Source organism: Schistocerca americana, chromosome 5 (genome assembly GCF_021461395.2).
Source record: "Schistocerca americana isolate TAMUIC-IGC-003095 chromosome 5, iqSchAmer2.1, whole genome shotgun sequence".
In the NCBI taxonomy this organism is placed as follows: Eukaryota; Metazoa; Arthropoda; class Insecta; order Orthoptera; family Acrididae; genus Schistocerca; species Schistocerca americana.
The window spans coordinates 162,577,797-162,649,885 of record NC_060123.1 but is presented as its reverse complement, the minus strand read 5'-3'; positions in this window follow the sequence as shown (position 1 = coordinate 162,649,885).

Sequence of the window (72,089 nt, the reverse complement as noted above, 5' to 3'; positions counted from 1 at the left end):
GTTTTTCATACAGTAGTTTCTCATCGAGTTGTATTTCTATATTCTTGAAGTTCCCTTAAAATTTATGTCTTCCTTCTTTCATCGAACATTTGAAGTATTTCTTCTGTTACCCATGGTTTCTTGGCAGTTAGCTTCTTTGTACTTATGTTTTGCCTTCCCACCTCTGTAATAGCTCTTTTTAGAGATGTCCATTCCTCTTCAACTGTACTGCCTACTGAGATGTTCCTTATTGCTGTATCTATAGCCTTAGAGAGCTTCAAACGTACCTCGTCATTCCTTAGTACTTCCGCAATCCACGTCTTTGCGTATTGATTCTTCCTGACTAATCACTTAAACTTCAGCCTACTCTTCATCACTACTAAATTGTGATCTGAGTCTATAGCTGCTCCTGGGTATGCCTTATAATCGAATATCTGATATCGGAATCTCGGGGTGACCATGGTGCAGTCTGACTGAAATCTTCCCGTATCACCCAGCGTTATCTAAGTGTACCTCCTCATCTTGTAGTTCTCGAACAGAATATTCGGTATTACTAGCTGAAATTTACTACAGAACTCAATTAGTCTTTCTCGTCACTCATTCCTTGTCCCAAGCCAATATTCTCCTGTAGCCTTTCCTTCTACTAATTCCCCTACAACTGCATTCCAATCCCCCATGACTCTTAGATTTTCGTCTCCCTTTACGTATCGCAGTACCCTTTCAGTATCCTCATAAAGTTTCTCTATCTCTTCATCTTCAGCTTGGATCTCGGCATGTATACCTGAACTATCTTTGTTGATGTTTAGTGTTGGTTCTGATAGTAACAACTCTGTCACTGAACTGTTCAGCATATCATGCTCTCTGTCCTACTTTCCTACTCATAACGAATCCTACTCTCGTTATACCATTTTCTGCTGCTGTTGATATTACCCTATACTCATCTGACCAAAAATCATTTTCTTCCTTCCATTTCAGTTCATTGATCCCTACTACATATTGATTGAGCTTCGCATTTCCCTTTCCAGATTTTCTAGCTTTCCTGCACTGGACTTGCACCTGGAGCAATGCTCTGGAACGCGAATCCGTGTGGCAGCATGAGCACTCCCGTGGTTGTACCACGCACCCTGACTGCAAATTTGTACGCCAGTCTGCTGATTCGACCTGTTGTGCTCTCGTTCGTTAACAGCGTTCCAGGAGACGTTTTTCAGCAGGATAACGCTCACCCACATACAACTTTTGTAATCCAACATGCTCTACTCTGTGTCGACGTGTTGCCTTGGCCTGCTCGATCACCATATCTGTTTCGAATCGAGCACATATGGGACATCATTAGACGACAATTGCAGCATCGTGAACAACCAGCATTCAAAGTCCCTGTATTGACAGACAAAGTGCAACAGTCATGAAAATTCATCCAACAAGATCACGTCTGTCACGTGTACAACACAATTATGCACATATACATGTCTGTATTCAGCATTCCGATTAGTTACAACGGTTATTAATGTACGAGCATTTCTCATTTGTACTGGCTTATCTCACTCTTGCATTAACCTGTAATCATGCGTTATTAATTACTTAAATATGTTACTTAGATAAATGTATTCCAGAAATGTCATTACTCTACATTAATTATTTTTTGGAGTTGCAATTTTTTCGGTCAGTTTACATGACTGCATCAAATTATGACACAGTGTTCTTTACTGTAGATGCTGTAGATGAATACTTTTGATGAAGTGAGTGGGTGAATCGTTTCATATTCTCTGTGAATTTGTTTTCCTGCACTCTTTTTGTCTTTGGAAAAAGGTACTGTCACGGCTCCACGCATGTAGGCTGCTGGAAAGATGCATGTGACACAAGTTTCCTGAACCGTATTATCAAAAATGTCGAACACTGCGTATGAGCTATATCTGTGTATAACGTATTTTAAGTGTAGTGTATTCACACCGTTGACACTGGAATGCGCCAAGAGCACGTCATGTTTGGCCACACTCAAACGAATGAGGCCTGCATTAATGCACTCACTCACAGGATATAAATTGGATTTTATTAATTACGTGACAGTTTCTCCGAACTCGTAGTTTACTTGCTACACATATTATGAATTTTTTTCCTTGCCCATGACACCATATATTTTTTTTAATCTTATTAACATTCATTCAGTTTATCTTGCCATTATATCAAGTTAGTCCTTGTATCGTATAAACCTTACTGTCTTTCAATGATGACTGCATATATGTCCCAGCTTTTCAGATTATCTGTCTGTTGACTTATGTATAAGTCCTTTTTGAGTTCTTAAATGTTCCACAGTTACAAAAATCGCTCCGACCAGTTATATCGTTTCCGAGTATAAAACTAAGCAATTTATCACAAGTTTCTTTCTCCTTTATTTCACTATAATGAATTCTTTTAATACAGATTTCCTGTGTTATTGTAGGGTGTTATCACTCCTTGTTTTCTCGGGTCGACTAGATTGTCGAGCTTTGTTTGCTGTTTAGATGTTGCAGTGGTATATGTATTGACAGTAGCAATACAGGTTGAGAAAATGCTGTTTCGGATTAGTATTTGTGGGTGTAGACGCCATCACACAGTATGTGGACGCAGTAGGCCGAGACCTGCTGTCTTAATTCTCCAGCACAGCAGATCCTAATCTACACATTCGCCTCTGTGTCTTGTAGCATAATGTTTACACACAACGCCTTGAATATACGTGGCGCAGTTATATCAGCAGGCATCAATAAAAAGGCCGTCAACCAGGTCCCAATCCAGAATAAGCAAAACAAAATCAATATTAGAATGGATTTTATTACGACAAACACACCCTTTCGCTACATATTATCTACTTTCAGAAAATACAATTTATATCATAAGCTATTTGCACTGAGAGGGTTATGCCACAAACTTATCCTTTAGAGGGAGACTCGATGTCAATCAGGCAAGTCTACTGATACAGAGAGGCCCACCAATGTTGTGCATCACTACTAAACATACCGATGAAGAAGCCTTACGCATACGCTGCCCAAGAGGGACAAAGAACCAATGTCGTTTTTCGAGCGATATCGTCTCTACAGTGGTAGTCACAAGGAGTGCTTGTATCAGCCAACCAGGACCCGGTAGTGCCCTCGGTGCTGCTTTAGTTTTAACAGTGTTTTCAAACACAGCAGACTTTACGTTCTGCAGTATTTTAGGCTATTTTATACACGACGTGCACTCCTTAGCAAAAAATTGCGGACTGTGAATGTTGGATCAGTCTACGCCCTTTTCTCGATTGGAACATGACTTGATTTTATTACCGCTGATGATGCAGCTAAAATGCTGCCAAACCGGTCGTGTTTAGAAAGAAAGGACTGACAGCTGAACTTGTCTTATCTTCAAATGGAGTATTTTCATAATATTTGTGGCTTTGAAAAGTAATTAATTTACCCAGATGAGCAGGTAGGGGAGATACGCTCTTTATCCGTACGTCTCGCATGTTTTTACTGTTGTAAATAATAAACAGAACGTATAGAATTCGAACTGAGGTATGATATTCAGTGATTTCGTTTCCCGGCAGATAACAGCGTTTTGGGTGGCGAGGCAGCCCGGACAGTTGTCCGCTGCACCACGAGACCCCGGGCGTCAGCTCGGCGGAAGAGATTCGCCGTGGCGCATCTCTCCACCTTTTCAGAGAAGTCTATTGCGTCCCTGTCGTCCTCACTATGTCTCGCAAGCTGCTTTCTTCCGGTCCCTTCAGCACGTCGGCTCCCAAAGCCCTCACTTCGCCTGACAATCATCTCGCTAAAACACAAACGCACGATTTTCAGCAGTGTGTACTGATAAAATTCTGTGGAGCTTCCAGCCACGTCAAATAGTTTAAGGACCACGAGCTTACTTCTAAGCTGAAAGTTCGTCGATTTTAAACTACTTGACGCTGCTGGATACTCGAGATAATTTTATCAATAATCCTTATTTAATTGTTCTGTTACAATATCAGTTAAATCCGAATTATAATCACTTAACTGAACAGCACAACTACGAGGGTGTGAAGTACCTAAGAGATTGCTCCCTAAAGAGTTTTGCGCCTCATGAGCCGTACAGTCCAACGGCATATAGTACAAGTTGAGGCTGAGATTTATTTTATACACAGGTAAGCGCCGGTTCCCTGTGACACGTGATTCTCTGGCGCCGCAGCGACAGCCTGCACGCGGTGCACTACAGCCCCTCGACAGGGGAAGCACTCAGACAGCCAGTCGTTGACAGAGTACTAGAGGCGCGCGGCTCGGTCGGCTAATCTGCACTCAGCCGCTGCAGCGTCAGCTGTCTGGCTCGCTCGCTATGCGACACCGACCGGGCTTCCGGTGTAGCTTGCGGAAAGCCCGATAGCCCATCACTGCTTCCTCCCCCGAGATTCTTGCCCGATCGATCATACATTTGCCATATCATACTTTCTCCGTACGGAGTGCTGACGCAACCAGATACCTGGCCTAGGACATACGTCACTCCACGGTGAACTGGTTTGTATATAGTACTTACTTGTACTCAGTACGTCGTTGACGACGCTCTGGTCTCTTTGACGTACTTACCTCGTATTTTGTCACCCTTTGTCCCCCCTCCCGCTTCCTGTGTAATGCTTATTGGGTGAAACTAACGTTTTCTTACATGGTTCACTGTTTAATCGCTGGAGTATGGTGCAATGAAGCTTTTGACAATGTTGACTGGAATCATCTCATTCGAATTGTGAAGATGGCAGGTGTAAAATACAGGAAGCGAAAGGCTATTTGCAATTTGTACAGAAACCAGATGGCAGTTATAAGAGTCGAGGGACATGAAAGGGAAGGGAGTGAGACAGGGTTGTAGACTCTCCCCGATGTTATTCAATCTGTATATTGAGTAAGCAATAACGTAAAGAAAAGAAAAATTCGGAGTACGTATTAAAATCCATGGAGAAGAAATAAAAACCTTAAGGTTCGCCGATGACATTGTAATTCTGTCAGAGACAGCAAATGACTTGGAAGAGCAGTTGAACGGAATGGACAGTGTCTTGAAAGGATGATATAAGATGAACATCAACAAGAGCAAAACGAGGATAATGGAATGTAGTCGAGTTCACTCGGGTGATTCTGACGGAATTAGATTAGGGAATGAGACACTTAAAGTAGTAAAGGAGTTTTGCTATTTGAGGAGCAAAACAACTGATGATGGTCGAAGTAGAGAGGATATAAAATGTAGACTGGCAATGGCAAGGAAAGCGATTCTGAAGAAGAGAAATATGTTAACATCGAGTATAGATTTAAGTGTCAGGAAATCGTTTCTGAGAGTATTTGTATGGAGTGTAGCCATGTGTGGAAGTGGAACATGGACGATAAATAGTTCGGACAAGAAGAGAATAGACGCTTTCGAAAAGTGGTGCTACAGAAGAACGCTGAAGATTAGATGGGTCAATCACATAACTAATGAGGAGGTATTGAATAGAATTCGGGAGGAGTTTGTGGCACGTGACTAGAAGAAGGGATCGGTTGGTAGGACATGTTCTGAGGCATCAAGGGATCACCAATTTAGTATTGTACGGCAGCGTGGAGGGTAAATATCGTAGAAGGAGACCAAGAGATGAATACACTAAGCAGATTCAGAAGGATGTAGGCTGCAGTACGTACTGGGAGATGAAGCATTTGCACAGGATAGAGTAGCATGGAGAGCTGCATCAAACCAGGCTCAGAACTGAAGACCACAATAACAACAACATGGTACAATGGTCTTGAGTAATAGAAGCAAATATCGATAGCTGTTATTTCTCATAGACACGAAAATGTCTTCTGATTGACAGGTCCTTAACCCATTGTTGCCCCACCCATCCCCCTACGCTTCCTCCTCCCCTCCCACTCACCCTCCTCCTCATCCATCCCTCAGGGAACTCCCCTCGACGATACAAGCACACTTGTAACATCAATTTCATTGACTAATGTTTCCCTGAAACAATTGTACATAGCTCTTCGTCAACACTGATCATCTAACACTTTTCATCACATTTATTCCATTTTTGCATAAATATGACGATGTCAGCGCACTAAATTCACATATAATGCCAGTTGTACTTTACATACATTGACGGAAGGAAATCACAACACCAAAAGGGTTGTGCGACATAAATCGGAGTTGGTAGGCGTGTCTGAAAGATGGTGTCTATTCAGATTTTGAGACATTCGCATATGGGTTGCGCTGGTAGCACCACTATAATGGAGCTAATCAGGTTTATTTTAATTACACGCTGTAACGATCTTAAGCGTTAATTATCTTTGAAATTATACTTGGTGAATTGATGTTAGTCAAGAAGGCCTTTGAAGGGACATTGTACATGAAATTGTTGAAATTTGACAGTTTCTGTTCTCTACTCCTTAATTTACTTTGGACTCTCCTGAACATTTTGGTATATAACACATTAAAATCAGACAATATTGTGAGACCTTCATATAATATTTTGAATGTTGACGTGTGACTGTCAAATTTCGCAGCTGCTCATATACTGCCACAGTTGAGCAGTCGAATCTTGGGGAAAACACAGTCTAGAAGGCTGTGAATTATTTTGTTTTTTGCCTACTGCTACGCCTCAGAAGTTGGCATTGCGAATAAACAAATCAGTCCTTTGTTTCTGATACTAGTTTTCGTTGAAAATAGTATGATCATCGGCTATTTTTGTAGTAAGCTGACTACTATTGTTTTTCATAAATAAATAAAATGACTAAGAGTAAAAGTAGGTTCAAGAAACGCAAATTTGTGGGTAACAGATATGTGAGGCCTGCATTTTCTTCTGAAGCACTTCAACACACGTGTGCTAGCAGTGAGAGAAACCATGATAATGCTTCTGAAGTGACTACGCCCCCCACTGCTTCGGAAAGGAGAGTAACTTCAGAAACGGGTATGTGCGGTAGGCTATGACGTTACGGTCGACGAAGCTTTCAAGTCCTGATACATTAGGTACACCTGTACCACCTCGTACAATTGCGACATATAAAAGAAATGATATTATGTACAACGTCATTATAGATTTGCAAAACCTTGGACAAGTTCTTTCTGAAACTGTCTCTTGCAGTCTTTGTCGTGGCGAAGTTAAACTTTGCATGTTGTGTGGTGCCGAGTGCCTAAAAATGCATTTATTGGCCTACCTTGCGACTCTTAAGGTTAGCAGTGTCTGATGGTGTTATAAGTTTTATTGGTGGGAACTATGAGAGACCTAAGGTTCTGGAGAAGTTAGGGGTAAGATTTGGACAGCTAAAGGAGTGCGGGAACTGGATGAGCTTCGTGTACATTAAGCAGTTAGCTGCTCAGCAAATGACAAAAAAAGGCAAGAAAGAAAACGAGGAGGCAAGCACTGAAGAAGAGACAGACTATGGACCAGAGCAATTCTAGTGTATAAAAGAAGCAGAAATTTATGTCTGTATAAAAATTTGTAATAAAAAATTTTTTTAAGTTCAACGTGTCTTAACTACATTTTTTGCAATAAATGACTCGTTTTCTAAAAACGTACTGATGGTATAGACATGAAATTTTCACAGCATGCCACGTATGAGATTTAACACATACGGAACTAGAATAATTAAAATATCCTGAGTTGTTTTGTTTTTATGTTCACTTATTTACAAAATTCTGTCAAAAAGCTGAGTGTTTGAAAAAAAAAAAACATGCCCCACAATACAATTTTAGTAATAACTCTAATTCAGTGTATCTAGAAAGGTGCATTCAATAATTATGGAAAATTGTAAGTTGGTGTCTTAAGAAGTTTCCAAGATAATGCTTCACAAAATTCGATAATTTAATATTGGCGGCACAGGACATACAATGTCCCCTTAAGGTGACAAAGAAGCCATTGTCAGCACCTTACAGGGTTTGAAAATTTGAATGAAGACTCGTATAATGGCTACGAGAAGCAGCATGTTCCTTCAGTCACACTGCAGAAAAACTAGGCAGGAACCTATGCACTGTACGTGATTGTTGACAGCGGTGGTCACGAGAATGTACGATCACAAGAAGACCTGGCTCCAAACGGCACATGGCACGAGTGATAGGCAAGAATATCGCCTTCTTCATGTGCCTCTAGTTCATCGTACTGCATCACCACCAAATTGAGCAGTAGTTGGCACCAGTCAGACAAAGAACTGGTACAAATAGGTTCCTTGAATGTCAGCTCCGAGCCACACGCCCTGTAGCCAGCATTCCACTGATCTCAAACCACTGCCATTTGCGACTTCAGTGATGTCATACAAGAGCCTATTGGAGGACAGGTGGACGTCCGTCGCGTTTTATAATGAAAGCGGTTTCTGCCTCGGTGTCAGTGATGGCTGTGTGTTGCGTAAAAGGAGGTCAATTGAGGGTCTGCAACCAAGCTGTCTGCATGCTAGACACGTTGGACCTACACCCGGAGCTATGGTCTGGGGTGCAATTTCATAAGACAGCAGGAGCTCTCTTGTGGTTATGCAACCCATACTACAACAAATTTGTACGTCGATCTGGTGAATCGAACTACTGTACTCCCATTAATGAGGAACATTCTAAAGAGTGTTTCCAACAGGTTAAGGTTCGTTCACATACCGCTGTTATAACGAAACATGCTCTAACGAGTGTCGGCATATTGCTTTGGTCTGCTCCATCACCATATCTGTTTCAGCATCATCCATTACCAGCATTAACCGTTTCTGTACCGATCAACCGAGTCCAACAGGAATGGAAGTCCATCCCACAAACTGATACCCGTCACCTGTGCCATACAGTGGAAACAGGTTTCCATTCCTGATTTCAATATTCTGGCGGTGATCCCGGTTGTTAATGGACGATCAATTCACATTTACAGTGGCTTGTCTCGCTCTTACGTTAACGTTAGATCTTCTAATCACTTAAAATGTGCTATCTACACAATGTATTCGCGAAATTTCGTTACTCTGTATTAATATATTTTTGATGTTACTAGCTTCTTTTTCGCCAGTCATTTTCAGTTATATGACATGGAGGGATGCTGTTGGTACATCATTTCACAGAGCTGCCACGGAAGTAAACATCGAGAATATGCACAACTTGAAACTAGAGGACTGGCGCTTGAAACTGTATGGGAAAGATGTCACCGCTGCAAAGAATTAGTACATTGTTGGTAAAAGATCAGTGATAAAAGTTATAGCAAGTTATGAGTAGAATTCGTTTGGCGCTGAACACAGACAATTGTGGAAACAAATCTCTGAGCAACATTTATTTTTGGGATCTGTGGGTTGCAGTCAACTATTTTTCTGCGCCTATTAGCTGCCGTGGAATCACATATTTAACCGTAACGTCTATAAACTTTCATTAACAGGAGAGCAGTCAATGCCATAGGTTGAAGCCGACGGACGTCTGTAAGAGAACAAGGATTCCACATCATCTTACAGGAAGGTAACATCGGCGTTCTCGAGTTCGATAAACGACTTTTCTTATGGGTTAAAGATACAAAACTAATTCTGACGAAAATAGACAACAGTGAGAACCAGATGGGAATTTGAAAAAACGAATCACCTTTCATCTGGATGACACAAACGCAGTGGAAAAACTAATGGACTGCAAGTGCGAATTATAGGAACATTCTTTCCATTTAAGAGATTTTAATCCATTTGAGGCATGTATCGCAGATAAAATGATTACCCATTGCTCTCTGCTGCGCCTATGCACGGTGTCCAAGGGATGTTGCTATAAACTTCGAGAGGTTGTATAGGATGTCTTACGAACAGAGCGTAGAAGCTGTAGGCCGTGGCGCCTGCCACTAGGCCACCCAATCGGCTGCAAACGTGACTTTGGACGCTGACAGAGAGTAGGCGGAACGTCTCGCGGCGTTGTCTGTTGTTCAGTGATCGCGACTGACTGCCACGATCGCCTACGGAGAACATGGCGCTAGCTGACGAGTAGAAAGGCCATTTCTCCTACGAATGTGATGCTCTGTTGCCTCTGTCGATAACCAGTTCGGTCATGGGTTTCCAACTGCCATTCATTTTTCTCCTGGGACCCTCTAAAATCTTCCTTGTATACAGAAGAAATTTAAAAATAAACTGCAGATGGAAACCTGTGACCGAAACCGTCATCCACACAATTATATCACTGTACTAAAAAAAAAAAAAAAAAAAGTCTTTTTCTGTCAACGATAGTTTACGACTAGTCACAATTTTATATCTCTTTTATGTTTCTGATATACTGCACCAAGCATGAGGCGAAATTCGATAAACAAGTTGACGTTTTAACGATGTTATAAGCTCATACATTAATTGAAGGTGAGATCCAACATATAACAGTAATATTTGCGTATACATTTTGTAGCATATATTTCACGTGAGAAATTACAGAAAATTGACAAAAAATTAGCCACTGTAGGGTAATGCACATCATGTTTTTCTTTTGTATAGTGAATCTTTCTTCTCTCGAATGATATTCCAGCAATAGGGTACCCACTTCCCTTCATAACGCCTTTCTATGATAGATATGTCTTTATGGAATCTTTCGACGTGGTCATCTGATACGTCACTGCAACTCCCTGTGAAGTAGTCCAGATGAAAGTCCATCATATGTACCTTCAAAGACATAAGTAGTGCCAGTGTCTTCGTAACTGCCGTCTGCTTCACGTCTGCTGTGCAGCGAGTTGCCTTAATTTAAGTATTAACTGTATTTTTCTTACTTGTCACTTCTTCTTCCATGTCTTTTTGCTTTTAGGAAGCTTTAATTGTCGAGTGCTAGTAATAATGTTCCATATATTTCGTGTTTGTTTTGAACACAGTCACAGAGTACCATTAGTCAGCCATAGTGCCAGTAGTGCTAGTGTTTGTTTTCAATACAGTCCAGAGACAGGTAGTGCTATTTTCATTGTTTTCTACAGGAAGTGGCAGCCGTCTTCAAGCTGCTGCCTTGGAGTGTAGCGGCAGATGGGAGTCTGGTGCGTCGCATGGTACACCCCAGGTGTTACATGCTTCACCCACTGTCCCTGCTGTCGAGACATCTTCGCGGGTACCGGACGCGGTTGGGCCACCCTCTCCCCAAGGGGAGTGGCGGTTTCAGCGGCGCTCGCGGCGCACGAGGCGGAGGGTAAATGTGGAGGCTGGCCGTGTGGCATCGCCAGCTCTGCCTGTGAGTGGACATGTGGCCGCTCCTTCAGCAAGGTCCGAGCAGACACACGGGGGGAGGGGTTTACTAGTTATTGGGAGTTCCAACTTTAGGCCGGTGATGGAACCCCTTAGGGATATAGCGGAAAAGTCGGGGAAGAAGACCAGTGTTCACTCTGTCTGCTTGCCGGGAGGTCTCATCCGAGATGTGGAGGAAGCCCTGCCGGCGGCGATAGAGAGCACTGGGCGCACCCGACTGCAAATTTTTGCTCATGTCGGCACCAATGACTCCTGCCGTCTGAGTTCAGAGGTCGTCCTCAGTTCGTACAGGCGGTTGGCGGAATTGGTGAAGGCGGAAAGCCTCGCTCGCGGGGTGGAATCACAGCTAACTATTTGTAGCATCGTTCCCAGAACCGATCGCGGTCCTCTGGTTTGGAGCCGAGTGTAAGGCTTAAACCAGAGGCTCAGACGATTCTGCAGAGATCTGGGGTGCAAATTTCTCGACCTCCGCTATCGGGTGGAGTAATGTAGGATCCCCCTGAATAGGTCAGGCTTGCACTACACGCCGGAAGCGGCTACAAGGGTAGCGGAGTACGTGTGGAGTGCACAGTGGGTTTTTTAGGTTAGAGAATTCCCTCCCTAGGCCCGACAAGACGCCTCCTGAGACGCGGCAAGGTAGGAGTAGGCAAAGTGCAACAGGGAATAACAATATTAATGTGCTAATAGTAAACTGCATGAGCGTCTATAGAAAGGTCCCAGAACTGCTCTCATTAATAAACGGTCGCAATGCCCATATAGTACTAGGGACAGAAAGTTGGCTGAAACCAGACGTAAACAGTAATGAAATCCTAAACTCAGATTGGAATGTTTAGCGCAGAGACGGGCTGGACAGTGAACGGGGAGGCGTGTTTATAGAGATAAGAAGTGCAATAGTACCGAAGGAAATTGACGGAGATCCGAAATGTGAAATAATTTGGGTCAAGGTCACGGTTAAAGCAGGCTCAGGCATGGTAATTGGATGTCTCTTTAGGCTCCCTGGCTCAGCAGCTGTTGTGGCTGAGCACTTGAAGGATAATTTGGATAATATTTCGTGTAGATTTCCCCACCATGTTATAGTTCTGGGTGGAGATTTTAATTTGCCGGATATAGACTGGGAGACTCAAACGTTCATAACGGGTGGCAGGGACAAAGAATCCATTGAAATTTTTTTAAGTGCTTTATCTGAAAACTACCTTGAGCAGTTAAACAGAGAACCGACTCTTGACGATAACATATTAGACCTTCTGGTGACAAACAGACCCGAACTATTTGAAAGAGTTAACGCAGAACAGGGAATCAGCGATCATAAAGCGGTTACTGCATCAATGATTTCAGCCGTTAATAGAAATATTAAAAAAGGTAGGAAGATTTTTGTGCTTAGCTAAAGTGACAAAAAGCAGATTACAGAGTACCTGACGGCTCAACACAAAAGTTTTGTCTCAAGTACAGATAGTGTTGAGGATCAGTGGACAAAGTTCAAAACCATCGTACAATATGCATTAGATGAGTATGTGTCAAGCAAGATCGTAAGAGATGGAAAAGAGCCATCGTGGTACAACAACCGAGTTAGAAAACTGCTGTGGAAGCAAAGGGAAGTTCACAGCAACCATAAATGTAGCCAAAGCCTTGCAGACAAACAAAAATTACACGAAGCGAAATGTAATGTGAGGAGGGCTATGCGAGAGGCGTTCAATGAATTCGAAAGTAAAGTTCTATGTACTGACTTGGCAGAAAATCCTAAGAAATTTTGGTCTGATGTCAAAGCGGTAGGTGGATCAAAACAAAATGTCAAGACACTCTGTGACCAAAATGGTACTGAAACAGAGGAAGACTGCACTGTAGTTCCTTCTCTAGATTGTCGCACAAATGACAAAATGGTAGATATCGAAATAGACGACAGAGGGATAGAGAAAAAATTAAAATCGCTCAAAAGAGGAAAGGCCGGTGGACCCGATGGGATACCAGGTCGATTTTACACAGAGTACGCGAAGGAACTTGCCCCCCTTCTTGCAGCGGTGTACCGTAGGTCTCTAGAAGAGCGTAGCGTTCCAAAGGATTGGAAAAGGGCACAGGTCATCCCCGTTTTCAAAAAGGGACGTCGAACAGATGTGAAGAACTATAGACCTATATCTCTAACGTCGATCAGTTGTAGAATTTTGGAACACGTATTATGTTCGAGTATAGTGACTTTTATGGAGACTAGAAATCTAGTCTGTAACAATCAGCATGGGTTCGAAAAGACGGTCGTGTGAAACCCAGCTCGCGCTATTCGTCCATGAGACTCAGAGGGCCATAGACACTGTTTCACAGGTAGATGCCGTGTTTCTTGACTTCCGCAAGGCGTTCGATACAGTTCCACACAGTCGTTTAATGAACAAAGTAAGAGCATATGGACTATCAGACCAATTGTGTGATTGGTTTGAAGAGTTCCTAGATAACAGAACGCAGCGTGTCATTCTCAATGGAGAGAAGTCTTCCGAAGTAAGAGTGATTTCAGGTGTGCCGCAGGTGTGCCGTAAGTGTGTCATAGGACCGTTGCTATTCACAATATACAAAAATGATCTTGTGGATGACATCGGAAGTTCACTGAGGCGTTTTGCAGATGATACTGTTGTGTATCGAGGGGTTGTAACAATGGAAAATTGTACTGAAATGCAGGAGGATCTGCGGTGAATTGACGCATGGTGCAGGGAATGACAATTGAATCTCAATGTAGACAAGTGTAATGTGCTGCGAATACATAGAAAGATAGATACCTTATCATTTAGCTACAGAATAGCAGGTCAGCAACTGGAAGCAGTTAATTCCATAAATTATCTGGGACTACGCATGAGGACTGATTTAAAATGGAATGATCATATAAAGTTGATCGTCGGTAAAGCAGATGCCAGACTGAGATTCATTGGAAGAATCCTATGGAAATGCAATCCGAAAACGAAGGAAGTTGGTTACAGTACGCTTGTTCGCCCACTGCTTGAATACTGCTCAGCAGTGTGGGGTCCGTACCAGATAGGGTTGATAGAAGAGATAGAGAAGATCCAACGGAGAGCAGCGCGCTTCGTTACAGGATCATTTAGTAATCGCGAAAGCGTTTCGGAGATGATAGATAAACTCCAGTGGAAGACTCTGCAGGAGACACGCTCAGTAGCTCGGTACGGGCTTTTGTTAAAGTTTCGAGAACATACCTTCACCGAAGAGTCAAGCAGTATATTGCTCCCTCCTACGAATATCTCACGAAGAGACCATGAGGATAAAATCAGAGAGATTAGATCCCACACAGAAGCATACCGACAATCGTTCTTTCCGCGAACAATACGACACTGGAATAGAAGGGAGAACCGATAGAGGTACTCAGGGTACCCTCCGCCACACACCGTCAGGTGGCTTGCTGAGTATGGATGTAGATGTAGATATTGCACCCCAGATCTTGATATGCTTTGAGCATGCCATTCATTATTGCTTTGTAGGTAGTAGCTCTTCTTCTTCTTCCGAGGAAGTTGTCTGACGCCACCTTGAAACAGTCCTACAGTCAAAATTTACATCTTCCTGCAGCTCCTTTATTTGTGGGGCCCCAAATACATCTTCCTTTACAATTGCAGCTGAAAGACGGGGAAATCTGGTAAATAGATATGCCAACTCACTGCCTGCTGGATCCATTGCATTTACGAATTGTTTCATTAGGACAAGTTAGAAGTGAAACAGCGGAAGTAATATATCTTCAGGAGCTACCAGACTTTCAAGCTGCGGGCCTATGGGGTATCGCCTCAGTTGTGCGGAAGTCTAGAAATACGGAATCAACTTGAGATCCCCTATCGATTGCGGCCATTACTTCGTGCGAATAAAGAGCTAGTTGCGTTGCACAAGAACGATGTTTCCTGAAACCATGCTGATTACGTATCAATAGATCGTTCCCTTCGAGGTGATTCATAATGTTTGAATACAGTATATGCTCCAAAACCCTACTGCAAAGCGACGTCAATGAAATAGGTCTGTCGTTCGATGGATTACTCCTACTACCCTTCTTAAACACTGGTGCGACCTGCGCAATTTTCCAGTCTGTAAGTACAGATCTATCGGTGAGCGAGCGGTTGTATATGATTGCTAAGTAGGGAGCTATTGTATCAGCGTAATCTGAAAGGAACCTAATCGGTATACAATCTGGACCTGAAGACTTGCCCGTATCAAGCGATTTGAGTTGCTTCGCAACCCCTAAGGTATCTACTTCTAAGAAACTCATGAAGTGAGAATTTCTGTCTCGACCATCCCAGTCGCAACGAAAACAGGCATACTTCGTGTAGCCTTCTTGCATACCCAGTACCATAGCAATAACTTTGAAATCGGCACATATTTTCCATTTGTATTCATTGTTGTGTAATGGATTTAGCATCCTTTGTACGAATTCGTATTTCTCCATGGTCAAGCTGGCGTAAGCTGCTGGAACAGAGTGTATTTTATTTCCGTTAAGGAGAAACACACCCTTGAGACTTGCTTTCGACGCATCTATGAAAAGTTTCCACTCCTGTGAAATATAGGTGAAGTTCAGCACTTTCATTAGGCCAACAACGTCATCGTAATATGTCAGTGTTCCGTCAGCTGCAAAATAGGAAATGTTCTCTGTGCCTGAAATATTACTTTGGTAGAGTTGATTATGCTGTTGCAATCTTGAATCAAGCAGTTACGTGTTTTGTTTACTTAGTCCTAGATCACATACTAAATCATTAAAATTGTTTGTGTTAACAAATCTGGCGATGACTCACTTATGCAGTGATATAAAGACTCATCATCTGTGATTTCTTCAATTACTACTTACTTCAATGTCACTTCGAATTAGACCTGGAGTTCTTGATGGTGCTGGAAGGCTGCACTGACGTTCTCGCTGGAGGTAGATCTGGGAAAACAATGTGCCTCTTCAATTTTCTGTTTGGAAAACCCTGAATCTTTGTAGACAGAAATAACAATCAATAATGTGGTCCTTGGGCTCCCTCCTCACCATGGGCACAGTGAACGACGCCACACTCTCTTTACGTTTCCACCACTGATTTAGTTTTCAGTAACATGTAGCACAACAGAAATGTGGTGCCCATTCTTTATCTTGGTCTCCTACCTCTACTGCAAAGTATTGTTTATGTGCTTTCTTTACGACCGTTGAAATTTTCTGCCAGTTTCTGATAAAGGTGTACTTCCCATATATATAGCTGAGGTTGTCTATCTTCTATCGGCACCCTCGACGACGTGGCATTTCTGAAAATTTAAAAATACCTCTTCAGTAATATACTTACACTACATTAATAATATAGAGCTAGAGAAACCCTCATATGTAAAAAGAAGTAGTCAATTTACCTTCAGCACCAGGCTAAATCAGTTTAAACTTGTAAGCTCAACTGTGCTTAAAAATATGACAGAGACGGTTACTTGTCAGCCAAAACGCTTCTAACACCATTGTTGTAAACTCGATGCACTTGCCTCTGGGAAGCGTGAAGGTTTACCGAAGAGGCAGCGACCAGCTGTCGCCGTTCGAGTCAATGAGCTATTGCAGGTGGTCTCAACGACAAGGATGGCGGGGAATAACCCAATGACGTCTGATTCTTGCCATTTGCTGTTGAACAAGAGGAGAAGGAGGATATTAGTGTTTAACGTCCCGTCGACAACGAGGTCATTAGAGACGGAGCGCAAGCTCGGGTGAGGGAAGGATGGGGAAGGAAATCGGCCGTGCCCTTTCAAAGGAACCATCCCGGCATTTGCCTGAAGCGAATTAGGGAAATCACGGAAAACCTAAATCAGGATGGCCGGAGATGGGATTGAACCGTCGTCCTCCCGAATGCGAGTCCAGTGTGCTAACCACTGCGCCACCTCGCTCGGTCTGTTGAACAAGAAATTGTCACGTTGCATCACTACTGGATGCGGCAACATACCCGTAGTATTTCTCTATAACGTCCATGTCTTTGCCATACACCCAGGGTTATCGTGCGGTTCGGTCCCCAGTGGACACCCCCCCCCCCCCCCTCCTCGAGAATGTCTTATACCAGAGTAGTGTAACTTGGAGATAATGTTTGCGCAGAAATCGCCGACATAGTGTAACTGAGGTGGAGTAGGGGAACCAGCCCACATTCGCTGATGTAGATGCAAAACCGCCTTAAAACCATCCACTGGCTGGTCAGCACACTGGACCTCGACACTAATCCGTATGGCGGATTCATGCCGGGGACCGGCACACCTCTCCGCTCGGGAAGCAGCACATTAAACCGCGCGACTTGCCGGGCAGGCTTATATACATATACTTACTACATAAAAAGTACCCTTGACAACGATATTTTGTTTACATATTGAATTTCCCAGGGTAAACTGGTTCAGAAGCGCACACTTTAATATCAGAAATAGAACTCTACTCGAGCAGTATTACTAAACAACTAGGGGACTTAACCATTCCACTTCCGTTTCCCTTTACCAAGTGTGGTGGCTGAGCAGCCGTCCCTCAGCTGCTGCTTACGGATTCGGCAGTTCACCTACCTTGCTCGTGTTTTTAATACGGCGCAAGACTGCTCCCAGGATTCCCTGCGATGCCACACACAGAGTGCCGTACTTTGATGAGCCTTGCAGCAACCTTCACAAGTCATAAAGTTGCATCGCACAGGTGAGAGATCCAATCTTGAGCTCATTAGCAGGTCACAGCTGTCGCGTCAACTGCACATTTGCACGCCACACCCGCCCTGACTGACTGTCCACAAGCAACTATTTTTCGACGCCGAGCACACACCGCCAGTCAGAAACACTATCTGTCCACACTGCACCTAGGCAAAGACTCGTGCCTCAATGGGCACATACTGCCTGCCCCACCGTCTCCAACGTTTTATCTCATAGATACATGACCATGAACTGTGTCTCGGGGCCGACTTAATTTGGAAGAGATCTCTGTTTCTGCAAATCAGACAACAGTATCGTTACCGGTGTTACTCACCTGGAGATATGGTATTGCGCGCTATACACGTGCATCAAGTTTCTAGTGACCTTGTCTGCTGCATTACCATAGTTCTTTACATTTTTTACAAGTACTTTGTGTTCCACCAGGTAAGGACATATCCGCCACCCGTTTTTGTACCACATGGTTTCCAACTGAGGGTCCCTCCAAATATTACTTTGGCCTTCCTCCGTTGTACAGTGAACTGTCACCGAGTAATACGCTCCGGCAACAGACTGTTAGCAGATCACAGGTTACCAAGTAGGATACGTACTCTAAACCCCAAGTTAAATTCAGAGAGCGTAGACTGGTGACTTGCATGTTTGTCGTACTGAAAGCTGTCTTCATTCGAGGGAGCCAACTATCAAATTTCTCTCTACCATTGCTGTGGTAGGCTATTAACACGGCTCTCAAATTTCTGTTAAGGTGTTCCACAAACGAGGAAATGGGATAAAAATTGACAAGTGTGTGATGCTGGATTCGCAGCCCTAAATAGAAATGTTGATACCCTCTGAAATAAAGCGGATCATTTCATCATTTACTACGACGTGACAACGATACTTCCTAATATAGTGTCGGACCTTCTTATGGCCGGCGTAGTACAGCTACTAGACGTGGCATGGAGTCAACATGTCGATGGAAGTCCCCTACGGAAACACTGAGCAAGGCTGCCTATATAGCCGTCCATATTGGCGAAAATGTTGCCGGTGCAGATTTTTGTGCAGTAACTGGCCTCTCGATTATGTCACACAAATAGCCATATAATTCGCTCGAATTGTCTACCATGTTCTTCAAATAAATGACGATTTCCTAATTTGAATGTCCCAGACTCTGTTAAGTTCCGCCGAACTGCCATAATTATCTCTGACACCTTTACCCGTGAATCATCTGAATACAAATGATGAAGGCCAATATACTTCCCTTTTATTACTTACTACAGCCATCTGGATATGTGCATATCGCCATCCGATGACTTTCGTCACCTCAATATACAATCTCCTGCGGAGGAACAAAAACTCTAAATACACTCTATAGGTTTACAGCATGTGTGGTAGGGACTTTTATCGGGTGGAGCCAGGGGAACCCTGTGAAGGAGCCGACACAGCGGAATCTAGCGGTTCTCTTTTTAGATCTCCGACGGGAAACCACAATACCAGTGGACATTTTCTGTGAAAGGCAATCCACTGCCTTGGATGGTAATAACAATACGTTGATGTTTTTAGCTGGCTTGCACATCACACACGCGTTACAGCTGCCTTCTCGTAACTGTATATCTGTACCAATAACTTTTCAGATGATACGTTCCCTAATTTAGGATCTAAATGCCCCCTCCCCTCCCAATACTGGTGAATCACAAAAATATTTGAATAGCAACGGCACCAGCTCCTGCGGAACAATTTCCTATCAGTCTAGGCTTGACAGAAAAGCACATTACCCAGCTGCTATTTTCTCATTTATTTCGATCAAATGTTCACCTCATCGTTGGTATTCTGTGGTAGGACAGAACAACGGAATATCCTTGGTTTCGCCAGGTTCATTAAGTGCCAACTGTCTGCCCTCCTTAGCTTCGAATGTTCTGCTCAGACCATCGGCTATACTATTATATTTCGCATCTGAAACTAAAATGCCAATGTGGTATACATGATTATATGTAATTAAGGTGAAGATGGCCAGTGATCATTTCAGTGCGGAAGCTCGAGCTCTTACGAGAACTGGCGAAATGCCGCGAGCAATAAGGATGATAGGGAATGGACACTGTATCAGTAGTCTGTGGGTAAGTTGAGAACTTAGTTTGCGGGGGGGGGGGGGGGGGGAGGGAGGGCGCCAGCACGCCAGCATTGTAACTGCAGTTGCGACGAGGCAGTGGCCAGCGCGGCGGCCCAGTAAGCAGGCGACCCGGATTCGAGTGCCAGTCCGGCACAAAGTTTCAACTTTCCCAATTGATTTAATAAATGTCTCGAATTCACTTTTGTCTTGATTCATAGTGTATGCAAGATCGAAACGGTGTCTGTTGTTCTGGACATGTCTTAAAACAAATATATTTTAGTGGTCCAACGCATGATTCTTCCTGTCCCGCACGGACCGTTCGTCTTGTTCTATTGCAAATTGCGTGTTTTATACATAGTATTCTAATTTCTCCACTCCAAATAATATGGACGTAGGCTCAAAGTCTTACACCGAATTCCGACGATTTCAGATTATGGATGTAGATGTACACGCAATCAGTCTCCTTCATTCTTTGTTTTCCTGTAGCAACACCGCCTCTACTCCAACAGCCGAACAACCAGTTTACAAGATAAATGGCAGATTTAAATCAGGAAGGACCACAACCGGCGTGGTCATGAAGGAAGCTTCTTGTGAGGGACGCCATTCAGACCTTTACCCCTTATTACGCGAATCATTCAATGGAGCTGCCTTATTCACAAACACTGGTAATTCCAATGAACCTAACCTATATATTCTCTAGGGTCGGGAACCGACCAAGAGCTTGAACTTCATCCTGGTCAATGGTTACATCATCCATTGTGCCCAAGAATTTCATCCACTTGCGCAAATATTTAATCTTGTGTGTGTTAATCATTAATTTAGCTGTCTTCAGTCTCTAAAACATTTCACACGATTTCGGAACGTGCTCCTCCAAGGAACAACTATAAATCACTACGTCTTCGAGATAGTGATCAACTGAAACTTAATCTTCGAAAATATGTTATCCATCAACTAAGAGAATACGACCAAACTGTGGAATAACCTAATTAAGACTCGATTGAATTCTAGCATGTTCCAGTAGGTCCCAAACACAATAACAGGTTAAGGACATACACAAAAGTCTGATTTAAATTTTATGTGGCGGACGCCCTTGCTTCATGAAACCGAACAAATCACGGATGGAGATCCAGTATAGGTACCGAATGTATATTAATCTTTTCATTCGATTTACTATCATCAATGGCAGTCTAAGCTTCCCCTTGATTTTGGGTACCAGAAATATGGGGTTACTCAAAAACTGATATTAATTTTGAACATTGTATTTATTAATTTTATGCTGCATTACGCGTTTCGGCGACACACCTTTCGTAAAGGCTCAAAATATCTATAACACATATTAAGGTCAAACGAAACTGAGTTTATGAAACATGGATAGAAAGTATCTGGTCTAAGTTATTTAATGACATCTGAGTTTTGCGGATCGTGGCCGAGTTGCATCTCCCAGCGGAAAAGCTGGCACCTATCAGTTAAGTAACAGCCTCCCTCGGGTGCATTGTACACTACCGGCCATTAAAATTGCTACACCAAGAAGAAATGCAGATCATAAACGTGTATTCATTGGAAAAATATATTAAACTATAACTGACATGTGATTACATTTTCACGCAATTAGGGCGCATAGATCCCGAGAAATCAGTACCCAGAACAACCACCTCTGGCCGTAATAATGGCCTTGATACGCCTAGGCATTGAGTCAAACATAGCTCGCATGGCGTGTACAGGTACAGCTGCCCGTGCACCTTCAACACGATACCACAGTTCATCAAGAGTAGTGACTGGCGTATTGTGACAAGCCAGTCGCTCGCCCACCATTGACCAGACGTTTTCAATTGGTGAGAGATCTGGAGAATGTGCTGGCCAGAGCAGTAGTCGAACATTTTCTGTATCCAGTAAGGTCCGTACAGGAACTGCAACATGCGGTCATGCAGTATCCTGCTGAAATGTAGGGTTTCGCAAGGATCGAATGAACGGAAGAGTCCCGGGTCATAACACATCTGAAATGTGACGTCCACTGTTCAAAGTGCCGTCAATGCTAACAAGAGGTGACCGAGACGCGTAACCAGTGGCACCCTATACCATCGCGGTGGGTGATACGCCAGTATGGCGATGACGAATACACGCTTCCAATGTGCGTTCACTGCCATGTCGCCAAACACGGAAGCGACCATCATGATGCTGTATGTAGAACCTGGATTCATCCGAAATAATGACGTTTTGCCATTCGTGCACCCAGGTTCGTCGTTGAGTACACCATCGCAGGCGCTCCTGTCTGTGATGCAGCGTCAAGGGTAGCCGCAACCATGGTCTCCGAGCTGATAGTTCATGATACTGCAAACGTCGTCGAACTGTTCGGCAGATGGTTGTCTTGCAAACGTCCCCATCTGTTGACTCAGGGATCGAGAAGTGGCTGCACGATCCGTTACAACCATGCGGATAAGATGTCTTTCATCTCGACTGCTAGTGATACGAGGCCGTTGGGATCCAGCACGGAGTCCTTATTACCCTCCTGAACCCACCGATTCCATATTCTGCTAACAGTCATGGTATCTCAGCCAACGGACCAGCAATGTCGCGATACGATAAACCGCAATCGCGATAAGCTACAATCCGATCTTTATCAAAATTGGAAACTTGGTGGTACGCATTTCTCCTCCTTACACGAGGCATCACATAAACGTTTCACCAGGCAACGCCGGTAGACTACTGTTTGTGTATAATAAATTGGTTGGAAACGTTCCTCATGCCAGCACGTTGTAGGTGTCGCCACCGGCGCCAATCTTGTGTACATGCTCTGAAAAGCTAATCAGTTGCATAGCACAGCATCTTCTTCCTGTCGTCCGTAGCACGTCATCTTCGTGGTGTAGCAATTTTAATGGCCAGTAGTGTAGTTTGCTGGCTGGACAGGTGCTAAGGCTACCCACACCACTTTCTCATTCAACACCCAAGAAAAGAATAACAGTGCGTTGCTCCTGTATGGACGCACTTGGTATTAACGTCGCCGCAGTTCACATTTTCGCATTCACTGCACGCGTGTCAGGAAGGCACGAATCTCACACTAATCCGTTGTTGGAGGCGCACTAGGCTGCATTTGTGCTACTGTAACATCCTCGAACGGAAATTTTTAGATCGCCCTTTATAATGACTTACTACTAGCAACTATGGCCTCACTCCACTATTTATGGCTGCGAAACAAAAGCTTTCTAGTTGGCTGAATTTAAATGAAGATTTACACTCTGCCCAATCAGTAACCAGACTGACTCGGGTTATGCGGTTAAGGTGTTCACCGATAACACTCCAGAATTATTTCGGTGCATCATACTGCAGTGTTTCTTCCCTCAATTTACCCCAGTTACAATTAGCCCAATTAACTCAGGACACATAACTATTTACAGCTGAAATAACACTTCCCAAAACGAGCAACGCACAGATTAACTCGTTATGAGCAGTGCTAAAAACAAGAGGTAAATGCATTAGCTCACCTGCGATACTCACCTTCCCCCTTGTCACAGTAATTGTCCGATCTCCCGAAAGACTGCGTTCTTTTGTCAGCTCCTGCTTACATGTCCCAGTAAACAACAAATCCGACAAGTTATTGTTTTCTCCCTTTTTCTTTTGCGAATCGGGTTTAGTGCCTGGCCTCGTATTGGGGCAACCCCTATACCGATGGCCTGAATTACCATAACTAGGAAACTCCCCGTTCAGATTTTCCCATGTTCTTTACTCCTCTGACCAGTTTCTCATACCAAAACTGGTGTCGCCTTCTCCCTTCTTAAATTTACATATGACACTGCTTCAACATTTCGCACAAAGTCATTTAACAGTGAGCACACCACACTCTGCACTTCGTTTTTCTAATGGCTTTAAACCATGGAGAATGTATTTGACGATCTACAGGATATGGTAAATACAACGCCAAAGTGCTTTTTCTAAATAGGACCTGCTACCCAGGGAAAAATAAACATTAGCGGCTTACTCTTGTCACATGTATTTTGAGGTACTAACCAACATAAAAAACTACTACTCCTAATAGCTACAATGATTAGTGTAAAAGTGATGTAAATACTGATGTAATATTATTCAGCACACTTCCGTCAATCATCACTAAAAATATCTGCACTTGTACACCTAACACCCCATACATACAGTTTTAATCACCTATAACTTGCACTTCAGACAATGCGAAAATGGAACGTGCTATTGATGTGAGGTTTTCACAGATTGGATTAGCAGTCAGGAGCTCGTATTGTTAGCCAATCAACATATTCTAAAAATAATTAGAGAGTCTATTTTTTGTGCCAACATACGTTCTTAAGTGGAATGATGCCTGATGACATTAACAAGCTTAATGTAAGATAAATTAGAATGTCAGTGGTGACTGTTGTAGGATTCTAGTGCAAGTCGTTCACGAGATACCGTATTTTGAAAAGTTTACACATCAACACTTTACAACACATGTGTTAGCACACACTGAAGAACAACGCAAGTGCATACACTATTTACGTTGATTCTGACCAGTAACGAGGCAACTGACCGTCACAGGTTGCGTTCAAAATGACCGCTGGCAACGAGGGGTACACACTTCCAGTCTGGTACACAACGACTGCTGCACAAGTGATAGCATTTCAGTGTAGATGTCCGAGCAGGCTGCCGTAATGCGGCGTTACGTGTCATCGGGGGTAGCTGATATGTGCTTCTGGGCAGCGTCTTTCAGTTTGGCCCACAGAAAAAAGTGTACAGCCGTCAAATCCGGGGAACGGACAGGCAAAGGTACAGGGCCTCAGCGTCCAATCCTACGATTTGGAAAAAGTTCTTGAAGACATCCTATAGCACTTCGTGTACTATGGGCTGGACAGCCATCATGCTGGTACCACAGGTCCCACCTACTCTACAAACGTCTTCTAGCATTCGTGGAAAATGGCCTTTTAGAAGGCTGCGATACTTGTGCGCGTTCAGTGTTCGTCTATGAAACACGGGCCTATGAGCTTATGGTACACTATCTAACATCAAACGTTTTCACTCCGTGGACACTGATATTCGACCTGACGAAGTCAGCGGCGATTTACAACTAACCAATAGTCCATGTTTCGGTAGCTTACCTGGCCATGACTGGTAAATGTGGCCTCATTGCTAAATGAGAAACATAATACATGTGGAGTATTTTGTCTTAATGCTCATGTGGAGAAGTTATCAAGATTCTCATAATCGTTTCCACGCTGATCTTCATGGAGCGAGATGGGTTATAGGCATGGAACCTATGTCGATGGAGAAAGCGTAGGACACTTCCCTGACTCACGCCGCTGCCTCCAGCGATAGCGCAGGAGCTTACTTGCGGATCAACTGCAACAGCAACAAGTAGATTACTTTCTCCCTCTTCCGTCACCACTACAGTTACGTTGTCTACACCGCACAAGAGCGAACTGCATTCTCACTACACTCGCCATACACCAGTTGCATGTCGGCGTTTCCTGCATTAGTGAATCTCATCGCCCACTCACCTGCTTCTTGGACTGTCAAGCACTAACCGACTAGCAAGTCGCAGTGCACTCAATGAACGCGCAAGTACACTACAAGCAAACGTAACAACATCGTACCTAGCAACTACGCAGATTGAATGTGTAAGATGTGTATGTTTCTATTGTTAATTGTCAAATCACAATTTATGAAAGATGTTTATAATTTATTAATAGGATTAAGTAGGAATAATGAATATTTGTCATGTTGGAAATAATTGTGGTAGCAGGGAACGCCTGCACCAAAGTATTGTTGACAAGAGAGACCGCAAATTAATATAATTTTAAAAAGAGCGGGAGAGCGCGTATGGATACATTTTAAGAAATGAGCGGGAAAGACCGCGCATTCATACATTTTGTAATGGTAGCAGGTATTGTCTGCACCAGAAAGCATTGTTGTCAGGAGAGACCGCACTTTAGCGTTCGTAGGATGTCAGTAGTAAGCGAGAAGCGAAGTGAGTCGGTAGCAGGTCTGAAGCGAGAGGTTGAGAGGAGCGGTGTGCCTGCCAGCCACTAGCTATGATTTACAAGAGATTATAAACGGATGTACAGAGACATCAGCTAACTATTATAATAAGGGGAACTAAAATTATTGAATTAATTTTTTGAGAAACTCAAGACTACTGAAGGTATGTTTGTGCATTGCTAGTTGTAAGATTATTGTAAAAACTAAGTCCCATTTGAACGTTTGTAAAATCATTACATTCAGAATATAATTAATTTTTGCCAGCAATATTGCATTTCTAATTATAATCCATCCCAAAATCCATCAACGTAAAACTTTGCAAAATTTTATAGTTGTCAAGAAAAAGTTTAACTATGAATTACGTAACTCCGGTCAAATTAATTAAGGAATAACGTCATCTTGGCTATTAAAGAATAACGTCAGCTTTGGTAATAAATGCAGCCACTTATTATGAAAGCCCACCAGCAGCTAATAGAGTATAGTAAAACAGAGTAAGTATATTCATCGCAGTTCGATGTAGCAGTCAGATGGCGATCCTGTAACAGTAAAAAAGGTAAGCAACAGTTTTGGGTTGTTGCAGATAACGGCTGAGGGCCACACGACGACGACACAATCTATGTTCCGTCGAAGTAATCCGAAAATCACTTTTAAAGAGCAGCAATTAAATTTATATGCGAACATTGAGAAAGAGAATAAATTTCAAAGGGAAGATTTCATTTGTTATTATTAAGCAAGAGATAGAAATCCTAAGGAAAGGTTACACAGGTTACTGTGAAAGGGAAGGTTATCAAATACAAAAGAGGTATAGAGGAGACGGGAAGGTTTCACTTGGCGACATCCAATCGGTAAGACTCTTTAGTGAATCTGCTGTGAATATGAATATACTGACTCTGACAATTCTATGAGTAAGCTAGTGTCAAGTGGCGCAACGCTTATACTAAACTGTATGCCTTTAATTCACGGCCCATCGGCAGTTCTGTTTGCTCTATTGATTCTGCGTTGAAAAGTGTTTGTTCAGTGTTAAATCCGCGTTGAACAGTGATATATTTTGTTGCTTGTGTTAATTATAGACAATGTGCTGCAGAATAATTACTCGTTCTCAAAGCGATAATAGTGTAGAAAATAGTGACGAGAAATTCTTTTCATGAATAGACAGAAATAAGACATGTGAAAAACGCGGTAGTGAAACATTAGGTGAACAGACATTCGAGAGCAGTGATAATGTGGATTCTTTTAACGAACAATCAACTTCAGAAATGCCAACTGATAATGAGACATTAGTGCAAAATAATTTGTTTTTAAATACAACAGACGCTACACAGTCACAAATTACGCGTAGCAGACATAATAGTTTCAGTAACGAAACCACTATAATGCAATCAAACAGTGTGACTCCATTACGTGCCGAAAGAGATTCAAACGGTACACAGCTACACAATCTGCGTAACAGATACCACAGTTTTACTGACAAAAATTCCGGAACCACGGAAGAGGTGACACGATTACAATCGTCTGCGGATGTACAAATGAACACAGATGCACAACCTTTAACAACGAATACAAACACACAGCAATCAATCCGAAACGGATCCAATAATGGCATTTTTGCTACAAATGAGACAAGACATGAATCAAAACCTTAACAGAAGCGCACAAGAATCAGCAGATCAGAAATTAGACAAAACGTACCCAAATCTAAAACACCAAATCAAAGCGAAATTCAAGCATTCGCTGAAAAATCAAACCAAGAATTACACGCATTCACGGTAAGCATACGAGAAACAACGACAGAAAACTTTTCTAAACAAAACGCTCACATTGATGAACGTTTTAACAATCACACAGAAAACTGTTTGATATGTCACCGCAAACTGGTGCGATCGCAGAATAAAGGACGAAAAGAACTATCACAAACAATTTATAAACAGCGACACGATGACAAAAAGAAAGTGGTTGCTCAGGGAAAAACTTACGTGGACAATCACATACACTCGATTTCGGAAGAACTCGAAACGGTTAAGGAGATGGTTCAAATGGCTCTGAGCACTATGTGACTTAACTTCTGAGGGCATCAGTCGCCTAGAACTTAGAACTAATTAAACCTAACTAACCTAAGGACATCACACACATCCATGCCGGAGGCAGGATTCGAAACTGCGACCGGAGCGGTCACGCGGTTCCAGACTGAAGCGCCCAGACCGCACGGCCACACCGGCCGGCGGTTAAGGAGACAAATATTCAAATGCAAGAGAGGATCACGGAAATCCAATCACACACAATTGAGGCGAAAATTTCTACACACACTGAAATCCAGAATATTAGGCATAAATTAACAGAAGAAGTTCTGACACTAACTGACAAAATGGAACACGTAGAAATCAATCAAGACTCAGTAAATTTGAAAGCAGATTTTAAGAAAGTAACCAAAAGTAATAGTAAATTACGAAACGAATTGACAGAAAAGATCAACGAACTCACTACAAGAATACACCTGTTAGATACTACCAATGAGAGTAAATCAGATGACACTACACCAATCTCAGTTCAACAGATTTCAAATAGTAAAGATATGCAAATTACAAAAACAAGCAATTGCAGACCTAGAATCACGTAATAATTTGTTATATTCGAAAATCAATTATTTACAGCAAACGACAGCTTACACACAAGGAAAAACTGCAAACAATCAATTCCAACAGAACACACACCATTACGACATGCCTCAGATGCACAATACATATAATGTCGGTAGACTTAAGAGAATAAGAGATCTTAACCAGTCAGAAAGACACACAAATTCATATTCACAACATTACGAAAATAATTACACACAAAGACATGACGGTTTCGACCACAAGCATTTCCTTTCAGTGAAAAAGTTTAAAACATTTAAAAACAACAGGACGCAAATACATCCACTGTACTGGATACAACAATTCAATGCGGCACTCCCACCATCATGGCCAGTTCAACATAAGCTAGAATTTATTATTAGTTTTCTTGAAGGGGAACCAGCGAGAAGAATGCGACCAATTGCTAGACCGGGTTCTTCAGTAGAAGCATTCCAGGTAGCATTTCTAGCAGCATATTGGTCAGATACCATACAGAGTAGCATTAAAGATCTGCTAATTAGTCTACCAAATGTCCAGAATTCTACCTTCCCAACAAACACACAATTTTTCGAGTATATGGTTGAACAAAACCAATACCTCAATGAGCCATGGAGTCAATCCGCATTAATACAGCTGTGTATTTCAAAACTCCCCAGAGCATTGAAAGTTTCATTATTAACAGGCCAGCAAAAGGACAGCGTGTACGGATTTAGAGACATCCTGCAATAGCTAGAGGTACACCAGGCAGATTATGTGTTTGTTAATAAGTACTTTTCACGACATAACGCAAACCAGACAAACAATAATAATTTTGAGCAAACGCGATTTGGCAATAACAATCATAATAAACGCTTTCGCAGCGAAAATGAAAACTTTAATCGAGAATACACACAGGGATTCAATGAACAGCAGTATAATAACAATGTACATTAAAATTCAAGACAACAACAAAGCCATCCAAATAACACGACACATATATGACAGGAAATGCCGAACAGGTCGAACTTTCACATGACTCATCGCCAAGAAAAGGCGACAGGTGCAAACAATTACATGGGTCAGCCACAAAATACACAAAACGAACAAAGACAGCCTTTTCAGAGAAACACGCGTGCCACGCCGTATAACCACAGTTATGACGACAGAAGGAGAGAAAACGAACACCGACCGCAAAGGACATTCTACAATGATAATTTTCATAGAAATTCAAGCAGTGCAAAACAACCAAGTTATCGTATGAATGTACCAGACACAAGATTTCACCTGCCACCTGCAGCTAATAATCAAAACGGTAGAACAGTACAGCTCATAGAAAACACACAACACTTCCCAACAGAAGAAGAAATGTCAGAACATTTATGACTAAAGATAGCCTGTGATGAATCTCTAAATGACTTCACTATGGATAAGGAGAGCGAAAAGATAAAGATAGAGAATGCCACTACATTCTACGACGTGTGAGACACATTGTTACAAGAAAAACCTATCATGCAGAAAACTATATGCCACCCAATAATCCAGATAAATTTAAAGTCACAAAATATTTTAGCAATAATTGATTCAGGCTCACCAATGTGTGTATTTAACGAAGACATATTTATCGGATGCAATAGCGATAATGATTATCCAGTATTCCCGTTACACAAAACTAAAGTTAAGGGAGCATCTCCAGGAAAAATCATTGAAGTCAAAAGGCAGACACAATATACGTTTGTTTTTGCAGGGCAAACTTTCCACAGCAATTGTTGGATAGTTCCACATTTAACAACTGATATAATATTAGGAACGAATTTTCTCGTACAGTACGACGCAAAGGTTAACTTTAAATCTTCATACCTAACATTACAGAAGGAAGACAGTGAAGTGGTAGTGAGATTTCAAAATACAGTATCCTCGGAAGAACAAAATATGCACAGGATCGAGATTATTGCAGATTCTAAAGATAACGATTGTTGTATCACGCTATACACGAATACACATGATAACGACATGGCAGAGGAACAGGAGTATAATGTGTTGGAGACAATTACACGCAAGGCTGGAGACAGTATAGCAGAAGTCGACACAGAACGCACAGAATTAGAAAAAATATTCTTGTGCAACATAAAACAGTTTTTAACATTGTTCCAGGAGCGATGACAGGATTTATGTACGAATTTCAGGTGAAACCATACGAGACTTTCAAAGCAAAACACTATCCAATCCCGCATATGTACATAGAAGCCGTTAAGGGAGTTACGAGCAATGACTGATCAGGGTATAATTGAAGCAGCGGCGAGCCAATATATAAATCCATTACACATCGTTGAAAAGAAGGATGGATCACTCCGTTTAGTTTTAGATTCACGTGAGGATAATAAAATAATCATTACAGAAACTGACCGACCGCAGACGTTAGAAGAGTTACCGCAAAAGTTTCATGGCACCTCTATATATACCACCCTCGATCTCAAATCAGGATTTTGGCAAATCCAGTTGCATCCAAATTGCCAAAAGTATACGGCATTCCTTTGCTTTGGTGAATGTTACCAATTTTGTAAACTTCCGTTTGGACTAACGATTTCGTCAGCAGCCCTTATACGAGGCATGAATGCAATTCTCCCACAGGATCTTAAAAACAAAATTACTACATATGTAGATGACATTCTAATCGCAGCAGAAATCTGGGAACAGCACAACTACACCCGTCAACAATTACTGAATACATTCGAGCAAAACGGTGTAGCTATAAACCTCTGTAAATCCGAATTTCGACAAGCCTCAATAAAATTTCTAGCTCATATCATTTCACAAACAGGTATTGCACCAGACTGCGACAAATTGGAAGCATTGAAATATATCAACGTGCCAGCAAATAAGAAGGAACTTCGGAGCTTTTTAGGCCTTATTAATTATTTTAGAAATTTCATTCATTATAAAGCATTAGACACACCCTTGCTATACCAGCTCACAAGTAAAAACACAATTTGCTCATGGAATGAAGACGCTGAACCTGAATTAGAGAATTTGAAAGAAGCTTTACTAAGGGCACCTTTCTTATCGCATCCTGACCCAAAACAAAACTTATCCATTGCAACAGATAGTTCAACTACAGCACTAGGAGTACATATTTTCCAGGAAGTAGAGGAGGACGGTAAGACAAACGTTAAACAATCTACGTTTGCAAGCAGGATACTTTCTCCAGCAGAGCGCAATTACTCTGTAATTGAATTAGAGATGCCATGTGTAGTAAGGGCATTTTATAGATTCCGTCATTATCTATATGGAAGACACACCACAGTATACACCGATCACCGAGCAATCCAGTTTTTATTGTCAGCAAAACTTACGCATGATAGATTAAGACGTTGGAAATTATATCTACAAGAGTTCGACTTTACTATTGTACACATTTCAGGCACGCAGAATATTGTTGCCGACGCACTATCGAGATCTATTCAGCATAAACGACTAGAGAAAGAAAATACCTTCTGCTACAACAACCATAGTATTACGTATATTAAACAAGTAGCTTTCGAAAACCTTATATCATCAGCATTACAGGACGTAGAGAGAGAACAGCAGAAAGGTGAAACACTAAAAGAGATTTTAACGCTTTGGCGAGTCAAGAGCAATGCAAAAATCAGACATAATTACACTATACATCAAAATATTCTGTTTATTCTCTCGTACCCAGACGGCAACAATTGGCTTTTATGCATTCCAGAAGGGATCAGAAACAAATTGATATGCTACACGCACCTAAGCTATGCACATTGCGGAGCTAGGAATTGCTTTCTAATCCATCGACAAAATTGTCACTTCTACAATATGGAAAAACTCATTCGCAAAGTTATAGCATCCTGCAAGATATGTCAGAAAGCTAAATCATCTACAGTATCACATATCCGACCACTGTATCCCATCATACCGGGTAAGTTAAGACACATGGCAGCAGTAGATCTTTTTGGTCAAATCCCCAATTCAAGTAAAGGTTATAGTTATATTCTAGTAGCCGTAGAACTGACATCCAAATTGATAACATTTTCTCCACTAAGGAAAGCAACGGCTAGATCAGTATCATGAGCATTTGTAAGAGATTTTCTATCAATAGTAGGACATGTGCAGAAGGTTATTTCAGATAACGGACCGTAGTTTAGGTCAGACATATGGAAACAAATGTTAGAGAGTAAGAACATAGCACCAGTTTACGTATCAAGATATCACAGTTCTTCTAACCCGTCAGAAAGAATAATGAAAGAGATCGGGAAACTTTGTAGAATTTATTGCCACAGAAAGCATACAACATGGGACGAATACTTTTCACAGTTTCAGGAAGTAATAATCAGTCGACGATGCTCTCACCAACTGTAATACGCCGGCCGCGGTGGTCTCGCGGTTCTACGCGCTCAGTCCGGACCCGCGTGACTGCTGCGGTTGCAGGTTCGAATCCTGCCTCGGGCATGGATGTGTGTGATGTCCTTAGGTTAGTTAGGTTTAAGTAGTTCTAAGTTCTAGGGGACTGATGACCATAGATGTTGAGTCCCGTAGTGCTCAGAGCCATTTGAACCATTTTTTAACTGTAATACTGACGAATAAAGACACCCCCCCCCCCCCCCCCGAATAAACTTACTGAAATAATTACCTTTCCAAAGAAGCGTAGATTTCGTCATTGTGAGATAACAGGCATGGCACTAGCGAACATTAAACGAGCTGCAGGTCGTCGGAAGAGATACCAGAAGCAGGTAAGTAGATTACGCAAGTACGAGATTGGCGATAAGGTACTAGTTCTATCCATTATCTGTCACACAAAGGGAAGAAACGATGCAAAAAATTGAAATTCTATATGCAGGACCGTACAGAATTCGAAATATTCCGCACGCTAATGTAGTACACATTGAGACACTCAGAACAAAAAAATCGAGAGGAAACCATCATATGTCAAACATAAAGAAATTCTTAAAATAAAAAAACCTTCTTATAGGGATACATATAGACAGAGTATAACAATGAGCTTTTTGACACATCCCAGCAAGCCCGAACACAGTGAGATACTAATCGGTTATTTACGTGCACAATAGGTCACCTCGATTCGACCGCAGATAAATACCCTGAACATTAATAGCAGTCTTAGAAGCGTTCTCGCTGGCATTTATTTCACATCATGTGAGGTAAGTGAAGCCATTAACACGGCCACTGTAATGGTATATGTATAACACGTACAAATAATTTTCATACAGTAGTAGCAATTAGATGTATTCTTTAACCCCAATTAGATGTATTCTTTAACCCGTGCATGCAGCAATCTTGTCATAGTTCACAAAATTAAACGTAGTTCTAATTATAATATAAGTGTTGTATATGGAGGAATGTGGATAAATGCTTTACAGGTCATGCCGAGAGCTGACGCGGTTTTCCAGATGCAGAGAGATGTTGAAGTCATGCCATGCGCTGACGACTATTAACCATGAATATTTTGTTATAGGTAATACAGAGAGATAATGAAGTCATGCCGTGCGCTGATGATTATTAACAATGAATATTTTATTATAGGCTATGCAGAGAGATGACACGAGGTACAAAGGAGAGCGGAGAATGAAGATGTTAGTATGTAAGGAATATAATTTAGTAATGGTTTAATTTGATAACAGGTGACACAGAGCAGCGCAGCACTACAGATGGAGAAACCACATTAAATTGCTTACTATATGTAAATTGCTATTCAAAAACTTTTTCTGCGTTGAACGTGATATCTTTTACATCAGATACAAACATAGGAAAAACAGATTACACCAAATGTCAGCATACCGATTCTAACTCTACGTAAAATACAAATGTTTTCTCTTAAATAACAATGACAATGTGTGTTACACAACTCAAACATAATATATAGTCGACTGACAATATGACTCGTAACTGACGAACACATTACCGAACATGCTGAAGTCATAGAAAGTGACATATTTTGTGAAAATGTACTTTCATATTTCAAAAATTGTGGATTCACAACCTGTGAAGTAATATAGCAGTGTCTTTATGTAATCATTTATATGAGCACCACATTATGATTTATTTAGAGTCACAGAAAGTGACATAGTTTGTATAAAGGTACTTGTCTATTTTATTTAAAATGTTGATGCCTAAATGTACTACTAAATTCCACTTACAGAAATATTTGTTTATGTTTCCAGAATGAGATTTTCACTCTGCAGCGGAGTGTGCGCTGATATGAAACTTCCTGGCAGATTAAAACTGTGTGCCCGACCGAGACTCGAACTCGGGACCTTTGCCTTTCGCGGGCAAATGCTCTACCATCTTTTTTTTTTTTTTTTAATCTTATTTTGTTTGCTTCTGTTCGTTGCATCTGCTCGGGGCGGACGTCGTAAGACATCCTTTTATGTTCGTTGTTGGTCGTTTGACTCAGTTTTTTTTATTACAGAGGGCAGCTAACCCCCTGACCGAACACGCTGAGCTACCGTGCCGGCTTACCATCTGAGCTACCGAAGCACGACTCACGCCCGGTCCTCACAGCTTTACTTCTGCCAGTATCTCCTACCTTCCAAACTTTACAGAAACTCTCCTGCGAACCTGGCAAAACTAGCACTCCTGAAAGAAAGGATACTGCGGAGACATGGCTTAGCCACAGCCTGGGGGATGTTTCCAGAATGAGATTTTCACTCTGCAGCGGAGTGTGCGCTGATATGAAACTTCCTGGCAGATTAAAACTGTGTGCCCGACCGAGACTCGAACTCGGGACCTTTTCCTTTCACGGGCAAGTGCTCTACCATCTGAGCCACCGAAGCACGACTCACAGCCGGTCCTCACAGCTTCACTTCTGCCAGTATCCCGTCTCCTACCTTCCAAACTTTACAGAAGCTCTCCTGCGAACCTGGCAGAACTAGCACTACTGAGAGAAAGGATACTACGGAGACATGGCTTAGGCAACTACAGATGGAAAATGTGTTTTTTTATGTAATTGTTTAAAACTGTAAACTTTATCTACAGTCACAGAAAGTGAAATATTTTGTCCTTTTGAACGAAAAATAAATAATTTTATGAGCACAGAGGAAAGAGATGATGTAAAATTTGGTAATAACGGTATCAACCATATCCGTGAACCTTTTGACAAAATGATTATACCTGTACCTTAATTCCTGTGCTTCCCCATGATTATGGAGCACAAACAAAGTGAACACTGAACCACGTTACTTCAGTCTACGATGTTTTCTATGAGGTGCCGGCATGCCAAGATGCACACCACAGTCACAATGTACGTTAATAGGTGGTTGCATACCAAGATGCACACCATCACTACTAACAGACAATTGGAGTTGGAACTTGTACCTGATGTAGCTGCGGCAACTCAGGCAATTCGATGGTTAACTTAGTGTTTGGTTACACTAAAACTATGGATCAAAGAGACGAAGGAATCACATGGCGAATCCTGGTGTTGTGCTATGTGAGGGAAAGAAACGGACTTTTGAGTGCATTCACAAACAGTTGCCAGTGCTTTGACCATGCTATCCAATTCCTTTTTTTTTTCCCTTCCTTGAATATTGTTCTAATAGATGCCAATTTATAATGAAACATAAACTAAATTCTAATTTTTGCCGTCGATTACTATTAAAAATATAAACAACTTTTACTACCTGATGTACACTTCCAACTTACTGACTCATTTTGATGTACACATATTTCAATAACAAAATTTTCTCCTTACATCACGTCCAAATGACTTAACGATGTAGGAAAATTTAAAGGAAACCCAGTGGAGGGCTATGTAAGACATGTATATTTCTATTGTTTATTGTCAAATCACAATTTATGAAAGATGTTTATATTTTATTAATAGGATTAAGTAGGAATAGTGAATATTTGTCATGTTGGAAATAATTGTGGCAGCAGGGAATGTCTGCACCAAAGTATTGTTGGATAGAGAGACCGCAAATTAATATAATTATAAAAAGGGTGGGAGAGACCGCGTATGGATACATTTTAAGAAAAGAGCGGGAAAGACCGTGCATTCATACATTTTGTAATGGTAGCAGGTATTGCCTGCACCAGAAAGCATTGTTGACAGGAGAGACCGCACTTTAGCGTTCGCAGGATGTCAGTAGTAAGCGAGAAGTGAAGTGAGTCGGTAGCAGGTCTGAAGCGAGAGGTTGAGAGGAGCGGTGTGCCTGCCAGCCACTAACTATGATTTACAAGAGATTATAAACGGATGTACAGAGACATCAGCTAACTATTATAATAAGAGGAACTAATATTATTGAATTAATTTTTTGAGAAACTCAAGACTACTGAAGGTATGTTTGCGCATTGCTAGTTGTAAGATTATTGTAAAAAGTAAGTCCCATTTGAACGTTTGTAAAATCATTACATTCAGAATATAAATAATTTTTGCCAGCAATATTGCATTTCTAATTATAATCCATCCCAAAAACCATCAACGTAAAACTTTGCAAAATTTTATAGTTGTCAAGAAAAAGTTTAACTATGAATTACGTAACTCCGGTAAAATGAATTAAAGAATAACGTCATCTTGGCTATTAAAGAATAACGTCAGCTTTGGTAATGAATACAGACACTTATTATGAAAGCCCACCAGCAGCTAATAGAGTATAGTAAAACAGAGTAAGTATATTCATGTCGCAGTTCGATGTAGCAGTCAGATGGCGCTCCTGTAACAGTAAAAAAGGTAAGGAACAGTTTTGGATTGTTGCAGATAACGACTGAGGGCCACACGACGACGACAGATTCTATCTTCCCTCGAAATAATTCGAAAATCACTTTTAAAAAGCAGTAATTCAATTTGTATGCGAAGATTAGAGAGAGAATAAATTTCAAAGGGAAGATTTCATTTGTTATTATTAAGCTAGAGGTAGAAATCCTAAGGAAAAGTTACATAGGTTATTGTAAAAGGGAAGGTTATCAAAAACAAAAGAGGTATAGAGGAGACGGGAAGGTTTCAAATGGCAGAAAAATGTCGGAGTGGAAACTTTTCAAAATATGATATTTCGTAAACGACTCACCATAGAATCCTGCAACAAACACCACTGACATTCTAATTTACAGTATTTTAGTCTGTTAGTGTCAACAGGGACTGCTCCGTTTGCAAAGCGTATCTTTACACAAAAAATACACTTCCTACGTACTATTACAGTCTGTTGAATGGCTAAAAATACAAGTTCCTGACAACGAATCCATTCTGTGAAAACCACACGTCAATAGCACTTACTATTTTTGCTATATTTGTGGTGCAAAATTTAGGCGATTCCTAACATAAAAAAACATTATTTAGCAATATGACACAAAGAACTAGCTATTTCAACATACAAATCATGCAGCACCGAGATTGCCTTTAATGTTTCGACGTAGCAGTTGTATTTGGCTACCTTTAACAAAACTCTGCGCTGGATTAAGTATTATGCTACAATATATACAGTATTACTGAACATAAACCATTATACAAAAGTCTTAACGGTACATTCCTGACAAACAGAATATGGCAAAACCTGCTACATTTTGGCAAACAGAGAGTAGGTCAGCCTATACAACTCAGAAGTGCAATGTCCAGAGCCGGCAGCAACACATTTTTAATGTGACCACCTGTGAGGAGCCTGTGTCACTATATTTTGCTGCGCGGACGGCTGTGAGACATCCAGGGAGATAGTCGATGAGGTGCTGGAACATACCGAATGGAGTGTAGAGCAACGTGGCGTGTCCAGGTGTGCTAAGTTTCTCCGCTGAGTGTCCATGGCGCAAACAGCGCGAGAACGGTGGTCCCACAGATACTGTATTGGGTTAAAATCCGGGGCGTTTGGTGCTCATAGGTGTATGGGAAGCTTAACCTGGTGCTCTTGGAACCACGCACCAACACTATGAGCTGTGCGACACTTTGTTTTTTCCTACTGGTAGATGCCATAAGGTCGAGGGTATACATGGTTCCCGAGGATAGATGCGTACTTCTGTTAATCCATTGTGCCTTCCAAAATGACATTAACCAAGGAATGTCAGGAAAATATTCCCCAGATAATAACCCACCTTAATTGTATCCTTTCAGACGTTGCACTCAAAACATTCCAACGGCGCTCTGTCCAGTGGAGCATAAGGCGTGATTCGTTTGTAAAGGCCATCTGTGGCCACTCAGTGAACCTCCACGAGCGACATTCACGTGCACAAATCATAGCCTTGTTGCAGATGAACAGCAATCAGCATGGGTGCATGTAGAAGGCACCTGTTGCAGAGCTCTTACAAAGCAATGTTCCTTGGGCTGTCATTGAGGAGGCACTATTGGTAGCTCCTTGGTTTATCTGGGAGGTCAACTGCTCGACTGTTATACATCTGTTCCCTTGTACACGTCTCCACAGCCGTCGTTCACCTCTGTAATCAATGTTCAATGGTGCACCATTGTTACCTCAGCATCAGTTTGGGATACCACCATTCTGCCATGCATTACCTATGTTAAGCACGGCGGCATGTGAACATTTTAATAAGTTAGCCTTTTTGGAAATGCTTCCGTCCTTCACCAACGGCCAATGATCATGAGCCTTTGGACGCCAGATAAATCGCTCTGTTTCCGCATTACGGCAATGGCTGCAGTGTATTCCTCGTCCCCGGACGCAATTTATATTGCCGTCACTGCTAGTGCTGCACTTGCCGTCTGTGATTAGTTATTGCACATTAATTTCATACGTATGCAGTGGTCACATTAATGTGACTGGACTTTGTAGGACGAAATGTTCTACCTTAGAAATCAACAAGCAACTTGGACCAGAACCGTACTCAAGAAAGTTAAGGACGTGACAAAACTGAAATATCTGCAAAACAACGTCTTAAAAGACTGCTTCGTCACTCTCGTGTGTCCACCAAAAGGGAAACTAAATTAAATTGCCTTTACTGAGATTTGGAGTCCGCAGAGCCACTCATTCTCAGCACTGGTGGTTCACTCCAGCTGTGTACACAATCTTCACTCACTTGGTCACAGAGTTTCCTCAAGGCAAAACAGCCCAAATAATGGCACTGGTTCAAATTGTTCAAATGGCTCTGAGCAGTATGGGACTTAACCTCTGAGGTCATCAGTCCCCTAGAACTTAAAACTACATAAACCTAACTAACCTAAGGACATCACAAACATCCATGCCCGAGGCAGGATTCGAACCTCCGGCCGTAGCGGTCACGCGGTTCCTGATTGTAGCGCCTAGAGCTGCTCGGCCACCTCGGCCGACAATGGAACTGGATAACAGAGCACAGAAGCACAGAACTAGTCTGTCATCCAAAGCATGATGATAGGTGCTACAAATTAGGCCCCATTGCTAATAAAGAAGACCATGAAGCCTAAAATATACGTCGTGGTTCATACAATCCCAAACCATTTATGCAGAAAGGACCACGTTTATCCCTGAGGTAATTCAACAACAGATTGTGTCATTAGGATATTACGTCGAAAAACATGGTTGCCAACTATATACAGCTTAGAGGGCCGCCACACCACATGAGTGACTACCCGCTTACCTAGATGTAGTTTGAGACAAATGCTGTCTACTGACATTCTGTTTTCAGATTTTTAACCAGGAGAGTTACATGTGTTACGAATATCAGGCCGTCTCGTGTCCGGCAAAGCGGGACAACATTTTCTGTGAAAGCTTTTCTGCCGCCCTGCTGCTCGTATCGAAGATGCTGCATTGTGCCCAGATCTAAATGAGCTTGACTGCCTACATCTGTCATATTCATATTCCTCCCTCTGGTGTGCAATATACATGATGGCCTTCACGCGTTTTCTGTTGTCCCTAATGACCTTGGAGTACCTGTGTTGCGGAAGCAAAGAATTCCGTGTACGTGCCAGCGTCAGCTTCATCAGTGTTGTCCTGTGCCACTCGTGAATGGCTGTTTTAAAGGTATAACTACCCCAAGGAACTGACTGGCTGATTCTGGTCTGGTCTCCATGGTCGTAGGTAATTAATGCAACCTTCAGAGACCGTTTTACTGTCCCAGCAGGTAATATGGTTCATAGTGACATTCTGAACAGCGCTGTCAACTAAAAATGTTGGGAAACCCTCTATATGAAGGCAGCTCTCAAAATCTTAAAATGTTTCGTTGTTATATTTGCTACTATTCCTCTTACTGTGGTATTACACAGACAAAGTGTGAGAAAGCTGCTACAAAGACCGAAATGCTTTCATTTCCTTCACTGGATCTTGGTAATGGTCCCAAAAAACACAGGTCAACAAATGGAAACTTTTTGTCTGCTCCCTGGATAAAACCAACTATATTCGATGCATTGGACGTCTCTAAATACGGAAACAGTACTAAAACTATTTAGTTCAAAACTGGTTAGAATGGCTCTGAGCACTACGGGACTTAACGTCTGACCTCATCAGTTCCCTAGAACGTAGAACTACTTAAACCTAACTAACCTAAGGACATCACACACATCCATGCCAGAGGCGGGATTCTAGCCTGCGACCGCAGCGATCGCGTAGTTCCAGACTAAAGAAACTATTTAGTTGATTCTTATTTTTGTGATATAGGCATTTTCTTGCAACTGTATGCAAATACTGTACATACGTAAAACAAACTATCCTGTTTCTTTTTATCTGTATACAGCATTTCCTTATCTATAACGTAAAACACTCATCAGTTTCCCTCTTTCGAGAATTTCGTTTGTAGATAGTTGCTAAAATCTTCCAGTTGATTGTCCAGCAGTAGTCTGGTAACATAGGAGGATTTCGTTTTCCCTGGTAACGCTTCACCATAGTACCGACCAGCTGATGGAACCTTTCCCCATGTCCATCACTAACAGCACCGAGAGACACTGGAAAGCCGCTCAGGGTAGCCGCGCGGTCTGTGGCGATTTGTCACGGCTCGCGCGGCTATTCCCGTCAGAGGTTCAGGTCCTCCCTCGGTCTTGGGTGTGTGTATTGTCCTTAGCGTAAGTTAGTTTAAGTTAGATTAAGTACTGTGTAAGCTTAGGGGCCAATGACCTCCGTATTTTGGTCCCATAGAACTTACCAGAAATTTCTAATTTTCCACTAGAAAGAAGTTTAAATATACGTGCAAGTAGTGTAACTTAAGAGAAGTGTGACACCCCTTGTTTTGGAGACATGTCACCATATTCCCGATCAGTTCCATATCATTTTTTGCTTTCTTGTTTCCAAGAAAATTGACCGTCACATCATTAAAAGAGCACTTTGATGTTCGTTTTCCTTTTCGTCCATGAGTTCATTGAAATTGGCGGTATTCATGACCGTCCTAATTTTTGTGCTGGAGTTTAGCATCTCTCATGTGAGGAAAAATTCCTGGAAGGCAATCTTAGTCTGCACTCTCGCTCTTCAGGAGTTTTACGTAAATCTTCAAAAGACCGAGTTTGATGTGGAGTGGAGGCAACATAATTTCTTTCTGTCGCAAAGAGCTTTACATAATACATTTTTCTTCCCTGGCTCTAGGTTGCTTCGCTTCGGCCTCTCTTTCACGATGTAAAATTTGTCATCTGCACAGCTGTTCCACTCGCAAATGAAAGACGAAAACCTGGTATACAGGGTTTCCCAGCTATCTTGTGCACCCAAAATATCTCTGGAACAATAACAGCTATTGGAAAACGACTTTCACCGGTATCAATGTAGGGCTGGGGCCCATGAATGTACATATTTGGAAACATTCTAAAACGAAAGCATATGTGTTTTTTATCACAAACTTTTGTTTTTTTTAAATGGACCTCCTATATTTTTTCTTCAGCAATCCATAGCATGACAAAGCTTATACACAATGGCGTTCATTGCATCGCAATATTCCCATTACATCCCGAGATATTGAGACGCGAAATTGACGTCTGAAACACCCGACATGCGCTGCTAGCGCACGTCCTGAGGCTCAGGCGTGAACCCCATGCTGCCCGTAATCGCGATGTGATTGACATGCGTAACCTCACTTCCATACTTATCAAGAGGTCCGAAACGAATAATACGGTCTGCTGCATCCTGCACTAACGTCGTACATTCCAGCAGGTATTTATCCCATAGGCTAGGGGTGATGCGGTTCTGTAACATATCTGTGTACCGCAACGTTAGTCACAAAGTTAACTTCGCTTATCGTTAATCCGTTACTAATAAGGTAATGGCGTTCAACGTTAAAACTTTACTTTACTGTAGATCTAGCGCAAGTGACAGTTAATCATTCGCTCGTAATAGTAAAATTCATGTTGATGGTTTTAGTGAAACGAGCAAGTAGACTAAAGGTTTTACCGTTGTTTAGGCAAACATGTTTGTATTTGGGAAGTTCAGGTAGGACGAAGAAGATGAATGTAAACATGTTTAACTAATTAGTTTTATTATCACATTATTATCAATGTTATGTTTATCTAATGCGTTAAATGACAAATTGTTGCAAAAAAATGTTTCTTAACATCACTGGGTAAAATGTCCCTTTGTAGAAACTTCCACTGTGATACCAGCACTACATACTAAACATAGCGTTCACATCTCATGCTCAAAGTGATGCCCATTGGCTTGCATACATAGGGTCACTCTGCGGATGAAGGATGCCCTACTTCGTGCTACTGTTTCCTCTTTGATGGCTGTACAAGCATCAATAATGCGTTGCTTCATGTCCTCTGGTGTTGTTGGTTCATGTTGGTAAACAGCATCCTTCACTGCTCCCCAAAGAAAATAACCCAGTGGTGTAAGGTCCATCTGGGCCATCTCGTCCAATCCACCTACCAGGGAACTTACGGTTCAGAAGACGTCGTGCTCGTAAGGCGTTATGTGCAGGGCATCCGTCATGCTGATACCACATGACCGTTCTCCGTATGGTGTCCATGAGAACAGGAAGATTGTGTCGTATAAATCTGGAGTATCGTCTGCCATTTTGGATGCCATTTATAAAGAAAGGTCCGATAATGGTATCTCCAATAATCCCACACCAAACATTAACTTTAGACGGACGTTGATGCTCTACCTGACGGAACCATTTTGGATTGTCTGCGGACCAATAATGCATATTCCTCATATTGACAATTCCTTTGTTAGAGAATGATGCCTCGTCGGTAAAGAGAACGTCTGCAAAACAATTTGGATTAGTCAGAAGTTTTTACTGAGCCCACCGACAAAATGTTACCCTATTGCGGAAGTCATTTCCATGAATATCCTGGTGTAAATGAACATGGTAAGAATGAAATTTATGACGTTTAAGAATACGCTGTGCACCTGATTTCGACACACCAACTTCACGTTCAATTTGACGTATGCTGATTTGAGGATTCACAGCTGTGGTAGCGAGCACAGCAACTTCAGCACGTTCATCTGTGCGTGTTCTAGGACGATGTCGAGGTCTTGGATTTAAGCTTCCCGTTTCACGTAGACGAGATGTGAGACGACCAAACATCCGGCGCGAAGGCGATGGCTTGTCAGGGAATCGTCTTCTGTACAGTCGTTCTGCCTGAACAGCATTTCGTCCACCTACAACAGGGTACAGTACAGGTATGTAGAGTAGGGCAGAAATCAGATATATTAACTTAGTAATCATAATGTTCGCTAACAGTACTATCAAAAAACAAGCAATCTCATAACGTATTTCCCGTCAACGTACATTCTCCATAGATCAGCAGCATTTCTACCATATCTTCATGTGTGTACATTATACTGTACAGTATCAGTTCCACAACACAACGTTTATTCACAATGTGTACTACCTCCGTGCCGTCACTAGATTACTCTGATGCACGACTACACTGGCAAGCCGTGTACTACACGCTAAAGCAACAACAAATGGGATGCTCGGAGGGTGGTGGAGTACAGGAGTTTGCATGGGTCGCAAATCATAAACAAGGCGAAGTGGTAACTGTGGCAGTAGTGGGAACTACGTTGGACACTCGACTAGGTAGAGCCAGGCCCTGCGCGACAGGCACAATGGGTCATATAACGCGTTAGATAAACCTTATTTTGGGTGTGCAGGATAAATAAGACAACCTGACGGGTGTACACCGATCGGTACTAGTTCATATTGCGTACGTAGATACGTAAAACGTGCAAGAGGGAACCATTATGTGCTTATGAGAGTTGATGGCAGCAGTCCGTATTATTCGTTTCGGACCTCGTGATAAGTATGGAGGTGTAATTACACATGTCAATCACATCGCGATTACGGGCAGCATAGGGTTCACGCCTGAGCCTCAGGACGTGCGCTAGCAGCGCATGTCGGGTGTTTCAAGCGTCAATTTCGCGTCTTAATATCTCGGGATGTAATGGGAATATTGCGATGCAATCAACGCCATTGTGTATGTGCTTTGTCATGCTATGGATTGCTGAAGAATAAATATAGGAGGTCCATTTAAAAAAATATAAGTTTGTGTTAAAATACAAATATGCTTTCGTTTTAGAATGTTTCCAAATATGTACATTCATGGGCCCCAGCCCTACATTGATACCGGTGAAAGTCGTTTTCGAATAGCTGTTATTGTTCCAGAGATATTTTGGATGGACAAGATAGCTGGGACACACTGTACATTACATGCATACCTGGGAGGAGCGTTACAATCTTCAGTTTAGCACAGATTTGCCACTTGTAGATAAGGTATTGTAGATATCGTAGAATATGCTTCAGTGAGCCGTATGTCTCTTTCGTCTGTGCAGAATGCACAACAGGAATTGAGCTTTTCTCATTTCTATTAGGAAAAATTACACATTTCAGACTCACCTTTGAGGCATCTATGAAAAGGTACCACACCTGTAGGCTGTGTTCAATCTCCAGTGCTGCTTAACGCATAAATATTATTTCACAAACAGACGGTTCCACCCACTGAAAAGAAGTATACGAATGCCTTGAGCCGATGTCAATTTGAGACGCTAAAGACAGTAGGAATTATATTCGATTCTTCCAGCCGGGAACCCAACAGTTCTGCTTGGGTCTTGCCAAGGTCGAGATCCCGAACAAGATCATCAATTTCTTCCGGTGTAGGATGATGAATCTCAGACTCATTAACTACAAAATCTTCATCTTATATCTCAGGTTCATCAGTAAATGACAAATGTTCTTCTTAGTCGATAGTCCACTATACAGGGTTTGAGATAAAGGCAACTCTGGGCTGTAAGGAACAGACCGAACTGCTGATGGTAAATTTGGATACACAGTCTTCCTCTTTTCCCCATTGTCGTGCCTTTTATTAATGGTGATGCACACGAATAAGTCATCAGTATGGCTCTTTGGTTCTCATTGAACCATAGCATGGCTCTATGACTCTCGTCAAACCACGGGCTCTGCAAGTCGCATAGATGTTTGCTTCCGTTCAACCATTCCCTTAGACGTAGAGAAAAGCTATTGCGGCAGAAAAGAGGAGCCCATGTTTTCTCCTGGTCAGCCACCTTGCATCAAAATTAGAGTCGATAACCTTTGCAAACAACAAGAGTGAGCTTCCTCTTCTTTGTTGTAACTACGAAATCGCCACAAGTATATTAGAAGTTGTCACTGTTGTCCACAAATGAGTGTGGCACTTTATTGGGAAACTAATCGCCGGCTCACAGAGAATGACGCAAACCTCAAACGATAAAAATATTTTACTTATATAATATAAAAGTACATTGGTATCTCATTATATGGTATGATACCTCAGAAACTAGAATCAATCTGCGAATTTTATTGGTACTTTTAAAATCAACATACCGAATATACAAAGAAACTGGTATAGGCATGCGTATTCAAATACAGATATATGTAAACAGGCACAATACGGCGCTGCGGTCGCCAACGCCTATATGAGACAACAAGTTTGTGGCGCCGTTGTTAGATAGGTTACTGCTGTTATAATGGCAAGTTATCAAGTTTTAAGTGAGTTTGAACGTGGTATTATTGTCGGTGCACGAGCGATGGGGCACAGCATCTCAGAGGTAGCGATGAAGTGGGGATTTTCCCGCACGACCATTTCACGAGTGTTCCGTATCAGAAATCCGGTAAAACATCTATCCTCCGTAATTGCTGCGGCTGGAAAAAGACACTGCAAGAACGTGACCAACGACGACGGAAGAGAATCGTTCAATGTGACAGAAGTGCAACCCTTTCGCAAATTGCTACAAATTTCAGTGCTGAATCATCAACAAGGGTCAGCATGCGAAGTATTCAACGAAATATTCTCGATATCGGATTTCGGAGCCGAAACCCCACTCGTTCACACTTGAGCACTGCACGACAGAAAGCTTTACGCCTCGCCTGGGCTCGTCAGCACTAACAGTGGTCTGTTGATGACCGGAAACATGTTGCCTGGTCGGTTTCACATTGTATCAGCGGACAGACGTGTACGGGTACGGAGATAACCTCTTGAATCCATGGACATTGAATGTCAACAGGGGCTGTTCAAGCTGGTCGAGGATCAGTAATGGCGTGGGGCGTTTGCAGTTGGAGTGATACGGGACCCCTGATACGTCTAGATACGACTCTGACAGGCGATATATACGTAAGCATCCGGTCTGATCACCGGCATCCATTCATGTCCATTCTGCGTTCCGAAGGACTTGGGCAATTTCAGCAGGACAATGCGACATCTGACACGCCAGAACTGCTACAGAGTGGCTCCGCTGCCCATCAAACTTCCCAGACATGAACGTTATTGAGAATAGCTGGGATGCTTGGCAACGTTCTGTTCAGAAGAGATCTCCATCCCCTCGTACGCTTACGGATTTATCGAGAGCCCTGTAGGATTTGTGGTGTCAATTTCCTCCAACATTACTTCAGACATTAGTCGAGTCCACGCCACGTCATGTTACGGCCCTTCTGTGTGCTCGAGGAGCCCCTACACGATATTAGGTAGGTGTACCAGTTTCTTTGGCTCTTCGGTATAGTTAATAACTGTTACTTCCATTTAGGAACCCAACCTATCGTTCACCATTATAATCAATAAAAACTAGTTGCTTAGGATTGGTTTCTCTAGTGGATGATAGTAGGTTGGGCACATTTTCACATTAAGTTTACTTTGTCTGGAAACTCTTACACTTGCTAATTATCCTTTTAACTTTTTCGGTCCATGTCTCTCCAAGTAAAGTATTATTATCTTCGCCCGCATCTCGTGGTCGTGCGGTAGAGTCCTCGCTTCCCACGCCCGGGTTCCCGGGTTCGATTCCCGGCGGGGTCAGGGATTTTCTGTGCCTCGTGATGGCTGGGTGTTGTGTGAAGTCCTTAGGTTAGTTAGGTTTAAGTTGTTCTAAGTTCTAGGGGACTGATGACCATACATGTTAAGTCCCATAGTGCTCAGAGCCATTTGAACCATTATTATCTTCATCACTGTTTTAAAAATTCCAAAACCTACCCCCCCCCCCCCCCCCTTCCACGAGAGATTCAGGATAAGACTGAGAAACACCTACCACCAACTGTTTGGAAAACACTATTCTGTCCTTTCCTGCCTTCCAATCAGTATAACAAACTTTGCCTTTTTGATGCAATACTGCTTCAATTGCTGCCCGTCCTGTAGTTTCTGCTTAATGTTATACGTGTAACAATCCTGGTTTTCTAGGTACTTATCGCGAGAAATATTGTATTAACACCCTGCCCATTACTCGATTGCTCAGTGCGTTCATTACAGCTTCGAGCACGATCTCGGTCTTCATTTGTCCTCATACTCGTTTTCCGTGAACACACAGCCTAAGCCTTCTACGGCTACATTCTCCACATGCCTTATCTGTTTAACATCGAACTTATATACAGAAATCCGTATTGCCCATCTAGCTATCCAACCTATCCTGCAGAGTCTACCAAGAGCCCTACTAAGAGCATGATTAACCGTCTCTTGCTTACATGGTGTGTAGTATACGTACACCTTTAGTTTTCCCAAGACAAATGGCTGCAAGCGCTTCTAACGCATACTCCAAATATTGTCTTTGAAGAGGTCGTAAAGCCCGGGATGCATACGCTAAGACCTTCAATCTTGTCCTTACATTTGCAATAATACAGCAGGGAGCCGCATCTTAGAGGCATAAATATCGCACGTGAAAGGCTAAGGAAATTCAGCGACCACCAATACCAGAGCATTTACTATCGCTTTCTTTAAACCATCGCACGCTGCCTGTTGTGATTCAGACGACTCCCCAGACTTGCAGCCTTTCTTTTGCAATTGTTTTAGGGGCACTGCCGTGTTTGTAAAACTATTAATGAATCTGCGAATAAAGTTTACCAGAACAAGTTTTGTACCCTATTACTATTCCTGCACCCCTTGCCCAAACACTAGGTGCACGAGAAATGACACACTAATCATGAGAAACATGATTGCAAATCTGGCAAGGACACTGTTTGCAGTATAACATTTTTACATGAAACCCGGCAGTTGAATACTGGCCAAGAACCACTGACTGGAGCTTAGATACAAAAATACTGGCGACGAATAGCAGGAGGTTGACATTCCAATCTCCTACTCTAATGATTTATTACCTATTTGGCCCAGCTCTTACATTTTCGGCGGTGATGACATAAAAGGGGCCTGCCTGACCCGTTCTAGATCACTGCGTTGAATCTGATGTTCACCTTCCTTGGTTACACCTCATTTAGTCGTCAACAAATTCAAATATCTGTGGATGACCTGCTCTAAGACTTTCGTATGTGGTTGTGACAAACGTTTCAGCGAGATCTCCTCAGGGTCTTCAGCCAACACATTTCTTTCTTTTTTCTTCTTTCTTTTGAGTGGTCAGTCTTTCGACTGTTTTGATAAAGCCCATCGTGAACTCCTCTCCTTGGCCTATATTTACGTCTCAGAATAGCACTTGCAGCATACATTCTCAACTACCTGTTGGATGTATTCCAATCATTGTCATCCTCTACAGTTTTTTGCCTCTACAGCTCCCATTGTTACCATGAAGGTTCTGTCCGTATGTCTTAATGGGGTCCTATATCCTGTCCTCCTGCCATACATTCCTTACTATGCCGATTCTGCGGAGAATCTCCCCATCTCTTAATTCTCAGTCCAAATAACTTTCAACACTCTTCTATAGCACCATGTCTCAAATGCATCGATACTCTTTCGTCCATGTTTTCCCACAGTCCATGTTTCACTACCATACAATGCTGCATCGCAAAAGTACATTATCAGAAATTTCTTGTTCAAGTTAAGGTCTATGTTTGGTATTAGTAGGCTTCTTTTGGCCAGGAATGCCATTTTTCCAGTCCTAGTCTGTTATTTATGTCGTCCTTCCTCCCTCCGCCATGGATTACTGTGGTGCCTGACTAACAGAATTCATTAACTTCGTCTCATTAATGAACCCCAATTTTGATGTTAAGTTTCTCGCTGCTATCCTTTCCGCTACTTCTCACTACTTTCGTCTTTCTTCGGTCTACTCTCAGTCCATTTCCTGTACTCAGACTGTTCAATCCACTCGACACATTCTTAATTCTTCATCACTTTCACCGAAGATAACGATATCGTCAGAGAATGTTGACATCTTTTCTTCTTGCATTTAAATCCCTCTCATAAAACTTTGTTTCTGAAATGTGTAGATTGAACACTAGAGGCGAAAGACTACATACCTATCTTATATTCTTTTTAACTCGAGCTCTTCGTGCTTGCGCTTACAGTTTTATTGTTCCCTCCAAAATCTAGTGCGCATTGTACATTCTCTGTCATGTCCGCCCCTGGTAGCTGAGTGGTCAAGGCGATGGAATGTCATACCTAACCGCTCGGGTTCTATTCCCGGCTAGGTCGGAGATTTTCTCCGCTCTGGATGTTGTGTTGTCCTTATCATCATCCTTTCATCCCCATCGACACGCAAATCGCCGAAGTGGCGTCAACTCGAACGACTTGCACCAGGCAAACGGTCTACCAGACGGGATGGTCTAGCCACATGGGATTCTCTGCCATTCCTTACTGATTACCGCTATTTTCTCAGAATATCGCACATCTCGCATCATTTTACATTGTTAGTCGCGTTTTCCAGGTCTACAGATCCTGTGAACGTGTCTTGAATTTTCTTCAGATTCGTTTCCATCATCGACTTGAACATCAGGATTGCCTCTCTGGCGCCTTTCCCATTCCTATAGTCAAACTGATCGTCATCAAAAAGATCCTCAGTTTTCTTTTCCGTTCTTCCACATATTATTCTTGTCAGCATCTTGTATATATGAGTTGTTAAGCTGACTGTGCAACAGTTCACGCACTGTGGGCCATTACTGTATTTTAAGCTGTGTGGATAATCTTTCCTTGGAAGGTTGATGTCGCCAGTCTCGTAGATTGTATATACCAACGTAAATACCATTTTTGCTGTGACTTCCTACTGTGATTTTAGAAATTTTCGTGGAATGTTACCTGTACCTTCTGTCTTGTTTTATCTTATGCCTTCCAGCGCTCTTTTAAGTTGTGGCCCTAATACCAAACACCTCTTCTTCCTTGTCGACTCCTTTTTCTTCTTCGATCACGTCATCATGCCACTCATAGAGGCCTTCAGTGTACTCTTTGCATGTATCCGCTCTCTCCTCTGTATTTAACAGTGGAATTTCCACTACATTCTTAATGTTTCTGGCTTTGCTTTTACTTTCACCGAACGTTCTTTTGACTTTTCGGGGTAGCTTCCGAGCACCTCGTATTTCATTCCTAAGTGACTTGTTTCTCTGTATTCCTGAATGTCACTGAACAGTTTAGTACTCCCTTGTTTCGTCGGCTAGCTCAAGTACTCTTCCTTTACCCATGGTTTCTTCACAGATACCTTCCTTTTACCTATGTTTTCACTTCCAACTTCTGACATTATCCTTTTTAGATATGCCCATTGGTCATCAACTGAACTGCCTACTAAATTACTCATTGTTGCAGCATCTCCAGCCTCACAATGCTTCTATTTATTCTTTGGTACTGACGTATCCGTATTCGTCTTGACTATATTCTTAAACTTCAGGCTATTCTGCAACATTACTAAATTGTGATAGCAGTCTATAACGGTTCCGGGGGATGTATCTGATTTCGAAAACTCTGCCTGATCATGGTGTAATCTAATTCGAAATTTCGCATACACACCGACCTTTTTTAAGTATACCTCTTCCTGTTGTGATTCTTGAAGAGTGTATTCCTTATTACTAGCTGACATTTATTACAGAACTCAATTAGTCTCTCTTCTGTCCCATCCCTACTACCAGGACCACGCTCTGCCAAAACCCTTTATTCCACTTCTTCCCCTACAATCAGAGTCACATCTCTCACGATAATAGATTTTCATATCTCTTTACATTCTGAATTACCCGTTCAATATCTTAATATACTTACTCTATCTCTTCATCTTGAGCTTGCGATATCGACTTTTATACCTGAACTACCGTTGACAGTGATGGTTCGCTATCGATTCTTCGACAACAGCCCTATCACTGAACTGTTTGCCGTAGCTCACTCTATGCCCGGCTCTTCTATTCATACCGAATCGCACTCCCATTATACCGCTTTCAGCTGATGTTTATATTACCCTAACTTGTCTGACTAGAAATCCTTATCTTCTTCCCATTCCGCTTCACTGACACTCACTATTCCTAGATTTAGCCTTATCATTTACTTTAGTTTAGATCTTCTAGCTTTCTTATCACATTCCAAGTTCTGACATTTCCACTTACCAACTAGTAGAATGTTAACCATTAGTCGGTTATTCAATCTTTTTTTCATGGTCACCTCCCTCTTGCCTGTCCTCACTCAAAGACTGGAATGGAGGATATTCTGAAATTTTTTACCAATGCAGAGATCATCATGACATTTTCATTTACATTCCACATGCCCTGTGGATATACGTTACATGCCTTTAACACACTTGTTTCCATTCCCTTACGCATCGACGCTCTGATCACTGAATATTATTCCGCCGCCTAGGAACAGTTCCCATCCTAGGAGTAAGAGAGTGCACTGAAACTCTCTCCACCTTCTTTGAAAAGGCCATTGGCTGAACGAGGGTGACTTCTTTCCCGGAAGTTTTCGGCCACCATTGCTGTTGATTTTTATTGGAAATTTAAGCAGAGATGGCAGTCGGACACTGGATCAAGGGTGTTATGGATACAAGTCAATGGCGCTACCTGTAGATCGTGGTAGTATCTACGATGGTACAATTCTCCCTTTGCAATGCAAGTTGACAAAAGGCAAAGCTCCGACAAGACAACAAGAGTGGAACTTACCACCGACCCAATCTAATACGAATCCGGCCTTTTATATGAAACGACATCTCATGATCTACAGAGTGTAAAACATAAGCTACACATACCCTAATCTACCAAGAGAGTTCTCGGATACGAATTTTTACCTCTTCTGTTGGAGGCACAACGAATTAGCCGTATGACAAACTATTTGCTGGCACTAACCCGGGCAATCTCTATATACATTTGTATCGGTTGTACCACTTTCCACGCAAAACTGGCTCGGCACAATCAACATCTATAAAAATGCACACTTATACTTTTTCATTAGGATGGAAACAAAAGACAGACAGTCACGAGTAGCCACAGTCATGTGGTTGTACTAAGGAATAGCGATTCTTTTCAAACTTCCGGCCCCCACCTCTTTCCCATTTCTTATGTCAGCTTTCTTTTCTTTGCTTATACTGCCTAGTGAAATGGCCAGCCCTACCACAACGCTAACATACTACAGACTCCCCCCCCCCCCCCCCCCCAATTCTCAGTTTGGACATTCCTGGCCTCTGTCTTGTGATCTGAACCATCGTGGCTTTTATTAATGTCACCCAATGGAACACTTTCAAACCGTTCAAATAGCTCTGAGCTGTATGGGACTTAACATCTGAGGTCATAAGTCCCCTGGAACTTAGAACTACTTAAATCTAACTAACCTAAGGACATGACACACACTCATGCCCGAGGCAGGATTCGAACCTGCGACCGTAGCAGTCGCGCGGTTCCGGACTGAAGCGCTTAGAACCGCTCGGCAATCGCGGCCGGCTGGAACACTTTCGATTAGAAAATGCACCTTCTCTAATTCACTGTCTGAGAACATAGTAGAAATACTAACCTAAACTGATACCTCTGTTTCAATTCTTCTGGTATATCCTGAATAATTTCTGGTTCATGTACCTTCACCCATAGGGATTTTATACTGGTAGTTGTGAATAATATTTATTTGCTCTCACATAAGCTTATCTAGCACAAAATAGTCATAAATGTTTTTGTGAAAATGATCGAAACTATTGTCTGATACAATGGCCACTCTAGTGTACCTACTTAATTGGTCCCTGGCAACCAGAAATAGTAACTTCAACAATTCCCAATCTTGCACCTGAAGTAGGCAATATTGCTCTTGAATTTCAACCAGAAACCGCACTACCATTTTTGTATGTTGGACATATTTTACTGACACTTATCCTCTCTCTGAACGACAGGCAGCAGTGGATTAGGCCACTTTGCGAAACTCCTAAACGCACGTGATTGTTGTTGTTCCTCTTTTGGGTGTCCAGTCACACCAACCTCACTGATCTCAATATTAATATTCAAATCACTGATACGTCGTAGATCCATTCTATTTTACAACTATCCAACTCTCTTCTCTAATTCCTTTACTTGGACTAACTCTCCCTATTGCGACCTAAGTATCTTAATGTCTTTAGCCCAATTACGATAATTTACAACCTCTGCCTCTACATGCTTAAGCTGCCTTCTAGGCAGTTCTGTCGATTATAAGAAGGCCAATAAACGGTCTAACTCAGAGAGAGTAGCACTATTGTATTAATAGCCACATCCACCTCACCAAGCTGACCTGAGCTGACGGCAATCGGCCGATGAAACGCTCCTCGCAGCCTGCGCATTTGACCACCGAAGCTCCATGCAGAAGAAAGCCCATGGCTATCCAGTTTATATGGCACTTACTCTTTCCTGAGGTCGCTCGCTCCTGGTACCTCCCTTGGTGCCATACCAGCAAATGTAATAAACTTCACACACAGTAACACCCTTACAGTCGCAATTTAAACGCAATACATTCCAGTTGCTGTCTATCATACGTTAAAACCACACTCTTGCTAGCACGTAAACAGTAGTCAGCAAGGGGATAATACGTGGAATTCCTTCAGTTATAACACACTTTAAAAATTTTATTATTAACAACCGAATCTGTTGTTTTCCATTTCATTAAAAAGGTACATCACAGTAATCAAAATAACACCCATTAACCAACTAAAGTAATTAAACACATAAATGACGTGTCAATTAATTTGGCTAAAAGAACTAAACACATTTACCATACGCAAAATATTAGTTCAATTAACACATATTAAGCCTCAATAAGACACTGTTCACTTATATAGTCAACGTATATATACATATATACAGGGTGGTTAATGTGATGTTTCAGATGAGATTATCTAGAAAACTATACATCAGGTAAAAATATTGGGTAAGACAAGCTCGTAAGCCCAAAGGGGGACATCAAATGATACTACACGCGACACCCAGCTCTCACCCCCTTGGGAGGGGTGGGGGCAACTTTCCAATCTTAAATGGAAACACCCATTTTTAATGCAGATTCGTATTTTCCATAAAAAAGTAATCAAGTTCTGTCTGAAACAATTTTTAAACCATTGACAAATGGCGCTGAAATCGAGAAAAAAGTAAAATTGGGGAAGAACTCTGATTTATTTAGAATTATCCGAGAAAGACGTATCAAATCGATAAAAAATGTGCATCAATTGTTTCCTTACGCCAGATTAAGCTGCTTTTGTACAAACTTTTCTGTATCCTACTTTTAGTGTTACCCAGGAACAACGACATGGACGTAGTTGAATGATGTCCCCAAGGGGTGCTCATTAGTGTGAGCCCCCCGTGTCTCTCACATGTTGGGATGCTACATTAGTGTGAGTCCCCTTGCCTGTCACGATTTGGGGTGCTTGATTTATGAAATTAGCCATGAAGAAATTGTTCAAAATTATCCCCATCTGCTTCACTGCCTGAAGTGAATTGTCTGCGAAAGTTGTCCACAGTTTTGAGCAGCACATCCCGTGGTATTGCTGCACACGCTCTTCGAATGGGTTGCTCCAAATCGTTTCGGGTTGTGGGCTATCTTTCACAAACAATAAACAACATTTTTTTAAATAACCCCACAAGAAAAACATCAGCAGATGTTAGGTCTGGTGAACGTGGAGTCCACTGAATTGGTCTGTCGCATCCACCGACCAGGGTACCGTAAATTTGAAACGATCCCCACATTTTTAACATAATGGGGAGCTGCTCCGTCCTGTTAGAATCACATTCGTTCCCTAGTTTCTAAATCAACATCTTCCATTAGCTCTAATTAATCATTGCAGTGGGGTTGTAAATAAGATTCCCCAGTAAAACTTCGGCCAAAAAAATACGCTCGGTCCTATCAAGTATCCGTTTAATATTCCACACCAGACCATAAAGACCAATTGTGTTGACTGTCAACGGGTCTGTACCAGTGGGGATTGACAGGGGACCGATAATGACAATCATGATGATTTAATTCGCAACTTTTTTTGAATGTGGCTTCATCGGTGAACATAATGTATCTACAAAAATAATTGTCATCTCTTATTATTTCCAAGGCCCATTGGCAGAAATGGACGTGTATTTCCTTATCTTTCGGCGTTAGTGTCTATGTTAGTGTGATATGATACACATAATATTTATGTTTCTTCAAAATCCTCAAAACAGATGATTTCGGTATTCCAGTTTGTCTGTGAATCACAGGACTGCTAATTTCGGGATCCAGTTGAACACAGGCTAGAGCGGTAAGGGTATGAGTGTCATTTTCACTGTATTTGCGATGACGAGGTGGACGGTACATGTATCCATTTCAAGCTCGTTGAGTGCATTTTCGAATAATGTTTTCGCCTGGATGTCGTCTGTTTGGGACACGATCCGCATACAATTGCGCAGCTGCAGGGTAATATTAATGGCATTCACCTAAAATTAACATCATATCCACAATCTCTGTAGGAGGATAGTGAGCCATGTTTCGCTCAAGAATAGTTTACGGCTCACAATCTGAAAGTGAAGTGACGCCTGATCGCATTGCACTGACCTTTATAATCAACCATAGTTCGCAGTTTGACCACGGTAGCGCCGCAGGCGGGTGAGTAATGCTATTGTGAAGAGTTCCCTAACGAGATTTTATTGCCATTCTGCCTCCCTCCATCAAAACCTGCGGCAGGCCGGATACATTTTGTAAAAAAAAAATTGATTAAATTGCCGTAATGAAAGAATTGGTGCACATTTTGTTTCGATTTGAAGCGTCCTTCTCGGGTCATTCTAAATAAATCGGAGTTCTTGCGCAATTTTAATTTTTCTCGATTTCAGCGCCATCTGTAAACGGTTTAAAAAATTTTTCAGACAAAATTTGATTACTTTTTTAATCCGAATCTGCAAAAAAATTGATGTTTCAATTTAAGGCTTAAGAGTTGCCCCCCGCCCCACCCTAGGGGGCGGGGGCTGAAGGTCATGTGTAGTATCATTTGATGTTCCCCTTTATGCTTACGAACTTGTGTTACCCACTATTTTATCCGATGTATAGTTTTCCACATAATCTCATCCAAAGCTTCAGATTCACCACCTCGTATATCCAGAAATTTAGAAACAGTTGTTTTCGTAAACAACATGAATAAAAGACAAAATTTGAACTGAAGGGGTATGTGGCACTATATGGACATTTAATGCCTTGACCCAATACTTATATGTGGCCACAAATGCATTAGATTAAATGTTACTTCAAAATATTTTTTGTGTCCATATACATAACCAGTCAGGTGAAAGTCGTAATACTACATCACCGACATCCAACACAGGGCAGATGCTAATACTCTTAGACAATCAAAGACAACTTATACTAGAAGGAAATAGAATGTCCACAAGCTGTAGGAAGACAATATCTGTTCCAGGATGCAACCTACTACCATATGAATTAACCAGGAATGGGTTAAGAATGGCAGCCATGAAACTTAAAGTTATGACTAAACCAAAATATCTGCAAAGCAATGCACTGAAGTGCACATTGTTGCGGCACACTCCTGTGCCTCACCACAGAAGAAAGGTCACCATCTTAGGTGGCCTTTAATTAGATTTACAGTCCCCCTCTGCCAGCGCCCATGTCCTCGCCAATTCGCTGACACTGCCACAGTGCAACAGGTCCTTCCACGTACAACGTTACTGTAAGTGACTACACAGTTGACGACATTCTGCCGTCCTCGTTACATAGAGAGAGAGAGAGAGGGAGAGAGAGAGAGAAATCAGCCAGTGCTGTATGACAGACAGGTGACAGCTGCCGGTCTTTTCACTCTGTGGTGATGCTTCGTTGTTGAGCATCGGCTGACTGCTCACTGCAGCACGGCGTGCCCTTTTCGCTTGGACACTGATCAGAGGTACTCCTAGCAGTGAGCCCTCTCCGGTATCGATACACGAAGCCATTACAGTAATTGCTCAATTATCTTCCGTATTACGCAGCGTTGCGTATTGTGCAGTAATTGCTCTGCCAGTTTCTATACATTTCCCTGAGTTTCCTTCCCTCCCCTCTGGAACTTTCAATACGACTCTTTAAATAAGCAACACTTGTTGTCCCCACATTCGTTCTGGAACAATCCAAAGAGCTATTCCTTAATGGCATGTTTGATTACAGGCAACCAAAAAATACAACTAATGTTTGAGCAATTTAGGAGTATTTAACTGAGCAAAATTACAATCACAGCAAAACTTAAAACCATTAAAATAAGATCCAAAATGGAGAATGTTATTTACTTATAAGAAATATAAATAACCCAACGACGTTTTGGTAATTAATACATTCCCATTGTTGACTAACTACAACAGCAAATTCCAAGACTTCTTTCTTTATAATTAATAAATTCCATGACGACCATTAGAACAGTATCTGAAATAAGCGACACTTCAACACGAAAAGTAGTCTACTTCGCATATTTTCATATGCTTATGTATTATGGTATTATTTTTTGGGGTAATACTTCTGATTCAAAAAGGGTATTTTTGGCTCAAAAACGGGCTGTTCGAGCTATATGTGGCGTAAGTTCGAGAACCTCTTGTCGACCCCTATTCAATAGTCTGGGAATTCTGACATTGCCTTCACAGGATATATTTTCTTTAATGTCGTTTGTTGTTAGCAATATTAGCCTATTCCCAAGAGTTAGCAGCCTTCACTCAGTTAATACTAGGTAGAAATCCAATCTGCATGTGGAATGCACTTCCTTGACTCCTGTGCAGAAAGGAGTGCAGTATTCTGCTGCATCCATTTTCAATAAGCTACCGCAAGAACTCAAAACTCTTATCAGTAGCCCAAACTCTTTTAAGTCTAATCTGAAGAGTTTCCTCATGGCTCACTCCTTCTATTCTGTCGAGGAGCTCCTGGAAGAGCTGAAAAATTAAGCAAATTCCAGTGTTACGTTGTTGATTTTCTTTATTTAAACTTACGACTTGTCACCTGAAAACGTTTTTTTATATTTCATTTTATCTGTTTCTAATATCGTGCTATAATTTCATGTATTGACTCGTTCCATGACCATGGAGACTTCTGCTTAATTTGGTCCCACGGAACAATAATTAAATAAATAAAATAAAACAAATAAACTACAGTCAATCAATAATTCGACTTGCCGAAACTGATATGCTTGTGTAAAATATTCCACTAGCTTTGTTAGAAAGGGAAATAAAAGTTTACCAATTACTTGTTAATTTCCATCAGCTACTAGCTGTGTCAAAGAAACTAACAACTTCATTTAAAGCTGAAGCGATCTCTAACACACAGTTCGAACAGTTTTTTCTTTCAGTGATGGAACAGCGTTTGCTAGCCTGACAAAAAACTCAAAATACCACTCCTATTTCAGACTGAGCAATTCGTTCACATTTTGAGGACACATAACAACAAAGTCAGCATTAACTGGCCCACCATCCCTTCCCTTTCTGCTTGCCAACTGTGCTAGCTGAGAAGACGTCCCACAAATTCGTCTTACACGTCATTCCGCTACCTCACATTGCTTGCTCATGCATTCTCACGGGTGCTCCCAGGCGTCTTTGAAATCTGCTTTGGTAAAAAGCATGTAACACCTATATCGATTAGAAGTAGGTTCCTACTGTGTAGCTGTGTATCTATGATTATGAAGTGTTTGTTCTTTGTTTCTTAAGGTCATTGATTTGTGAAAGTAAATTTAAAGTTTGTAATGTATCTATGGGAAAATCTAACTGATGTTTAAAATAATGAAATTTTATAATATGTATGTTTATAAAGAAAACATTGTTTATTGCAAGATGGTTCATGCTTAGGACACTTGTATTCTATAACAAAAAAGATGTAGGAAAGTCCTAACGCAACGGAAGTGGCTTGGCGCGATGTAAAAGGGGATTTTGGAGGTCTAACTGGGAGGTTCCTTGGTGGAATGGTACGAAGTTAGTGGTTAGCCGTTGCACGGAGCACATCGAGGGTGCCAAGGCAGGCATTTGGAAATGGTTTTTCAAAGAATTTTGCCTCGGATGTGGATTTGGCTGTGGCATGGTACTATGGTACTCTCGGCAATAAGGAATGGCTCTAACACGTTAAAAGAACGTCGCCAAGATGAAATTGTAAAGAGCATTCAAATATCAAGAGCCGTGAGTACAGTTATCCGCCAAGACGCTTACCACAACTACTTCGCCATTGCTCCATCAACTTCATGATACAATTATGTATCAGAGCATGGACCAGTTAAATTGTGCGAGTGTTTTCAATAATAATCCAAGTGCCATAAACCTGTGTTCAGAACCGTATCTTTTATCCTAATCATGAACCTATGTAGGATCCCTTCCTAAGTGTTCAGTGTTGCTGTCTCAAGTACCTGCTTCACAGGTGATGAAAAAGGCCATGAGCTTAAACTTATTTGAAACATAATTTAGCCTTGATTGCTATCATGAACGATTTTTAGAGGTTATTGGAGCTCAGTGTTGAGTATTTTGCTTTGAAGGATGAAAACATAAATTATTCCAAGTGAGGCTAGGAATTGAATTTAGTTGAACTGAATTTTGTTACTAAAATAACCATAGAGTTTCGCTAGTGAGACAGTATCAGTTTATGGGTCCTCACCATATTCTTCTCATACTAGATAGATAATTGGAAAATCTGGTACATTTTTATACATAGGAATATAAACAGTGTAATTGTAGTATTATTTAATTTTATCTCTCGTTTTTATATGTGAGTCAAGTCAGAAGCCCCTCCATGACTAACTTTAGTTCGGTGTTTCCTGCAGTAACATCTCAGAACTGAGTCACGTAATGATCATGATTGTAACTTATTATTATGAGTTAGGTACAATTGTGCTCTCTATGATCGCTGGTTTGTGCGTTAATGGTAACTACTGTTACCCTCAACTTAGATCGCCTTGTATTCGTGTGTATCCAGTGTGCTATTTAAAGTGAATTTTAATGAAAGTCACTTCAACAAGTAATATTCAATTTCCTTAAACATAATATTTCAAATTAATGTGCCTAATTGGGCTGTCGACCGTTTATTGTTTAATTCGAATCAACTTTTCTGTTTAGTTCTGCGGGACTGCTACGCTCGCAGGTTCGAATCCTGCCTCGGGCATGGATGTGTGTGATGTCCTTAGGTTAGTTCGGTTTTAGTAGTTCTAAGTTCTAGGGGACTGATGACCACAGATGTTAAGTCCCATAGTGCTCAGAGCCATTTGAACCATTTTTTCTGTTTCGTTTTTCTATAAAATGATATAGTCAAAATTACTGTCCGATACCTTTATCCATTAGACAAAGACGCGGTCAAAAACTCAAAATCCCCCCCAGAGGGTAACATTGGTTTGTGTCATAGCAAGCGAGTATTATAAGTAACCTGGGTTCCATAAAGATCGGGTTGTACTCCCGTGCTACAACGTTCAGAAATAACAACCAGATATTGCACAGGCGACCGTTCCCATCGTGACTTTACACCATAGTTGCAGCGCCAGTCCACAACATTGACAGGTCGCGCCTGCCCTGCCTGACTATTCGCAAGAAACTCTCTTTTATGCCGCCGAGCAGACGCCTCTGTCGAAGACAATAAGCTTTACATTCACCCTGCTGGTGCGAGAAGACTTTCACCACCATCGTAGAGCAAACCCTAGACAATTGTGCCGCAACATGCGCAATTTGGAACGCCTCGCGAGTAGCGTCTGCCACTGATGCGAGAGATGCATTTCAAGGGTCAAATTGTGGCCTTCCCAATGGCGGGCTGCTCTTTTCGGAGAACCGCCAAACAAAAAGCGATGATCGAAATGATCACCTTGTTAATAAGAGGTCCACGGATTCCAGTGACCGTATGCTGGCCCCTATTTCGTTTGTACAAGAGACGGGATTCTTCCTGCATGCCTGCCGGGGTTTCTGAAGATGCCGTAATGTAACGCTAAAACTGGTACCACAAATATAATAAAACCAGAAATTTACACGTCTGAAGGTGTATTGATTTGACAGCTGAGATCCCGCAACCTTCGTGTGTAAAGATAATCTTACAGAGAATCGCGACATAAGTTGAATGTACTGAGTAGCTTGTGTAATGTTACTGGTATCAGCAGTCACGTGAACATTCTCACACCCGTAGGAGAGGCTCTGGATATACACGCTGCACAGACGTCCAGTGGGATCGTCGTACTGTAAGGGAAGCAGTGTCATATCGCACAGCTAACACTGCACAGATACAAGGTCTTCTGATCCCAGACATGATAATAAGAACCGGTTATTTGAAGTGGGGCTGTGGGCACGCACGCCTCTAGCCCGTCCTCCACTCAGCCACAGCACTGACGTGCAGGGCTCGAATGGTGCCGTAAGAGGATGACGTGGGAGATGGAATGGCGCTCCATGGTCTTCAGGAATGAAAGCAGATTCGGCTTGAACTCACGTGCGAAATAGATCTGGTGAGCGCTGCCTCTTAGAGTGCATTCGTGCAAGACACACTGGCTTCTCCCCAGGCCTTATGGTCTGTGGTGTAATGAGCTGCAGCTTTCGTTCACCTATTGCGTTTCTCGAGGGGACTTTAATCAGCGCTCGGTATGAGTAGAATGTTGTTAGACCCGCTCTCGCCACAGGAAGGTGATGTTTTGTTCCAACACGATAATGCTCGCCCACACACTGTCCGTGAAACTGTTCGGCAAGACGTGCAGCAACTGTCTTAGCCAGCACGATCCGAACTTCTCCCCAGTCGCGCACTTGTGAGATATGATGAGACGAGAAGCGACTCATGCGACTTGTCAACCGAAAACTCTTACAGAACTACGTGAACATGTCGATCAGGCGTGGCATAACGTATCCCAGGGCAGTATTCGCCATCCTTACGATCGACTGAATGCCAGAGCCAGTGCTTGCAATGTGTCCGTGGAGGCTACACCACGTACCACTATCGCTGTTTCAGGTTAGGTCGATACCTGGTAATTGAGAATCGCTTGTGCTCTTGAACTGTAAATTTAATCATTTCGTGTACTCCACATGCCCTGTTACTAAAATTAATCTTGAGTGGAGTGGAAACCTCTAAAAGCGTTTGCTATTTTTTTTTTCGACAGCGTAATTCGATTACTTTATCACTTGAGCATGGATTTCCAGTAAACTGCAGTTCAGAAAAATGCATATTTTGAAAATTTTTCGTTCAAAGGTTTGAGAAGTACATGTGTCTTGCAATTTGTTTAAGGATGTAGTAGCAATAATTCTCGACAAAGTAAACAGTCTCGGACTGCATCCCATCTGAAACGAAAGTGTGCACCGACAGTGTTTCCCTTAGTACTATGAGTGTGAACGTGAACTCGATAGAGTGTGGTCATGGGAGAGTGTAAATTGTTGGATGGGAGGGGGGGGGGGGGGTGGAGCGTACTTTCCACTCGTTCTTCTCCCAATTTCCTGCCTTTTGGCGGATCTACGTGGGTAGTTTAGAAACATGTTAGGTAGAGTGAGCTTTTGAATGTGTTTACCTGGCTGGAATGTACTCTGCTGACTGTCAGGATGTCTGTCCATTCATGTGGACGAGAATATGAACGGTATCCTGCTTCAAACGCCGTTTGTTTTCGGCACAATTTCTTTTCATGTCACTTTATTCTACGGAAGTGAGCTAAAAATCTAGGTGCCAAATATGAAGCGCTTTTACTATAATATATTTCCTTAGGGGAAGGAGGGTACTTTGGCTAGCGTGACGTGCGTATTAAGGTAATTTGTCTACCGAGAGCCGCGCCGTATGTTGTAACTTCAACAGTAGCTGTGTTTGTACAGGTGGACTTGACTTGCCTCACTCCAGTAGCACATCTCTCTGCAGGGTACAATGCTAATTAATGAAGTTGTGCAGCGGTTTCTGCATAACGTAAACGGATTTTGCATAACTTGAACAGATTTTGCATATCGTGGTCTGGTGTAAAGGGTCCTAACCAATTTATCCTGCGTAGAGTCTCTTTAATTGTACCCTAGCTCTTTACTGTGACATGGGGTTTAATAGCGATAAAAATCAAGTCTCAGTTACCACATCTAGAATTTACTCCATAAATGACGTTGTAGTTAGCAAGGATTAATAATTGTGGTTCACAATCTCTTGTCACTTAATGTACACAGTGTTCGGAAATTCCCATTACAACCTTGTAGGACTTTGCAAATGGTTCAAATGACTCTTAGAACTATGGGAATTAACATCTGAGGTCATCAGTCCCCTAGAACTTAAAACTACTTAAACCTAACTAACCTAAGGAGATCACACACATCCATGCCCGAGGCAGGATTCGAACCTGCGACCGCAACGGTCGCGCGGTTCCAGACTGAAGGGCCTAGAACCACTCGGCCACATCGGCCCGCGTAGGACTTTGCAGAGGGGACTGAGCAGATAATATTTTGAATGGGAATCCATGTCAGTAAAAATACCGTCTGCGTTCTACTGCCGTTTGAAAATATGTTTCCTAGGTAAGTATGCAACATTGTAGTCATGGGGTGGGGTGGGGTGGGGGGGGTGGAACTTACGTAGGATCGGCTGCGGTCATGTGATGTCTGTGCGACCACTTTGACCTGGTTCGAGCCTCATGCACGTGTCTGTGAGTGTTAGAGCAACGTGGTTGAACACATGTTTCGAGAATGCACCTACATGATCCTTCTGAATGGCGAAGCTCACGGTATTGGAAAAGCTGCTCGCCTTCTTTATCAAGATCGTTCACCACATCGTCCGACTCCATCGCACATTCCCTTCACCATAATTACGCAGCGGTTTCAAGAAAGGGTTCCTTCACCGTCAGCAAACGCGACTGTAGTACTTCAAGGAAACACCACACACTCGAACGGTAGAAGCCGTACTGCATCATGCATCAATGATTGCACGAATAAATTCCTTTGGCCGTTAATGAATTGAGTTGTAAAACAAATGGCGTACGGTCGCAGGTTCGAATCCTGCCTCGGGCATGGATGTGTGTGATGTCCTTAGGTTAGTTAGGTTTAAGTAGTTCTACGTTCTAGGGGACTGATGACCATAGATGTTAAGTACCATAGTTCTCAGAGCCATTTGAACCATTTTGAACAAATGGCGTACTGCGATGTGTCTAATCAATTACTCGTAGATCTATTCGCTTTAACAACTTGTTTAAAATGGCTGTAGCATGGAAACTATACGTTTTTGGGCGTAGATCCACTTCCAAATATTTTTTACTCAATCCCCCCAAAATGTCCTATAAGTTTGTAGCGGTAATTTCCTAACATCCTGTAAAACAGTTCACATCAACAATCATTGTCATGTTTTGGCAATTCTTGTAGACGAATGAGGATTTCAAGCAGGATATGCTGTGATCTTAACATGATCAGAGACACATATAGTAGGTATGCAGTGACAGCAAATCGAGGAACTGCCAGCGAGTCCGTGCGGTTCTAGGCGGTGCAGTCCGGAACCGCGGGACTGCTACGGTCGCAGGTTCGAATCCTGCCTCGGGCATGGATGTGTGTGATGTCCTTTGGTTAGTTAGGTTTAACTAGTTCTAAGTTCTAGGGGACTGATGACCTCAGATGTTAAGTCCTATAGTGCTCAGGGCCATTTGAACCATTGTTTGTCCTGACGATCTTACAGCCCACAATTTGAGCGTTAGCCTGTCTTACTCTGCTTCTCTTGGATCAAACTTCTCTATTCCCTGTCCCTTGACCGAATTTCATGTCGTTAACAGTGGGGGTTCATATTTTTATTGACATAGTACTGCCTGACTGCATGTCCCATGTTGCACTGAACCACTGTCCGGCGTCAGGCCATTCACCTGCACAAAAGTCTGACCCGCCGCTTTCTCTCAGCTGTGCGTTCACGGCACAGCTCTGAAAGGAAACTGCTGTATGTGTAACGAGGGAGTGACCGTTATACTAGCCCTTACCTGCCTCGTTTATGTTTGCCCGGGACACTCGTCTTTTACACCTGTTAGATGGTTGGTACTGCCTCTGCAATCACTGCTACTTTCAACCTTGCGATTCTATGTGCTCTTTCAACATCTTATCTGTCATATTTTTATTCGAGGTTGAGAAGCGGCTAGCTGTACAGGTGCGATAGCCAATCAAAACGATGTCAGACTTCACTATAACAAGTTTGCGATCAGCATACACTCCAAACACAAAACTTTCACGATGAATCCTCGTTCTTCAGTTCGCAGTTCGAAGAATACTGCACAGTTAATATGCCACGAAATATAATCACGAAAATTTGTGTCCCACATGAATTGTTTCAAAATGAACACAGAAGTACATCGCCCGTCCAGTTCTGTGACATACCCTTCAAGCACTGACAAAAGGAACTTTTTGCTGCCATGCTTCAATCTGACGTCCCACGAAACTCCTGCACACTTTGCGACACTTGAGCGGAACCCCTCAATAAAGAGCCTTTTATAAGACAGTGTCTTTTGTTTCGATCGACTACTCATATCAGTTGAGTCTGAAGCAGAGCCTAAGGCATATTCCTCCTGTGCTCACCCTCGCCTGACACAAGTAACGGTTTTCGTTGTGTGTGTTGAGAGAGCTAGCTAGTTTACCACACAACGGGTGAAAGTAACAGGGTCGGGAACGGACCTTCTTTTTAAAAGTCGGAACATGGTAACAGGATTAAGAAACGAGCAAGGAGAACTGGGTTTATTACTGAAAAAAGCAAAATTCATAGCGTTTGTTAATGGCAGAGGTCACATGATGTGTCTCCACACTGCTGAGATCCGAGAGAATACGAAGAGCTACGTTCAAACATTTCACTTTACCAACATTTATTTCTTGAGAAACCTCAGACAGGATTTAGAAGGCTGTGAACAATGCCGCTCACTTTATCTTTGTGTCCTGGATTCATCAAAACTGTCAATTAGCAACAAAATTATTTCTCTCATAAAACTGAATGTTCAGCAATTACTGTACAAGATGTGGTACGTAGGACATCCACAACTGAAAGGTACGATCATTAATTCAGAGAGCTCCACTACAGATATACTAATTACTTACTCACATCACAACCAAATTCGGGATTTTAAAATCCCATCTTCAGATGTGTTAAATTGTTGTATTTTGTAGAAAATAGCATGCGATCGGGCCAGTCAGTGAAAGTGCTCCAGTCACAGAATGTTGCCGGAAACTACTCTAGTGGCCATTAAAATTTCTACACCAAGAAGATGACGTGCTATAGCCGCGAAATTTAACCGACAGGAAGAAGACGCTGTTATACGCAAATGATTAGCTTTTCAGAGCATTCACACAAGGTTGGCGCTGGTGGTGACACCTACAACGTGCTAACATAAGGAAAGTTTCCAACCGATTTCTCATACACAAACAGCAGTTGACAGGCGTTGCCTGGTGAAACGTTGTTGTGATGCCTCGTGTAAGGCGAAGAAATGCGCACCATCACGTTTACGACTTTGATAAAGGTCGGTTGTAGCCTATCGTGATTGCGGTTTATCGTATCGCGACATTGCTGCTCGCGTTGGTCGAGATCCAATGACTGTTGGCAGAAAATGGAATCGGTGGGTTCAGGTGTGAAATACGGAACGCCGTACTGGATCCCAATGGCCTCGTATCTCTAGCAGTCGAGATGACAGGCATCTTATCCGCATGGCTGTAACGGATCGTGCAGCCACGTCTTCATCCCTGAGTCAACAGATGGAGACGTTTGCAAGACATCAACCATCTGCACGAACAGTTCGACGACGTTTGCAGCAGCATGGACTGTCAGCTCGGAGACCATGGGTGGGGTTACCCTTGACGCTGCATCACAGACAGGAGTGCCTGCGATGGTGTACTCAACGATGAACCTGGGTGCACAAATGGCAAAACGTCATTTTTTTGGATGAATCCTGGTTCTGTTTACTGCATCATGATGGTCACATCCGTGTTTGGCGTCGTCGCGGTGAACGCACATTGGTAGCGTGTATTCGTCATCGCCATAGTAGCGTGTCATCCGGCGTGATGGTATGGGGTGCCATTGGTTACATGTCTCGGTCACCTCTTGTTCGCATTGACGACACTTTGAGCAGTTGACGTTACATTTCAGATGTGTTACGAGCCGTCGCCCTACCCTTCATTCAATCCCTGCGAAACCCTACATTTCAGCAGGATAATCCAGGACCGCATGTTGCAGGTCCTGTATGGGCCTTTCTGGATACAGAAAATGTTCGACTGCTGCCCTTGCCCGCACATTCTCCAGATCTCTCACCAATTGTAAACGTCTGGTAAATGGTGGCCGAGCAACTGGCTCGTCACAATACGCCAGTCACTACTCTTGATGAACTGTGGTATTGTGTAAAAGCTGCATGGGCAGCTGTACCTGTACACGCCATCCAAACTCTGTTTGACTCAATGCCCAGGCGTATCAAAGCCGTTATTATGGCCAGAGGTGGTTGTTCTGGGTACTGATTTCTCAGGATCTATGCACCCAAATTTAGTGGAAATGTAATCACATGTCAGTTCTAGTATAATTTTGTCCAATGAATACCCGTTTATGATGTGCATTTCTTCTTGGTGTAGCAATTTTAAAAGCCAGAAGTGTATGCGCCACCAGGTTCAAATGGTTCAAATGGCTTTGAGCACTATGGGACTTAACATCTGAGGTCATCTGTCCCCTAGAACTTAGAACTACTTAAACCTAACTATCCTAAGGACATCACACACATCCAAGCTCGAGGCAGGATTCGAACCTGCGACCGGAGCGGTCACGCGGTTCCAGACTGAAGCGCCTAAAACCACACGGCCACAATGGCCGGCTGCGCCACCAGGCTTCAGAAGGAACGCCAACCAATCCAACAACTTTGGGAACGGTTGTCTTACGCTTAGACTGTTTGCAAGCGACAGTGCAAGCTGCGTGACGATGTGAGAAAGTTTTAGCTTCATCAAAATGCTTCCATTGGTCGGAGGATATCATACATTTATTTAAAAAAAAATCGTTCAAATGGCTCTGAGCACTATGGGACTTAACATCTGGGGTCATCAGTGCACTTGAACTTAGAACTAATTAAACCTAACTAACCTAAGGACATCACACACATCCATGCCCGAGGCAGGATTCGAACCTTCTACCGTAGTAGTCGCGCGGTTCCGGATTGAAGCGCCTACAACCGCTGAGCCACCGCGGCCGGAATACATTTATTAAAACGGCTACATCGAAGCACTGTCATCTTGAAGAAAACAGTACTGTTAACTGCCTTATTTTCAATAACATCTATTGTGACTTCCATTACGCTATGATTGTGCCTGCATGCAGCGAAGGACATTCTACACTCACTGTATATCACGGTGTGCCGGCCGAAGTGGCCGTGCGGTTAAAGGCGCTGCAGTCTGGAACCGCAAGACCGCTACGGTCGCAGGTTCGAATCCTGCCTCGGGCATGGCTGTTTGTGATGTCCTTAGGTTAATTAGGTTTAACTAGTTCTAAGTTCTAGGGGACTAATGACCTTAGCAGTTGAGTCCCATAGTGCTCAGAGCCATTTGAACCATTTTATCTCACGGTGTCTGCGAAGGAAACTCTTATCAAGCCGAAAACAAAACGGATAATTTTATGAAAGAGGAAAGGACACTCGCGAATCCTAGTATGCTATGCAGGCGAACACAATAAAAAAATAAACCATGGTTTCTCTGTCAATAATCGTAATTAGGGAATGGCTGTTTTTTATTGACACCTATGGAAACATTAAGGGAGGTGTGCACACCAGATGGTTAACATCTACTATTAGAAAACTAACGACGTTACTTAGGGATCCATTTACAGATCACAGAGCTGTTGTCCTTGCTGTTTACACGTCGACTGTGGTTGTTGGTGTTCCTACTCTGCGGCTATCTGGTGGCGGACTACTTCCGCTAACATACAATGATTTGAGCTTTGGCCGAGTACAATAATTTCATACACCTGAAGATGGAATTTAAGAATCCCGATACTGGTCGTGGTCTGAATAAATAATTGGTACAACTGAAGAGAATGTCAGTAAATTAATTATCATTGAACAATTATCAATGAGAAATGTTGTTAATCTATTTAAGATCTGCACACTGGCAGCCTGTCTCTTGGTCCAGGTATTGTAAACCTAAATACCTTTTTGCTCTGAGAGATTTGGACTGCCGAGTTGGAGAACACCAATAGGTAAAATATCAAGTCCTCGTGCAAGATTTGCAATGTATCTCAGAGAAAAATGAAAGAAGACGGTGAAAGTTAAGAAATCAGACAAAGTACAAAATTCATTACTATCTAAAGTGAGTGACTGCTGCTGGAAAATGTCAAGTACTGCTTTCAGCAGACGATGTCATACTCCGTGGTTCTCAACATGCGAACTCGGCAACATACTCACGATTTCAGAACCTACCCTCGGTGCAGTGAACTGAACAGCGACGTCACTGACCCATCCGCAACGTGATTGGCGGGTGATTCACACGCAGCTTGTGACGTAGAACCACCATGAGTAGTAGAATTTGACCATCACGTCGCTGGTGTAAAAGGGGCTTACGTGCGCTGGAATGTGCAAATTATTCGGTATCGATAGTAGCATACCACTAAAACAGTTTACAACCGTCTCGGCCCTCTCCCCTCCACCCTACTCCCCACTGGTCGCCCTCGTATCCACATCTGAGACAAGCACACCTTTAGAGACAGTTTTGGACAGCAGATGGTGTGGTCGAGGGAAGGTGGGAGAACGATAGGGAAGTTTGTGCCTGACGTGCGCGCCTGACGCACGCGAGAGGGCACCGCGGCCGTGGAACTACCTGGCGAGGCAGCGGTGGGGAACGCGCCGGAACCGCTCTCCATCCGTCTTAGTCCGCATCTGCTGTAACTGGCCCCGTCCGGCCCTGACAAACAGCGGCGGCCAGCGTGACCGTCCCTCGCCGCAGCACTTAGTAACGCCACGGCCGCACTGTACTGCATCTCTGCGGCGCCGGACTCCGAATCCACCGCCCCTGCAGTGCAACAGGGCATGTTCACTTCCCACCAGGGACGCAAACACACGTAACCGACATTCCTCCCTTTTTTCTCATGATTGTTGTGAACACAATATCTCTTCAAAATGATCCGGACAGCCGTTTGCTTTACGAAACTGTCCACCAAACGTCACGAGAGGCCGTAGTTTTAAACACGTCAGGCATTAAACAGAGTCTGTAGGATATAAGACATACTAATGTTATTAGTTGAGTAGTGAACATGTACTAATCAAGAGCTTTAAAGTAATCACTTTCAGCCGGACGGTGTGGCCGTGCTGTTCTAGGCGCTGCAGTCTGGAACCGCGTGACCGCTACGGTCGCAGGTTCGAATCCCGCCTGGGGCATTGATGTGTGTGATGTCCTTAGGTTAGTTAGGTTTAAGTAGTTCTAAGTTCTAGGGGACTGATGACTTGCGGTGTTAAGTCCCATAGTGCTCAGAGCCATTTGAACCATTTAATCACTTTCATATAAATATCCGAGAGCACATTACGTACATTTCATGATTCTACGCACGCATATATATTCTAAACAGTAACATTCTCTATTCCCAGCAAATCTGTGACCTCAAGCCTAACTGTCGTACAGACCCAAAGAAACTGGTACACCTGCCTAATATCGCTAACGGCTCCCGCGAGCATGCATAAGTGCCGAAAAAAGACGTGGCATGGACTCCACAAATATCTAAAGTAGTGCTGGAGGAATTGGCACCATGAATCCAGCTCCACTGTCCATAAATACGTAAGAGTACGACGGGGTGGAGATCTCTTCTGAACAGCACGTTGCAAGGCATCTCAGATATCCTCAATAATGTTAATCTCTGGGGACTTTAGTGGACAGCAGAAGTGTTTACACCAGAACAGTGTTCCTGGAGCCACTCTGCAGCAATTCTCGACGAGTGGGGCGCCGTATTGTTCTCCATTTCCCAAGTCCGTCGGAATCCACAATGGACATGAATGGATGCAGGTGATCAGGCAGGATACTTACGTGCGAGTCAATTGTCTGAGTCGTATCTAGAAGCCTCGGAGGTCCCATATAACTCCAACTGCACATGCCCACACCATTACAGGGCATCTACTAGCTTGAACAGTCCCTGCTAACATGCAAGGTCCATGGATTCATGAAATGGTCCCAATACACATACACGTCCATCCGCTCGATACAATTTCAAACGAGACTCGTCCGACGAGGCAACATGTTTTCAGTAATCAACAGTAAAATGTCGGTGTTGACGGAACCAGGTGAGGCGTAAACCTTTGTGTGACGCAGTCCTCAAGGGTACACGAGTGGGCCTTCGGCTCCGAAAGCCCATATGGATGATATTTCGTTGAATGGATCGTACACTGACACTTGTCCATGGCGCAGCACTGTAATCTGCAGCAATTTGCG